Below are 72,089 nucleotides of genomic sequence, written 5' to 3'. Positions count from 1 at the left end.
CTGCACCTCTTCCTTTGGTTCAGAGAAGAGGAAAATGTGCAATTAGGAGATGGGTAAAAAGATGGGGAGTGAAAAGCCAGGAGTCACAGAAATCTGGGCTGCCCTGCTCAGGGCCCAGACTGGACTGAGAGGTTTTGTTTCATCCTGTGCACTACTGAATTAGTTTTGGACTGGATAAAGGTTGTGCAAGAACCTGGGATGGATAGTTTGGAGCTCAGAGCCTAACGGTGGTGCAGCAGTGGTCCATGGATGAGGGAAGCCCATGGCACAGCTCGACCATTCCCGAAAAGCTGTCTGGGTTACCATGGGGGAAACTGGGTTGGGAATAGGATTTGGGGGTTACAAAACATCTCATGGCTTTGGCATTTCCTCTGCATTATGTTATTAGATCTTGCAAGAGCTTTCATATAAAACAAGTTTTATTTTAGGGAAAAGCTCCTCAGGGAAACCTCCTGACTAGAGAAGTCATGGGGAAGCTTCAGTTGATGTGTTTAACTTGGAACTAGCACTTGTATGTGAAGTACATCAGTGCCTTACATTCATCTCTAGGATCAGGAGCTTTCTTCATGCTCCTTCTCCTTGCCACTGTGGTTGTGTGGAGAAGGCAGAAGAGCCCCAGTAGATGAGGCTGTGAAGTGAATGCATATTCCCATGCTTCAAACAGTGATTCAGTGCGGTTTGGAGTCTGGCTTTCACAGTATCCCTTCAGCATTCCTTGGTCTGACTCTCCCTCATCTTTGTCATCTGGCCTTTGGAAAACCTTCACATTGAAATCAAGAGTTTCTGTGTCAAATCTACATTCTCAGGCCAAAGGTAGGACACCTTCCTGGCCTGAGATGTCCACAAAACCTGAGTGGCCCAAATGCTTGCTGTTCTGGGAAGGGGTCTTCAGTGATGGTTTCCACAGCTTTCCTGTGCCACCAGCATGAAGCCTCCTCCTCCTGTATGCAGGGCTTTCAGGGTGAAGGGTTTCAGGTGGACCCTAGAGCTTTTATTCCCCAGTACAAGGGATTGAGATGGATTTTCCTTCAGTTTGGTGCTTAACCACATGGTTAATTTAAAGCATGTGCTGCACTTAGTGAAATTGGCTGGGGTTTAAGCATATGCTTTAAAGTTAACTACAACTTTATGAGGTTGCAGGCTCTGGAGGCTATCTCTGTTTGTGGATGTCCTGATGTTTGCCAAGAACATTTGCTTGTGTAGATGTTTACAGAAACACCCCAGTAGAGATAGGCCGAGGCAACTGCTTTCCTTCCAACAGATGTTCTCTTGTAATCCCCACATTGCTCCTGCAGCACTTACCCAGTCTCTTCCCCTGGGTACCAACAAGGGTTCTGGAGACCTTTGTTGGTCTTCCTCCATCAACAGCATTTTCTTTCCTTAAATACAGTTTCAGTAGGAAATGACATCTGCATCAGCTCATGGCAGAGCATCCAGGCTGCAGGGAGCTCATGGGGGAGGCAGTGCATTGCTTCATCCTTTCCATCCAAAGCCTCTTTAAAGCCTGTCACTAATAGTGTTTTTTTCTGTATTTCCTTTGCCTAGAAAGAGCAGTAAGTGAAAAGGAAGAATTAGAAGTTTTCTTGTGTGATTGGGCAGCATGTAATACACATTAAAGAAGGTCTGCAAGAGAAAACCAGCTGCTGTGGGTTGATATCCTCAGCATTTTTGCAGCCTGGTTTTGTCAGACAGCCATGGAGCTTAGTGAAAGGAATAAAAAAGATTTTACTTGTCTCCCTCCATCTTTTTCCCTCTTAAAACCAATCCCTTGCCCTTCCCACACATATTGGCTAAATGACCCTGCCTTTCACCTTTCCCACAAGCAACAATCATTCTCCTTTGATTTTACCTCCAGCCTCTGGGCTATTCCACACTGTTGCCTGACCTTCAGCAGGCTGAGCAAGAGGAAAGCATCAGTGCCTGCTTGTCTTCAGGGTCCAGGGTAAAAACCGCCACAGAGCAACATGGAGCTGAGGAAGACTAAAATGATGATAGCGGCCACTACTGGGCCAGATTGTTTCTAATTGTAATCCCAACAAAGCAAAAGGAGAAATAATGCCACAAACCATTGTGAAAGGGCCAGAAATAATCGCAGCGTACGGCAAGGTTGCTGCAGGAGCAGTTCATTGCTAGGTGGAGAGGATCCCATGGGAAAACAAGGCATGGGGTGGAGGAGAAGTCAAGCCTAGAGGCTGTGATTTGTAAGCTTTATAGATAACGGTTCCTTGCTTTTTGCAGCTTCCCTTTTTCAGAAACATGTTTCAGGTTCCCTCTCTTGCATTCGGCTTCTCAACTTGCCATCAGCAGGTTCTGAAAAAGAACCAAGTGAAAAGCAAGGCTAAATACTAACGTCAGGGTCGTTGCTGTAGTGGTACAGGGATATTTTTGTGCGATTATTTTTGGCTGGAGTTTAAAATATTGTTTTGCCGTGATAGTCATATGAGCCTAGGATGTTGCCATCCATGCTTCTGCTGGACTATATCCAGTGTCTTTGCTCAGGGTTTCGGGACTCAATAGGAGATATACACTGTAAGTGAAGGGCGAGAAGCGTTGGGACAGAAGACCCTGCCCTTGACACTGAGGTGCTCAGGCAGATGCCTGTCTAAGGTGGAAGTGGTGGTGTGTATGGGTCATACTGACCCTCAGCACTGGGCTTACGGACCTTGGTGTGACTTCTATGACAACAGTCATTTGGATGTGTTATATTAAGTGTTAGGAGAGGAAGCAAGGAAGGAAATGGTTGGAAAGGGGAAAGGGAAATGCAGATTCAGGTGTCTGTCTTTTACTTAAAACATCATATGGTTCTGTCTAGAAACAGGAGTTTCTTCCTTTGTCTACTATCTCTATAACAAGGTAGGGCTGAGACAGCCCTGAGCAAAAACTTCAACTGTTTTAAACTTTACAGTGTGTGATGACAGAATGAGTTGACTCCATTTCCATGGCCTCCCAGCCGCATGTGCCTTCTGCAGTGTGACCGGTACCTCCCAGCATTGAGCTTCAGAAGGTCCCAGGTGTGCAGCACTGGCCTCCTCCCCTCTTAACGCAAATCATAACTTTGGGAGGGGACAGGAATCTTCTGCTGATCCCCTCAGCTGCTTTTAAGCAGCCCCTTGGCTGCAGAGGCACCACTGTCCCTGCTCCTCCCCACCTTTTCTCCCCATGCATTTGGCTGGGGTTCTTGTCACTGTCCAGACTCCTAGTTATGAACAACTCAGGTAAGGTATGTTGTTCATAACAGAAAAAAGATAGGTAAACCATCTCAGATTTGTTGGAAGGTAAATACTGTTCCCCCCATTACCCCTGACAGCCCACAACACAGCTGAATTCCCCCCAGGAGCACACTGCCATTAATCACCTTCAAAATGGATCGTTCCACCTCACAGTTTTTGCTGTGGCGTAAGGTTAGGCTGGAAAACTGCTTCCAATCCCGTACGCTTCTCATTAGGGGAAAATCCGATGCTGGAGGGGAGCCAGCGCTCACTTATCTGCCTTGCTTCCAGCTGCTGGGAAGAATGAAATGTTTTTCATTCGGTTGTTGCACTGTGTTTTTCCTTTCCCCTTCACCTCCCTTTTTCTTTTTTTCTTCTTTAATTTTTTCCCCTTCTTTTAACACATCTGAGAAGAGATGAGAGGGAATCCACTTATCGCTGGCTGCACAGGGCCCCAGCACCGCGCCGCAGCAGGCGCTGCCTGTGCAGGGCCCTGCTAGCACCATTATAGCTTTGGGATTATAAAAAGGCATTCTGCACGCTGCTAATAAGAAAAGGAAGAGAGAGGATTATAATATTTTTTTTTTTCCTGAAAGAGGTATGGATTATCCGTGCCAATAAACATCACTGCGACGCGGCCCGTGTTCTCTTACAATGGATTTGTTGGTAATGTTTAAGTCCTCAGATGCAATTTGCGAGGACTGAAAGCTTGCTGAAGTCAGTGGGAGGTTTTACACTGCCTTCCCTGGGCTCCAGAACAGGCCTTTGCTGACTTGTTGTCCCCTCTCACTTTATTGTCGATCTTGAAAAGCTTCTTTGTTAACCTGCCTTTACTGAAAGCTGAATTTTGCCTCCTGACTTGTTCTCTCCCGTACCAGCCTCCTCTCTGGTAATGTTCCCAGTATTCTCACAGCCCCAGCTCCATGCTTGCTTTTCTAACCGGGGTCCTGCCTTGCACCAGCATTGCCTTCCTCCTTAGAGCTGCTGAGGGAAATGAGTCCTGAAGGTCCTACCATTTACCTTCCACATCTTCAGTTAAAAATGGGTCATTTGCACTGATTCTATTTTAAAAGCAGTTGTGGCTGGAGGCAGTGGTCAGTCCTGAAAATAGCCAATCATGAGGGTCAAGGAAAAGATTTCCATAGGTGCGTTGCAAATTTAGCCAGGGCTATAGCCTTCTGTTAGCTAAGGAGAGGGTACACCCCGTAGGAATGTTGTCTTCCCTGATGCAGAGTTAGGACCGGTCACATGGGAAAAGGATGCCTGGGGACTGGCCCAGGCAAAGACAGCTATCCACCTGGTGCAGTCAGGGACAATCTGTGTGTCCTCAACAAATGGTATGCCCTAAGCATTGTCGTGCATCATAAGCCACTGGCACCTGGAGCACTGTACAGCTAGAACATCTGTATAGCTCGAAGAAGAGGGAGAGATGAGATCTGGAGGATGCTTTTTGAGTCCCTGCCCTCTGGACCAAGCTCACAGAGTCCATTGCCAGCAATATATATAGCAGGAGGATGTGTTCTGCTGCCTCTTTCTCTTGGCTTTTGGAAACATACCTTTATTTTTGCAAAGGAATCTTTAGGATGCCTTCAGTCCTGCAAGGTGCCTTGAGGTTTGGAAAACTCTAGCATCACTTGGCTGGAGGTCAAGCCTTGCTCTGGTCTCCCACAAGAAATCTATACAGCAGAACTTAATATTGCTGCACTCTCTGACTTGGATTTCTAGTGGGCTTTAGATATCTAGCTCCTGTGATCTCCCCAAAGCTCCTCTGAAATGATGGCTTCCTTTAGAGGTGCCAGTTCTGGTAACCAAATGGGAACAAAGTGCCACAGAGGGGAAGGAATGGCCATGTTAACAACAGAGACTGCTGGTGGAAGCAGTTAATCAAAACAGTATTAGCACTTAAAAGCCTCTGGACACCGTATGCTGGGTTTTCCCTGTCCTACACCAGTCTCTTGCAGGCTCATTACCTGCAATACCTGATTTTCAGTGCTGCTGAAAGTGTCTGCCTCAGGAGGATCCCAATGCTCAAGAGAGGAGACTGCCTTCTCCAGTAAGGTCTATCCCTCCTTATCATTGCTTTGCTGACCTGTGTCTTTAGCTTTGTGGGTTGAAGTAGCCCCATTTTTTTTTACCATAGGCCACTTCACTCCACTCTCAGAAGCTCCACACAGCTGTTTAAAACACTGTTCATCTTCTCAAAGTGCTTTTAGTTGCTGCACCTCAGCCAGCGGGCTTAGAGAAGCAGCTGGAAGGCTCAAAGGTCTCCTTTGCTGGGACGTTAGGCTTTTTTAAATTTGGAAGACCTCAATTAATAAAATATTCCTCATTTTCCTAAGGTCAGGTTTAGCAGCCAGGCCTTGTGATTAAATGAGTGCCTTTTCCTCAGGATTGTCTGCTTGCTTGCTGGAATCTCATTAATGTACGCTCATGCAACATAAGTAAAAGCTAAATAGGACAGGAAGTGGCTGTTTTCACTTTGTCTCCCCCCTAGGGATCTGATGCGAGGCAAGTGGAACTTGTGCCACTGCATTTTACCCTTCCTGCCCCACTAATCACATTTATTCTTTCACTCCATGCATACCCACCCTTCATATTGCTGCAAATCTCTGCTGATTTGGGCAGAATTCAGGGCAAAATGGTGTCTAGCAACTAGATGAGGAGTCCTTTGTGCTTCTGGCAGTATGAATTTTTGCAGCTCTGGCTGTTTGAATCTCTGTCTTCTTGTGTGAATGAGGCCAGCAGAGTGACCCCAGATTTCCATCCTGTTTAGCTGGAAGCAGAGTGCAGCCCTTGGTTTCTAAATTCATAAGTCACCATCAGAACATCCATTTTAATAGAGTTCAGGCTATACACCCTTGAAGGAAATTGTTCTGCCATAACGAGCTCATGTATAATAGTTATGCCCGAAGTGAAAGCTTCTCGCTGCAGTGTGTGATTTGACTCCTCACTGAGGTGCACTTCCTCGATGACTTACTATTATTATTTATTATTTCTACAGCAACATAAATGCGCATGGCACTTAGAGCAAGCACAGGACAATACCCCTGCCTTGAAGAGGTTACCATGTCCCTGCCCTTACTCCAGCCAGACTTGTGACATGATACAGATAAATAACTGGCATATGAAGAAGAAACAATTGCCAGCAGAAATAATGTAGCCTTGGTACCCACTGCCCGTTCAGGGATGAAATACCAGGCACTAACTCAATTATAAACTGGGAAGTAACTGGGAGAAACAACTGAAAAAATAAAGCTGCATGGCCCTGGGGAATCCACAATCATGCAATATCTCCATGACCAGCAAAGACTTTTAGAGTGAAGCTTGGTGAGATGTTGAGTGAAGGAATGGTACATACTCCTTTCCCCTTCAAATGTGGTGCTCGACAGTGCATGTCAAGGGGCTGATCTTTGTATGTCCCGTATGGGAATCTGTACCTCAAATGGCATGTGGACTGCAGGCAATGCCATCACTTTCATGAGCAATTAAAAACTGGCAAACCCAAAACAGAAGCCCAGATGGAAGTGCAGACCAGCCGGTGGTGTCTGCAGTGACCTCTCTGGTGTGGTCTGGGAACTGGGGGCATTTCTTCCAAAGAGTTTTCTTCATGTAAACTTGTTTTCTTCACGTACTTCAACATTTGGGAACACCTACACCTCTACTCCCTAGGAAAGATACCTGATGGCTGTCTGTGCATCTCCCGTGCCATGTGTTCTTATCCTTTCAGTACTGTATTCCTGTAAAAAGAGCATATTCTTGAAATAAAAACTAGGGACCAAACTCTTGGCTCAATCACATGATAAAGGTGGTACATTTGCAGCACTACCATATTCAAATGCAGAATTTGGGAGCTTTTATTTATCATTACATTGGACTTGCCTGAACACCAGTACACATCTCTGTATTACGTATGAGCCCAGAGCTTGAATCCACATAGTTCTCCCAGCAATAGTCTTTCTTGAGTACCACAACCCAAACACCTTCCTGGAGTGAACAGGCTTTCCTAAGCCCAAATGTCTAGAGAGACTGTGGTTCCTCCCCATTTTACACAAACATGGGATAAGTGTCTTTTGCAGCGTGACTCTAGCAGCCATCGACAAAATCTGGGGATGGAATGGAAATGAAGCCATCGCAAGAGGTTTTGCCATGCCTTGGAGGCAGGTTCTCTAGCACTGTACAGCCCTTTCTGACTGTGCTGCTTTTCTGTAGGCACACTCCTCCTGTATTTTCTGCAGCAGCTGGGCTGAGCAGAGCAACATTACTTTGACACAAACATTTTTGCCAGGGATTTCACAATTGGCTGCCCTCCCTCACCTCCGAACCGGGACTTCTTGCCAAGTATGTGTCTCCCAGCAATGTACTTCCAACCCTGTCACCTGCAAACACAATTACTCCTTGCTTTCGATCAGCTTCATTAGTGATGGGGATGGAAAAGGACTGAAATGGAGCATGCTGCATTCACTGGGGGGAACACGTTGTTAGCAGGCAAAGGCAAAGGACATTTGCCAAACCAGCTCTGTCAAACCTAGTGCAGCTGTTCTTGGTGAAGCTCTCACTCTCTGATACAAATCAGCGAGCCATGAAGAAGGCTTCTGGCTTCTGGTTGCTGGAGAAGGGACCTTATTAATACTGGTATTTAAGCATACAGAGAATGGAGCTGTAACAGATCCACCCTTGCTGTTGGCTTTGGCTAGACCTCAACACCTTTCCTTTTCAGGGGTGGCAGAGGAGGTGCCAGTCAAGAGTGGCTGCTCAGGACTTGAATACGGAGGTTTTGATCTTTTTTGTGGTCTTTGACATTGGATTTTGTTTTCATGGGGAAAAGCAGGCTGGAAAAAGAAGAACAGTCATTTAGTTCATTGCATAGTGGTCTTTGGTAAATGCAGAAGAGAAGATTGAAGATTTCTTGCCAATCACCACTTTGAGAACTTTGCTTTCGTTTTTGATTTCCTAGATTGAAAGCACCTCAAGATGTCTGCAGTACCTCTGACCTTTCCTGCATGGTTAGGATGTCATTCTGGGGGTCAAGTTTGCTTGGGTCTCCACGAATGCTTCTTCATGGCAGATGGTGTAGAAGTGGTGTAGATGGTCTCGTGGAACTTGCAGTCTTACGCAGTTGTTTGTCATGAACCTTTCTTGAAAACCAGCCTGATCTTTAGTGAATGTTCTTGAGAAAGACAAATAGTTTGAGAGAGGTGAAGACAGGAGGAGAGTGTAAAAATGAGGCCTGAGGCCATGAGATATGTGGTGAAGGGATTAACGAGGTGTGTTAATTGCAACAGCTGGATAAGGGTGATGGGCTGCTGATGTGGGTGATTAAGCTATCAGGTAGAGAAGGCGGATGACCCTTAATGCTGCCTCAGCTGGGTGGAAGAAGGAATGATGCTATGGTTTCAGGGTTCTGTTCTGCCCCTGCAAAAGACTCACAGCCCTTGAGCAGCCTGACAGAAGGTAATTGAAACTCTTGTTAACCCTAATTTTTACATACAAAAAATGCACCAAAGTGAGGAAGTGGTGACCCTCACACACCATCTATGGCAGCAGCAACAGGTAATTTGACTGCAGTCTCACCTCCATGTCTTTCAAAAGTATAAATCTGGGATTTGAACTCCTCTATGGCAGAGGATGAGAACATGACCCCATTCTAGAGACAAGTTTGCTGACTCCTATCTCCTCCCCAAAGCGGGGACCCTCCTGGGTAAGTTTTGTGCCTCTGCTTAGGATGATATCAGGTGAAATTAAATTTAACAAATTACCAATTGGTTGTATCTCTATAGGAGCTCCATTAATGGTTGGCTAGCTTTGGATTTTAGTGCCAATGCAGTGAGTGAGTTTATCAACACCAATGCTTTATCTGTATTTCTGTTGCTTCAATAGACTGTGCTATTTGTCAATCTTGAAATCATGGAAGTTGTTATTGAATGTGACTGGATTATCATGTCGAATTGGTTATAATCAGAAATGTAGTTTGGCTGCCCTCAGTCCCTGTGATCTCTGAGGACTGGCTGGAACTTGAGGGGTTTTTCTTCCCCATTCCTATACTCCTAACACAACAGAGAGGAAGAAAAAATTTATGCTATTCTGTGAAGCCATTTTCAGTAACTTTGAACCCGTTGCTGAAAAACCAACAAGAGCAGAATTCTTCTGCCAAAACCCAGAGGCTAACTCCAGCATAGAAAGTCTGGTGTTCTCTACACCAGCAGCTTGAAGTGCTGAGGTACTGTGGTGGATATAGTTGAATAGCTCATTTCTAGTTCCCGGTACCTTGGGTTTGACAGACTGGTTTTAGGTAGTGATGTGGCCAAGAAACTGTTTTTGGTCTGTCACACGAGGCATTTGTAGCCATTCCTACCCATCCCTAGGAGTGAAACTTAGCCTTTCACTTACTTTTTATATACACTTAGGGGACCGTTACTTCCTAGCTTCCTGTAGCAACGATTTGAGCTTTTCTGGCAGAGGTGCACTGCGAGAGCTAAGCCCAGGATCTGCTGGCTGGCTCCCAGTACTTTTCTCTTTAGCAGGAATTAACTGGGTTTCATTCTTTATGACTGTGTCTTATGGGGTACCAAGGGCTTTGGGGCTGCAGAATTCTACAGCAGTTCATGCACACATTCATCGTTTATGGAAAGACTGAAAATGCAGGCACCTCTCACAAACGCTACTGTGTGGAAGCAGCAAAAAATCCCCAAGCCTGTTTTTTGATCTAATCTGGATTAAATTTTGAGAACAGCAAATTTCACCACAGAGAACTAGATTTCTGTTGATTTTCAAGTACAGAGCACAAAAGGTTCATGTTCTTCCAAAACAGGCAGAGTTTTCTTGGCATCTGTTGAAAATGCTGTGTCACTGATTTTGTTAATGTTATCAGCAACAAATTTGAGCCCAAAGCAGGCAGTAGGCATGGGCAATTTGTTTATGAGTCATCACAGTCTGGCAGGCTATGGACAAATGGAGGAGTGTTATGTGACCTTATTAGTAGAGAGTCTTCTGCAATAACCAGCAGCTTGCTTTCAGCAAAGAGCATTGTGCTGTGGGGTTGAATCATGCCTCTGGCAGCAGAGGTGGTAGAAAGGGGCTGAGGAAGAAGCAATAGGCACAGGGATCCATCTCATAATGCTCATCTCTTTGGGCAGCCTTAGAGCACATGTCCAATGAGCCTGAGCTTCAAGGCATTTATTTCTTTTGGGGTGCCTGGCAAAATGCACTTCCCACCTTCACGGATGAAAATGTGGAAGGATGGTGAGCTGCATGGAAAGAGAGGAAGCGATGGTATGTGTCACACTGCTCTTTTCTTTCCTTTGTTGTCCTCCTATTTTTCCCCCCTAAGTTTTTGCTCTTGCTCAAAACTTCCCGTGGGACTGAAGGAGGAAGAGACCATGCAGCTGCACGTCAACCTTCTTCTAGGTGGTTCTGGGCATGTGACAACCAACTGTGAGCTCATATTTCATGTCCCCGAGAGCTTTGGTAGGCTGCTTCCAGTGAGTGATTTACTCAGTGGATTTTGAATGCTGGCAGAATTCATTATTTTGCTAGTATGTTTCATTATCCAGTTTTCTCTGTGTGTTCCCAACACCTTGCTATCTGAACACCTCCTGGTAGTGCCAAGAGCAATTCAGCTAGTGTCTGCTTTGTGTGGTTTGTTTTCTCATCCAGTTCCCCAGGAGAAGTTAATGCAGGAGTGTTGAGGTGGAGGAAGGCTGTTGGTTTGGTTTCCATTTATTTATTCATAACTAGTCTCTATACAGGTTTGTGGTTATGTTAGAAAAAACACACAGAGGAAGCACTCATTGCATTTGAAGCTGGCTTTCCCGGAGAGGCTGTTCTTGTGGCACAGGCAGGCTTTCATCTGTCTGTGAACACCCATGGTGCCACAAGGCAAGGCTGTCCACACAATCTTCACAGTGGGCTGTGTGTGTCCTATATAGCCCAAGTCAGTGCCGAGGAGTACCTTCAAAACCAGGAGCGAGACCTTATCCTAATTTGCTCTTTGTTTGGGAGTCAGTGTAAAAACCAAGAGGCTGGCGAGGTCACCTCATGTTCCTGAAAGACTGTGATTGAAGAGCTCAAATGTGACTGTAGGCTCTTTCAAACATTTCTCTTTGCCAGCAAATTTGTGCTTGAATCAACCTCATTCCAGATGTTGCTCTTGGCCAAGCACTGGCGCATGTTGACGGCAGTTGTGTGGTGAAGCAGGAAGCCTCTTGCAGACAGCTGACGCTTGAATCCATCTTCTCTGGCCAGTTTGCAGTCAAGCTGCTTTTGGTGATGGAGCAGGTCTGGAGAGAGAAACAGGTCTTTGTGTGAATATTTTGGGGGAAGTGCAGGTTCCTGTCGTGGTTTGGGTGTATCCCACCAGGAAGGCCTCCGAGCATTTCTCACATCCGCTGGATCCATGCCACCTTGCAGGCAAGAGAGCGGTACTACACACTCTTTCATTATCAGCCAGTAGTATGGACGTGACATATTGCTTTCATTATCTTTATTTTTAGCTTCTGTCTCCTCCTAGCACATCTGTTCCTATACAGGCTGTGCACCATCAGCCAGGAGCAAGTGGCCAGAGATGGAGGAGAGAGATTTCTGCTGATCACACCAAGAGGCCTGTGGGAGACCAAAACACTGGAGTTTGGACTAGAGAGTTGTAGAGTTTGTGAAGTAATTGTTCCCTGGTTTATTGCTGAGTCTTCGGTATTATGGGAAGAAGAACATCTCTGAAACCTGGCCATCCTGCTCATGTTCCCATCTTTCTGCTGCATTCCAAGAGGTGTTTACTGAAAGCAGCCAGCTGGGATAGCTGTCTGCAAACAAGACCTTACTGCTCCTCAGCCATCCAGGCTTTTGTACAAACACCAGTGCAGCATGGCCCCTTTATATATTCATCCAAAACAGCAGAACTCTTCCTGGGGCTGGACCTCCCCGCTGGCTATCCTGTGGGGCTCCACGAAGTCAGCTGCTGTTGCATTGCAGAACACAGTTAGCAAGTAGATTCTCGTTACAACCAGAATTATTCTTTCAACCCTTTTTATAATTTTCTATTATATTCCTCAATCCACCACATCCCTCAAGTGCACAGCCACCCCCTTCCGTTGACATTCAGATTAGCTCCTTCCCTCACAACCTCCACTCTCCTTTCCACTGCTTGGAGCTCAGTCTGTAGAGAAAAGACATGTCAGAGGTTATACTGAAAGAACAGCAGCTCCTGGGATTTATATTCATTTCATTTCTAGAAGATCAGGCTGTAGAAGACTTCTTCACAGGTCCTGTGGGGAGCTGCTTGAGAAACAGAACCCTCAGCACCTCACCTCACTTAAATCCTCCTTTTTAGTTCCCAGTGGAACTAAACTGATTAGGCTGACAAAGAAATGAAAGCTGCCGAAGCACTTACTTTAAGCAGAGACTGTGCAAAATGAGACTGAAGAGGATGGAATGAACAGTGTTTCTCTGAAAAGGTTTCAAAAATGCCCTCATCTGATAAGCAGAAGTAGCTTGCAACAGAGAAATAGGCAGAAGCCCCAGCAGTAACCTGCTGACATTTCATTAATTTTAACTCCATAAAACTGTTAGAATCCAAATAGTCTCCTCAAGACTGAACTAAATGAGCTCTAGATGGTACCATGTGGCCAGAGACTCAGGGAAAAGGTATATGGTGTACTGGGAAGTGGACTTTGAAAACAGTTTTTGTGTCACAAAAAAATGTGCAGAAGCAATGTGACCAAACTGGTACAACCATTTAAGCTAATATCTTTTGGTCCAAGTCCTCCTGTGCTTGCAGTAATCCTTGTACAAGTTGTAGAGTCAGTGTGGTCCCCATATGGTATATGAGTTAGAGATTTTTAATGATACTACAGGTTGTGGTGGCCCACAGCAGAGGAATGTCATTTGTTGGGCAGGTAGTAGCTTTGTGGTGCATCAGGGAGTCCAGGACATGTTTCCAGGATTTCATTCAAAGCAGCAGTTTTCATTTTTGCTCTCAGTGCAGACATTTCTCTAAAGAAATGGAGTATAACCAGGGGCTGTAGACTGAGGTGTTAATTCAGACTCACAGGGCGTAGATGGAACACTGTGTAGCTGAAGAGTAGCACAACAGAATGGATGCAGCCTGTTTCATCCCATCTTTTCTCTCTGTGCTGGTATTTTGTTGAAAAGGGTTATCGTTACATCTTACTGTGTAAATTACCAGTCTAAATATCCCCTGACTCATAATGCAAACACTATGAAGGGAGTCTGTGTAGTGCCAGCATAAAGCACATCCCATGCCAGATCCCCAGAGAAATTACTGCAGGATCTGGTTCACCTTTACGTAGAAGATGGATCCATCTTGCCTACTTTTGGGCTCCTCAAAGTTAGAATTCCAGGCAAGCCTGGTTTTCTGGGTTCCCGTATTCAGAGATAGGCAGCTCCAAAAGATGGCCCTGCCCTAATACAATGGGGTTCTGAGGCCAGTCTCTCTCCGATAACTGCAGAACAGCTTTCTATTCAACTACCAGGCTAGGTGAAGTTGTTGCCAGAAGGACTGTACAGCATGGACAGCTTCACATTCCCTTTCCCTTGTCTTTCCTTGGTCAATAGGATGCATTATTTGTCTTGAGTACCTACTAATGCCTGAGCAGTGAATTAGGCCTATAGGAAGTGTTATTACTGAAATCCTCACAGTTCAATGAGGAACATGTGTCAGGATGGATTTTTGCTCTATTGCTACTGCCAAAATGAAATTAAATTAATCCAGCACATGAAAAGTCAGGAAGAAAGTCTCCATGCCACAGCAGGGATCTTGCATGATTCCTTTGGCTGAGCTAGCAGCAAGATGAAGCTGGGAAGGTCTCTGCTTTGTGGCTGAAAAGACCTTGAGACCATGCTCGCAGCCTGCCCTGATCACTTAAGGCTGATGAGTTCCTTGGGATTGTGCTGAGCCAGCCCATGTTGCTCTCATCATGTGATAGAAAATAACCTACAAACACATGACGTTTGTACAGAGCTCTTGAGAGCATGTTACAGACTCTATGGAGGTCATAGGATCATAGAATCAACTCGGTTGGAAAAGATCTTTAAGATCATCATGTCCAACCTTCAAGAAGAGGTCGTCCTCCTCCAAGCCACAGCTGAGATACCACTTCACCAAAGGACATGTCCTGCTGTCTCTGCTCTGATTTTTGCTGATAAAACTTTGGCATCTCCATGCTCTTGCTTGGCCTGTACTAGAGAGATTAGGAGAGCAATAAATTTGGCATGCAAGGGATGGACTGATCCTGGGGCTTAGATTTCCCATCAGAGAGCTCAGCTCTGAATCCCAGGAAATCAGAAGGATCCTCCCATTTACTACAGCTTGGAAATATGAAGGTGAGCATCTGTGCTGCACTCAGCCATTCCTGCTGGCTCTCTTGGCACTATGTGTGTCCTACAGCCCGGGGATGATATTGGCCAGCTCTAGCCAGCTCTATCATCCTTGTTTTTGAACACCAAGAGAGGCAGTGTGTCCTCCATCCACCTCCATCCAGCTGCATCTGACACAGAGGCCTCTCACCAAGCCATGTGAGCTCTGGGAGCTCCAGAGAAAGAGGCTGCAGATGTTTCAATGCTGTTTTTAGCTCTGAATGGCACACATCATTTTCCATCTCCAATGCAGCTTTTATTCATGTGTGCACTGTGTGTGACTCCTTGCTTGCTCTGAAAAGCCTTTTTTCTCCTTGCTTCCCTATTGCTCATGCCTCTGCCTGGTAAGTCACCAGTATTCCCTCTTCTCATCCTTAATCAGAGTTTTGCTCTTCAGTACTTGGGCGTGGCTCTGGCATGGATAACCTTTTGGAGGTGCTGTTGAGGGGCAATGAGGCTAAGTCCTGGGCTGGGAGTGATTCACAGGATGTGATGGAATGATGAGGCAGGCTGTTTGGCTCTTAGTGATGGCTGAACAACCCACAGATCCATCCAGGCGTGAGATAGCAGAGTGACTTTGATCCGGCTGATGCCCACTTGCAGATCAGCTGTGCTTCTGGAGCAGAGTCCCACATCTAAAACACCCACTTGCAAAATGCCAAGCTGTGCAGAGAGAGCCAAGCCTGCGGGTCATGATGATCATCAGTTTTCTGTCATCAGCAAGGCAAGCTGACTCATGAAGCAAGAGCAGGAACAAAGCGTTGAGATGAATAAATGAGCTGCTGAGCAGCTGTTGAAGCAATGCCTTGGGCTGCATCCTCACTAGGACAAGCCTCTGGAGCCCCACCTAGCTTTGGCCGTAGGTGAGAAGGTACTGAATTTCACCTCATGTGATGATCAAGATGACAGTTGCCTGTTCCAGGTTTCATTAGGGTCTGTAGTGTGGAGGTTCTTCATACATCACTTGCTCATCTGTTTGGTCAACACCAAATGATCATCCCCAATCTGAAGCCTGCTCTTTCTCCTGCTGTTCATGCTCTATGGCTGGTAATTTCCCTGGCATGCAAAAGCTTTGGAAAATTAATGTAGAGCACAGGTTCTCACCTTGTCACAAAGATGTAAAGTTTAATAAACTGTGGAGCCAAACTGTTGGCTCCTTTGCCTGAATGCAGGCAAGTAGCTGGAAATAACTGTACATAAGAAACTCACAGCAGGATGCAAGTCAGAGCACCCAGAAATTCCACTGCAGCTGCTTTGCTCAGCTGCTGAAGTGATTGCCTCTGGAAACAGTGACTGTCTTGATCCAACCAAAGAGGAACAGAGCCCTAGGCCAGAAAAACATTAAAGTGTATGTACAGTCTTGCAGAGATCTAGAAAAACATTTTTTCACCCCCTTTGAGTCACCCTCCTGCATCTGCAGGGATTTTAAAGATGAGCCCAGCCCATTTCAAGGTGTCACTGGAGTATCCAACCCCCCTAGAGCTTTCCATAACTCTGTCGGTCTTCTGTACACCAGGCTCCTTCAGAGAGGTCCCTTGGTTGGGATGTAATCTCATGTTTTGTGTCATCTTCTTCAAGCAGCAGCTGTTGGAGCAGGGATTGCGTAGCGCAGCACCTTTGCTTTCACCAGGGATAAACAGGAATGTACAAATCACCATTAAGTACATGTTCATAGAAATATATACTTACTGAAAGAGAAGGGACACACTTTTTACCACTGTGCTTCTTAGAGCAACCTGATGACTTCGAAAACCATGTTTTTCCTAAAAATCAGACTGCTTCACTTGGGCCTGCTGTGAAGTGTCTTACTTTTCAGCACTGATAGTTGGTAGAACCAAAGCGGAGCAGTCACAGGTTATCAGCTCAACTGGCTGCCTTTGCAGTATTGGGGGAGGGCCCTCACAAAGTGCAAAGAGTGTTTCAGAGCAGCATTTGCAGCAGGGGAGCATGACGTAGCCTTGCCTCAGGGCCACGGGGATGGCTCTCTGGGGAAGGAGGGCAGATGTATGACATTCAGCCCCCATGCCTGTGGGCTGCAGAGCCTCGGTTCTTATTCCCACTATAGGATCCACCCACTACCTTTAATGATTCATATCACTCACTTGTATCACTTAACCCATTCTTAAAGCATGCACTTAAATAATTTTCAATCTGTTATTTAATCATATTTGCTAGGCCTCCTTTCTATTAATGCTTCAGCTGAAATCGTGTTCAAATGCATGAGCTAAGGAGAGTCATGTACTCCGCTAAGTGTTTTGGCTGTGGGATGGGAAAAAACGTGTGGACACACTGGTTTCATATTCAAGAATTGCTCTGGCAAAATATGTTAACAGTGTTGTCTCTGCACTACCTCTTCCTCCACTGACTTTGTTCAGGGGGTCTCATTAGGCTGTGCGAAGGTAAGCATGCTTTATTGTGTGCCCAGCCATGAAGCTCGAGGTTTCATGTATTGAGCTAAGCACAGGAAGGCTTTGGCTGTCTTTGGTTCTGGAGAAGATCTTGTCCATGGGCAGTCTGGATGCTTCGGCACCAGAAAGGTAAAAAGATGAACCAAATCTAGTGTGTGTGTGCGTGTGTATATATATATATATATATATATATGGTTTTGCTCACGCTTTTTAAGCATATCTTGTACGTGCTCGGCATCTGAATTGTGGTATTTCACTGCCTGGCTTTGGCAAAAAAAGTCAGATGCCAGTGGGATGTAAATCTTGTGCAGGAAATCTCTCTGTATTAAGAGTTCCTTTGGGTTTCAGTGGTGTCTTCATGCTACCCGCAATCCAAGTACTGCAAAATGAGTCAATATGGGTGTTTCGCCAAGTGCAGAAAGTACACAGGGCATGCATAAGCTTCTTAAAAGAGGCCCAGTGATCTCTGAAGGGATCAATTCATCTATGTTCAGCTTCACTGTGACAGCTCAAATGGTGGAAAAAATTATTGTTGTCTGGAAGCAGCTTGAACATGCCTTATTTTGGGACTGAGCTGAAAAAGACCTGGTGAAGAATAGCTCCTGCAGTGGTAAGAGGAAGAGCCCAGATTAATTACAACTGTCTAACCGGGAAGGGTTATAGCTGGTTTTTATGACTGATTATCATGCACAGTGTGAGGGCTTATTGCGAGAGGTCGCACACCTCTTTCTTCCCAGCCATCCTTTGCACGTTCAGGTTGTGGTGAAACAGAGGCTGTGTTGTTGGCTGTGTGTGTTAGGTCACATTTACCAAGCACAGGCAGCTAATCCTGATTCCTCTGCAGGATTTGTTGCACCAGAAAAGATGTTTCAAGGAGAGAGTTTTCTAGGTTCTGGCATGCATTATTTGGCCTGGTGAATCATTTCTCTTGCTGCTGACTTCAGCGGTCGTTGTAGGCATGAGCTTTTCCCCCTAACAGTCATGAAAAAAGACACCTCCAACACTTGCTTGAAATTGGAGTGAGAAACATGGGACAGCCCAAAAGTACTGATGTTTTGCAATTACTAATAGACATCAAGAAGCCTGAAAAGGCAGAATAAATTAACAGTGATTTTAAATATGGAGCCTATAACAAGGACACAATTAAAACATTCCTTCTTAGTCATGCACAAAACATCTGGACAAAGTGCAGGTGGAAGAGATCTATCTTTGTAAAGGAGAAAAAAAAAAAAAAAGACAAGAAAAACCAGTGGCATATTTCTTTTAAAACCTTCTTTGATGTGTACGATGTGCTAGAAGAGGGAGGCAAGCACGCATTCCCACCAAGTTCTTGCAAAAACTGAGCTTCTGAAAAGCCAGCAAAGACTTTTGGCATGGGGATCGTGCAGCACTGAGCCCAAGAAAGGACCAGCATTGCTGTCCCCTGTGTGCCATCCCCCAAGCACCAGCACCTTTTGCATGAGCGCGGGAGCCATGTGCATCTGCCCTCGCTTCCTTTTGGGTGTCCTCAGAGAGGTGTGAAATCCAAAATGAGTGTTGCTCATTTTGAGCTGCTGAGGTAGAGCTTGACATTTTAATCTCAGTTTTGTGAAAGGGAGAAGCCAGAGGAGGAGCGCGGGCATAAAAATGCACAGCCATTTGTAGCATTTTAATAAAGGGAATGGATCCGGCTGCATTCCTCTTTAACAGGCGAACATTCCCACTTTGCTGACGTGACCTCGGGATTGTCGTGCCTTATGATGGGCTGTGTTGCCATGGAGACTACCAGGATGGCATCAATAAATGCACAGCAAGGTTATGTGCAAACAGAATATAGGGGCCTTGGGAGTGTAAAAATTAAAATGAAGCAAAATGGGATTTGTGCAGAAGTCCGAAAAGTGATTAGGGAATACCTGCACTCATCAAAGAACTGCGAGATTGCTTGGTAGATGGAAGGGTGATATTTCATGATGATACATTATGTTAACTGTGTTTCAAGAAGTGCTTTGTGCAGATGGTAGACCGTGGTTGGGCTGTAGAACACCAGCTCAGCTGGAGATTGGCTGGTGGTTTCTTTTACAAAAACTTACTAGAGCTGTTCACTGTTCTCTCCCATTATTCCTTCCATTTCCCTGTACCTTTCTCTTTGGGTAAGTCTTTTCCATCTCTCTACCAGTTGGCATTTTCTTCTGGCTTCAGCATCACTCATCTCTAAAGATGAGCCTTTCTGGCAGACAGTGCAAAACCATCCTCAAGCCCTTTCTGAGATGACAAGAACCATCCTGGTGTGCTTTTGAGGATGGTGAGCTACCAACCTGTCTGGTTCAGGAAGAAAGATGGTTATGGGCTGGTGGTGCCTGACTGAGGTTTAGCAGTTCTGACATGGTATTTCAGTGCAGCAGTAGGAGCCCAGGTAGGATGGGTATGAAATCCTGGACCAGCCTTCCTCAGTGCCTATGTTATTTATAAATGTGTCCTGAGAGGTGGACTTGCCATGTTCACAGCCACTCCTTACCACATAATATTCATGAAGTCTTGAATCTTCTGTATGTTTCAATCTCTTTGTAGAAGGAAAGAAACTGCCTGAGTGGTTTTCTTGCCTCAAATTCGAGTTGTTCAAAATGGGTATGGTCCAGTTTCTGTGCAGCCCCTTTGCCCAAAGGTGCTGTGATCCTGCTTGGGGCTGCTACTTATGATTGCATTAGAAACAATAAATAGGAATCAGATTTGTCAGGACCGATCCCGGCAGCATCCCTGCATAGTGTAACCTCTCCTTTTCATTGTCTACACCAAGCTGTGACAACAGCACAACCCTGCTGCTTTAATGTGAAGGCCAGCTCCTCTTGTCCAATGTGCTGCACATCATCAGAAAGGCTGTGAGTGACTTCTTCCCAAGAGCTGGCAGGACAAAAACACTGACAATTTGCAACCTTTCATATTCCATTTTCATTGTGTGTAGTCACTGGCTGCCACAGCTAAGCACAAGTGTTTGCACTGCAGCGGTGTTTGAGGGTTGCAAGGAGCATCAGTGGGTCTGTGCATTGAGAAGGGGCTTGGCTGGAAGAGACTGTGAAATAGAGATGAATTTTATACCTTTCTTTTTCTTCTCTCATGGAAAGTAAATGCACCATTTCTTCCTCCCCTTTCCATCTCCCAGAACCAATATACAATTCTGACAAATCAGCCCTGAATGCAAATCCAATAAAGTTAGCATAATTGTCTTTGTTATGAGGAGCTGGAACAGGCTGCTCTGCATGAAAATCAAAATAATAAACCACTAAAACACAATGCAAACAGAGCGATGGTAAACCTGGCTCCGTGTGCTCAAGAAGGTGTGGGGTGGGGTGAAGCTGTGCAAGGGGAGGTCCCTGGGGCTGAGCTGGGCAGCTCCAAGTGGCTTTTTTTAAGCTTGCTGACGTTTTTTAAAAGGAAGCATGCGATGGAGGGAGAGGCAGATTGTTTTTGTGGATTAATGTTTAGCAGATGAAGAAGTAAAACTGAAGCATTTCGTGATTGCAGGAACTAACTGCGAGCTCTTGCTCCTTTCTGTGTTAATTGCGTCTGATTTGAAAAGATCACGCAAATGAATATTGCAAATAAATCAAAATATTTTGTTTACAAAACATTGACACAAAAACAGCTTTTCCCTTTTTCTTTTTTTTTTCCTTTTTTTTTTCTTCCTTTTTTTTTTGTCTTTTTTTTTTTTCATTTTTCCAGGGAACTGTTCCAAAATAAACCGTTCCCTTAACATGAATCTGAAAGATGTGATGTGAGCGAGCCCTAACAAACGTTTAGGTAGTAAAAGCGTTCACTGTTTGTTCCTAAGCCTCAGGTCCAGGAGCCTTGAGAATGCAGAATTATAGCTTTTGTTAAAAAAAACCCACACAAACACAAAAGCTGTGGCTTTTCTGATTGTGAAATTATCTGGCCACGATGCTTTGGTGAGCTGAAATCTGACCTGGTCAGTGGAAGTGGAGGCTGTTTGCCCTGAGGGAGGTGATGGGGGTCTCCTGCCTTCTCTCTCCTGGCCTTCGATCTCCTTTCCCTCTCCAAAGAATCCTGCTTACACCCACATTAGAGGCATACACCAACTGCTCTGTAAATAATTGCTTTTAGCAGGTTTCCCTAAGTACCTTGTGGCTGTGAGGGTGATGTGACCCGAGAAAAATTCTTGCACTTTCTCTCGCCTTTGCCAAGCAGGCATCAGACCAACTCTCATGCAAGAGCAGCCCAAACCTGTCACCCTGCTCCCAGCCCTGCTGTTGGAGCTGAGGAGTGGGAGCTGCATCCAGCTTAAGGAGAAACAGCTTCCCAAAGATTGCATTTAGAAGAGGTCCAGCTCCAGAAACTTTGGAAGTAGGGGATCAAGACTTGAGGTGCTGGAGGAGCCCAGGAATAGCAGTTTCTGACTTGGGATGAATTGATTTTCAAAGCTATTGATGTTGCTTTTGAAATGCATCCTGCTGCTCGCCAGCATTTAGATCACCTTTCTCTCTGCTGCACCCGCCTTTGTTGTTTTAACATCAAAGGAATGCTGCCCTGCTCCACTAAGAAATGGCCTCCCCCCTGCTATTCTGGGTATTTCCAGTCTTACGATGGAGTAGGGTTCAGCTCTGCATGGGGAGGCAGGAACCTCCACAGCCCTGAGATGAAGATGGGCCTTGACTTGCTGCTGACTGAGAATTACGTCTGAAAGACAGGGTGTCGAGATGTCAATGGGGTGATGGGACACCACAGCGGATGCTGTGCAGCCCCATCTGATGGAAGGCTGGGGCTTGGGGTTTTCCCCTTCTTATCTCTAAGTGGGGCTGATTTGTCTCTTGTTGTTTGTTCTCCTATCCCTGGTGTTGCTTGGTCCCTAGCTCTCGTATGGCATGGTTTCAGATGGGCCCATTGGGCTTCTGTGGCCACAGAAATGCTGACAGAGCCAATTGCAGCTGCCCCTTGCTTCTTGCAGAAAAGCCAGCTCTGTTCTGCCTGAGCAGAAGGTATGGGGGGGGGGGGGGGGGGTTGGCAAGCAAATCACGTCTGGAAGTGACAGTATCAGCTCCTTTGGCTTTGCATGTTTTTTTCTCTCCTCCTCCCCCAGTCTCCTGCTTCAACCTGTGTTCTTAAAGAGGCTTTAGAGCTCATCTGTGCTATTGTGCAAAGGAAACCTAGAAAAGGTTAAACCAATCCAAATTGCTGAGTCTTTGAAATAAAATAAGAGTCCCTCCTAGCAGGAGATTTGCTGAACAAAAGGGCTTCAGCAGCCAGCTTGATTTCAGCAGCTGTTCCTAGAAGATTCAAAGGGATGACCCCACGTCCAGATTCCTGCAGAAAGCAAGCTAACCCCTTTTTAGAGGAAGTGGGTCTTCCCAGAGACTGTCTTTCTCTCCCTGAAGTCAGGCTTCCATCTTATATCTGGATGAGGTGACTGATGCCCTGGGTGAGCAGCTGGGGCTGGAGTGGTACTGGGACCCATCCCCTGCTCAAGTTGGCCCCGCTCAAGGGGAATCAACAGGACCTGTCAGAGGCCCTGCCTCCTCCTGGGGCATTTCACCTGCAGGGATGCCATCTCATCCACACAAGTGGCAAAACTCTGCCCTTTGTAGCATGCCTCCTAGGTAGGGATTGGTGCTGTTTGCCTCCGTGCTGCAAACGAGCTTGTGTTCACAGATGCTTTTGCACAATGTGCTCCCTGACAGTTTCTTCTCTTTCCTATTTGCATAATTGAGAGAAATTACAGAGCATTTAGCCTGCTTGTAGCATTTACATCATAGGCCTCGTGATATTTGTTTTTCTTCAGTGTTCCCAGTATGGTCCAGAGATCTTCCCTCTCACGCTAGCCAAGCAAATGTCAAGGTCTAGAGCCTGAGCATGCAGTGGTGACAGACATCGTCAGAAACACTCTTCCACTTTGTGTAAATAATTGCGTGTCCTTTGGGACACAGGAGGTAGAACAGGAGATAGAACATAGCATCCTATGAGCTCCTGCTGGAGACTTTGGCCTCTTTCACTGTTCCACATTCGTCCTTAAGAGCTGTAGGAGTGGTGCGGAACAATAATCCCTTTTATGAATCAATCCTTAAGTCCTCTAGGACAAGAACAGAATGGGGACCTTGATCACAGCAACAGGAACTGCCAGTGTTGCTGTCATAAAAAATAAGAAGAAAATATAGCTTTTAATCCTTTTAATTGGTTGCATTACTGATACTCTGGCGCTGGCTGGGGAATGAGAAAATCCATAAACTGGTCTGGTTTGTCCATCCCAGCTCGTGCCTGAGACAGTGCTGTCATTCAGAGGGGAGAGAAAAAAGCATCTGAGCTCTCACCAAAAAAGTCTCCTGCCCTCTCCATCAGCCCTGAACTGGGAAACTGGTCCCATTGGACCAGATTAAATTTGTAGCACCCAGAAACCATTTACAATAAAAGACATCAAGGATCTAATAAGAGAAGAAGGACTTTTTTTTTTTTTTTTTTGCTTTTGGAGGAGCCTAATTTTCTTCCCTAAACCTTTGCCAATGACAGACACTCTCATAAAGCATTTTTATTGGATTTTCAAGCAATTTAATTAGCGTCTCCATCCGTGATGGCTGCAGAATTGGTGCAGAGCAGTCTCTGGGGATAGTAAAACAGAAGTGGCAGCAGCGCTGTACGTGCACGGGATGAAGGGGAAGGGCAGGTAAAATGGAGAGAGAGAGCAGAAGGACTTGAGGGGAAACAGCTTGGCCATATCTCCTCCATGGGCTGAGAAGAACCCAGGTGCATTAACATGTCCACCACTCTCCTTCACACTGTCTTGAGAGGCTTTTCAGGGTGGGAGCAGCCCTGAAAGGTGCCGTTCTGATTGAGCTTGCTCCTGGTTTGAAGCTGGGAGCTTGTCTTAGCTCTGGAGCAAGCTGAGACATTCGTCTGATAGAGATGCTTGGCCTTGGGGACAGCATGAGTGTATCCAAATGACCAGGGTGCCTACCACAAGCCCAGCCTTGTTCCCCGTTCACCCCTTGCCGTGGCAAGGCTGCTTTGAACTTTAAAAATGGGCCAGACATTAACATGAAGCTCTCATTCATGGCCATGTCATGCAGGATCTACTATGCTACCTCTTATACCATGTTTGAGGAGAATAGCTCAAGGTTCCCAAGCACCATTTGGATGCTTTGAGATCAAGTTTTAGCAGCTGCAGTCACTGCCCTAGATAGGAAGGCTGCACAGGACAGACTTCAGCCCCACTCAGCCCACACATGAGCCCTCGTTTTCCTTTGCCACCCACCACAGCACAGACACATTGGGGCTGGATGAGCCAAAGGGAGGAACACGCTGACAGCAGCCCATGTGCTGCTGGTCATGAGCCTGCCATCTCTTTAAAAGTGGATTTTAGTTATTTGCAGAAGTAGAGATACAAAGGGAATCAGAGTAGCTGCGCCATGCAGAAGCAATATGTTTATGAGCTTGAATTCCAATTAATACCCAGGGGCTGTCTGGTTTATATCAGTGCACGGCACTGGCGTCCAGCTATTCTTTTATATGGAGAAAGTACGTGCTGCATGATTCATTTAGGGCCCGCCGAGTCACGCGGATTCCTGTATCCCAGCAGCAACATCTGGCTGGTGTCCTGCCACCCGGACTGTGCTGAATCCAGGGGCTCTGCTGCCCCACTCCGTGCCGTGCCGGAGCTGTGCGGTGGAGCTGGCCCCAAAGCTGACTGATCACCAAATCCAAAAAGCAGGAGATGAGAAGCAGGACAGGAAAGAAGAGGAGAAAACAAGAGGGTGAAGTCATGTATCAGGGAAGGGCTAATGGAGAGCAGCCAAGCTGAGTGCTTCCAGCCAGCTTCCTGACACAGGATTTGGAGGAATTCTGCAGTTTTGTGGCAGAAATAGGTGCCCTGCATCCCTAATCTTCCACTTGTCCCAGGGACAGGCCCAGGAATTAACTGTTCCTGGGGCCAAAGCCTGTTTTTCAACAAGACAGGTTTTCAGCAAAGAAAGGTAAAAAAGATTCTGGCTGGTCTGGAGCAAGGGAAGGAAGGCTTTGCTTATGGAGGAGTTATATTTAATTTTATCCAGCTTATTAATACAGCTTCTATTCCAAGCATAGGGACAGGCCCTGGATCATTCTCACAGAGACTGGCTGCAAATCTACATGTGCAGATTTTCCTTGCCTAGCTTTCAGGGAGTTCAGAAGAATCCCTAAAAGGTTTCTTCCAAGGTTGACAAGGCACTTAGCCCAGTCTGCTGGTGAATCTTGTGATGCTTTTCATGCTCCATCACACCTAAATCCCCCACTGCAGCACTTGGGGCAGATTTTCCTTGGTTTCAGCACTATATTTCTTTGGGAATGAGCTTTCTAGAAGAAAGCTCACCTCCCTGTGCCTGGTTATATGACACCTAATGCAGATTGCAATCCCAGCAGCAAGGAACTGGGGGCTTAGACCTGGCTGGAAAACTCTGGGTCAGCTTTGGGCTAATCTGAGCTGCTGTACTCAGCACATTTAAGATGTGTCAGCTGTTTCGGGAAGCAGTCGCCTTTCTCTCTTTCCATCCATTGTCTCTCAGCTCTTTGACTCAGCTAATGGACTGCAGATCTACTCCCCCCATGTCCAGGCAAAGACCCCGTGTTTTAACTGCATCGCCGTTTGCATTAGATGGAGATTTTTCTAGGGAGCACAGAAAAGTAATTTCTTCCTGTACAGTAGATTATTGTTAAAGGAATGGGGGAGAAGAACCAAATGCTTTCATTTTTAGAGTAAAAAGTGGTGCAAATTACTCCAGCAAATCTGTCCCTGTGGGTATCCTCTTTGATGTGCAAAAGAAAGAAATGTTTTAGCTGATCTCAATATTTTTAATTCTCTTGCTGATTTCAGAGCCCTCTTTAGTGTGAGCTACCAAACGCTTGCAAATTACCCTGTAAAAGCAGTTATGTTATTGTCTCTTTTAACCCCACCTAGCCTTCAATTTCCTGCCATCAGTTTTATTTGGTCTTCTTTCAGCTGGGAATGAACAATGAGTTTTACTAGATGAAGAGGTAAGAAATGTAATACGAAGAGCCCCTCTTTTCTTACTGTATCATGCCAGAGGCAGACACCCCAGTTGGGTAAGCGATGCCATGTGAACACAGCACTAGGCTTCTCCAAAACCCACCCATGCTCTCCCATCTGGAAGGAGCTGCAGGGGCTTTCTGCTAGCACTACTTTTCTAATTCAAAAGGTCTGATCAAAAGTTTCAATGTTCTTTTTAGTATTTCTGTAACAGATTCATGCTTACAACAGCTTTGGCAATTTGGTCAACTCGTGGTCCTTTTCTGAGCCAGGTTCTGAAGCAGATCTGCTCCTCCTTTTTCAGGAGGAAAATGTTTTTCTTGTCATTGGAATGGAAGACATAGGAAAAATGAGAAAAACATTGGAGAAGGGAAGCTCTTTCTGCCTTTCGCCCCTCACCCTCCCAAAAGCCATTTCTTTTTACCTCTCCCATCAGTATGGAATATATTTGTTCAGTGAGAAACAAAAGAGAAACTGCCAGAGAAAATTTCCTTTTAAATAAGCCCCCATCTCATTTATTTTGAAGATTTCCAAAAATACAATTCATGTCTCTTTCATTAAGCTGTAAGAATAAATTCAGGCCCTTAAAAGCCTTTCCTTGCTTCCTCCCCCATGTTGTAACAGTCTGTCGTGCTACTTCTGCATTTCTTACACAAAGCACTAACATTATAAGCGTATTTTTGCTATCAGGACCAAGCAAATGTCTCTTTGCAGTCTCAGAAATACTAAAGATTTATTTTTTTTGCAGTGGGAATAGTCAGTAAGGTCTACAATTAAGCAAATTTCAGAGGCTATTTGCTTCTGTCTTTCAATATATTGTTAATGCGCTGATTTTATGGTGCCACTAGTAAAATAAAGAATGTTTATCCCTTACATTGAAGATTTCACTCCCTTTCCTTTGTAAGGGTAAATCTTTATTTGCACCAAGATTGACTGTTGATGATACGGCTTGCTTACACAGTGGATGCCTGTTTCAGATAATTGTTCTATTGCTATTAACACAAGTTCAAATGCTGTTCAATTGTGGGAAGGTACAGAACGTTGTTGCCGATCAGGGTCATTTGGAAGCTGAGCTGAATGCTGATAGGGCTGTAAAGGTAACGTTTGTGCAGAGAGCCTCGCTTGTTCTCTTAACGTTTTATTTTTCATATCATTTTAAGATCTTAAAATAGTAGCTGTCTAGGTATGCTGGAGGGCTTAGCAAAGGAAGATCGACTGACAGATATCATACAGTGCAAAAGCTTCAGCTGTAATGGAGCAGTGTTTCTGAAGTAATAATGTAAGGTAAAACTAATGTGCATTTCAAGATAAAGGATGTTCTTTGGGTTGTGGGTGTTCAAACAGAACACAACAACATTTCTTTCAGCACACTCTTTAATTCTCAGTTAAAATAGATCCCCTATAATTGTAGCTTAATCCTGGTTGAAAACTCCCTGACAATTTTCACTTGAAACCTGAGTTTTATTGAAGAAATGTTTTCACTTTCAGATCTGCTCTTCTTCAACATTTGGTTTGCTAAAATCATCCAGCAACAACAAAAAAACCCTCAACCACTGTAAAATTCATTTGGAACCTGACAAACAGATTGGTTTGAGTCAAGAAAAAAATCAGCAGCTTCTGTCAGATTTTTGTTTGCTTGAGGGCTTTAGGGGGAGGTGGCAGGTTTAATACAACAATTCAGAGTTGCTGTTTGCAGGGTTTGGTTTTCCAACACGTAAGTCAACACCATCTCCTGAGAACTGGAACAAAGACAAAATAGATCTACTTTCATTTAAACTTTCAGCAGAATGACACTGGTTTTTCCTGCCCATTTCCCCTCTGAATACATGGTTTAGTTCCACCTGAAGGAAAACAGCCCTTCAGTACACCACAGTCACCAGTGGACTTTCTTCCAACACCAAGAAGCAATCCATGGCATTTTCCTGGCCCAGCTCAAAATCAGACGGCTCAACTGAGATGATTTTGTTTCCCTTTTCATTTGATCTTCCCCTGCTTTAGAGTTTCTTGCCAAACCTCCTAGAGACCCTTTTGCTGTTAAGGAGTAGCCCAAGTAAGTCCAAGAAGTTCCTGCCATCTTCTGGGCTAGTCTCAAGGTGTGTAGAGTTACCGTGAAGTGGAATGGTTTTGGGGCACTGCCTAGAAAGCAGGAAGGAAGGAAGTGCATGTACCTGAGCAGGCTGCATTTACATGACCTGTTGAACAGGGCAGCTTTGCCAGTGCTCAGAATATGGCATCATTCTGCCACGACAGGGACAGGACTTGTCCCATTGCATGGGGCTAAGGACAACGTGTTCCCACATTCTTCCGTACCCCCAGGTTCTCAGAGTCTTTCCTATAGACAAAATAACTGCCTCATCCCTCCTGAAAATGGAGATTAACATCTTTAGAGTATAAAAAGCCTAGTTTGCACGCTGACACTTCCCTGTAATTGCCTCTTCTCTTTCTGTGCTGCACAAGAACTTCAACATCTCTCTTTAATTGTTTAACTCCCTCACTCATCACATCTCTGAGGAGATAACTGGCTTCATAAGAAGCCATCCAGCCAAAATGAATTCTTCCTGCAATGGCAGGTAGAAAACTCCTATGTAGTACAACCCAAAATGCCTGATTCTTACAAGACCTAACTCCCTTCTGTGTCTCCCATGGTCTTTGCAAACTTTCAGACCTCCTATGAGGATTGCAGTGCTGGAGCAGGGGTTGAGGTGCAGGCAGGCAGGAGGACCAGGACTGCTCCCTGCTACAGAGCAGGCAGTGACAGGAGGCAGCAGGGCTGTTGCAGGGCCCCTGGCACTAATCAGTGCTCGTTCCCTGTGATCACTGGCACATGGCTGAAGACAGAGTGTTACTGTGCAGTGGTTTGCAGGCTGTAATTAGTTTAGTGTTTGGCTTACCCATTAGTATTGCTAAATGGCGTAACATCAGCCTCCTTCCACTCACACCAGAAATAAACCTCCACGGACCTGGAAAACTTTGCTGGAGTTCACTCTGCTGTTTGCTTGCTAGCCTTGCACAGCAGATCCCCATCTACTTGGAGGCTTTGAGCTTCAGGTAGATGGACAGCACTTTTGGGCATCCCTTAGTTATGACATTGTCTAACCAGGGGAAAGGAGTGATTTGTCTGCTGCTCAGTCTGCCTCTTGCTCACCCCATAAAGGAGCCCACTGAGACGGTAGCCCAAGAGGGCCCTTCCATTGTCATTGCTTCAGATGGGCATGGTGAAAGAGGAGAGGAAGATGGTGGGAAGAGAAAGTCCACCCCATCTTCAAGAGCCCTGCAATCTTCATTCCACAGGCTGGTGCCTCCAGCAGCAGATATGTTGGGCTCACGGGATGCAGAATGGCACTTAATTCAGCGCTCTCTTTCCTTCTCCCCAACCTCAGCTCAAATAATGATGGGCGAGGCAGCAGCACAGTGGGAATGTGCATATGCCTGGGTCAAGACCTGGTCAGCCTGACCTTGCCTGCAGCTAATGCCAGCACAACTCCTCACTGGCTCTCGGAGGACACACCAAACTTTCTTTCTGACATCCCAGCTGTGTGTAATGGTATGCCTTCCAGCTCAGCTGGAGGAGGTTTTCATCTGGAGGAGTGGGGGATTCTGGTACACCCAAGTCACAAAGCCTACAGAGGTGTTCCGGTCAGAGGTCCTAGGCTTCTGGAGCTGATGTCCTTTTGTGGGCTGCATCAAGAGGTCTCCTTGCCTGTCTTGGCCACCTTGAAAAGTACGAAGTGGCTGGTGGACTGTAACAGGCAGGCAGGGGACCAGCAGAGCAGCCATAGTGCCAGGGACCTTGGTGCACCTTCATAAGGTGATGATCCATAGCGGGGTCTCTACCCATACACCCTTTGCCTATGGCCCAGCAGCTACATTTAAGCTCCATTTGCCTCCATTTGGTCTGGAGCTACCTTTGGTGTGCCCACTAGTAAAGCTGGGACATGCCAAACTTGCAGGACTGCCACTCTGCCCGGAGACATGGTCAGTGTTGCCACGAAGTGGCCACAGAGGCCACTGGAGCTGATGCCTGCAGCAAGAGTTTGTGCTGGTCTTGGATTTCCAAACATTGGTGAAACATTGCAGGTCTTGGCCTGGGAGGGAGGGAAGGTGTCAGTTCTTGTTTTAGAAGCATGTAAACAACATTAAACCCCTGTGAACTGAGGAATGCTGATTGGGTTTATCTGCATGATGAAGGTAGGAACTTATTTCATAGTGCTAAGTGATACAGGTAATATTTCCAAAACAAAATCTCCAGTTTGAAATCCAATTAGGGTTGCTAAGTAACAACATAGTTAACCAGCCAATATTTGCTAAACCCAGGCTTTTGCAAGCAAGGAAACGGCTTCAACAAACTGCACTAACAATGTATAAATATATTAACATTAAACCAAAACAAAAATATATGGTTTACTGCAACACAAAACCTTTTAACACTGACTGCTAGGATTTTCCTTGTGATTCGTATGATTTCAGAAGCTGGTTTAGTGCTATTCACTTCCATGGCTGAGTGGTCTGAACTTACACTGCAGTATTGGTAGGACAGGAGTAGGAATCTGTATATTTAGTTTACAAGGTACTATGTAACCTTATTGACAAGCGTATCTCTTAATGTGCCTGAATTAAGGGTCTGAAAAGTAATTTTGATGAAAACTAGTTGCTTGAGAATGCTTTTCAGTTGTCAACTGAAAGCGTTGTCAACTTCAGTGTAACTGATCTACCCTCATAAGATTATTTAAGTATTACTAAAACAGGTTGTTTTTAAGCCTATTCTCAGCAGATACATACATTGATCTAAAAGTTCCTTCTGGCTCTGTCCAAAACACAGCTCTCTGAGCCTCCTCTCTGAGGAGCTTCAATGACTCTTGCACCTGTGAGCCTCCTACAGCAGCAGGCACTTGGTGCAGGTCCAGACTTGCTTTGGGACAACTGCACACCCCATCAGGAGGTCCCAAAGTGGGACCCGTGCATTGGAATGGGTCTCCAAATCGCCATGCATCAGCCTGCAGCATGAACCCAGTCTGCCAAGCAGTTCTCACCACCTCAAAATCTGCCTGACTCTGCAACCGTATTGGCACAATGCAGAAGCCTGGGCCTGGGTATCTTGGGTCTTATTTGGAATCTAGTTTTACATTTTAATGGTCTTTCCTGTTTGATAGAACCCTAGATTGGCTGAAGCATGTGACTTGTCAAAAGCTATTGTCCATTTTTTAGTTCCAATAGAAAAGCAGGGTTTCTCCAGTAGAGTTAATCTGGGGCAGAGACCCCCTGTTCAATGAGAATTCTTTCTTCTCTGGTTCAGTGGCTTTAGGACTTCAGCTTTGTTCTCTTCTGAGTATGTTGGGGGGAATGCTTCATGACAGCCTGCACCACTGCTCCACAGCTCTGCAGGTCCCCTGCCCAGCTGCAAGTAGCTCTATCATCCCTTGATGACAGGGAAGTGTTATGTGTGACGGGTATCTGTATTCTCCCAGCATTAATGGTTTACTGCAGAAAGCAGTGGGATTAGGATTTTCCTGGCTGACAAGGCTCGTAGATGTGGATATAAGCTCTCCACGTTTGGCTTGTGTGGATACTTCAGTGGCTGAGCCCTGCTTGCAGAAAGTGAAGATCCTTGTCATGCTGAAGAGGCCTTCTCTTGCATCCTGCTTTATTCTTCCCTAGCTGCTGCTTTGTCCTGACTGTGTAAGCTAGCAATACTTTTGCATTTGTTAGGCTCCTTTGGGTGCCCACATGAACTGAAGTCGAAGGTAATGGCCTTTGATGTGGGGAGCATGTTAATGTGTTTTCTGTGAGGAATCCTGCTTTAGTTTTCTGAGTGTTCATCCCAGCAAATTACCCTGTCTCTGATCAAGGATCTTTGTAAATATATGGACTAGAAATGTCAGGAGCTGCAGACTAGCATTTTTTACCAAGGAAAGATTATACTTCCTCCTCTATATCAAAGGATAGCAGAAAATCTTTCTTAGATCAACCTGTCTTAAAGCAGATGTCCAACTTTCTTACAGCTCCCTCCTTATTTGTGCAGTGTGGCGTATTTGTTCTCTCTAGCAGCTTCTTAGCTTGAGGTATGGCTTCCAAATTCCCTTTTTGAAAGGGCTTTGCTTTCCAGCACTGAACCACATGGCAAATGACCCTTCAGATTAAGCAAAGCATAAGACTGTGTGCTGTGGTTAGCGAGAGGCTCACGGTTTGTCTTGTGCCAGCTGCAGTGATTTCTTGTAATCCTGAGCAGCCCAGGGACTGTCTGCCAGGGCTGGCTTCCTGGGAGAAGGGCTGGAAAGAGTAGGGAGCAGGTGCTTCAATGCATGGAAAGAAGCAGCTGGAAAATATCTACATTTCCAGCTCTCTCCCAACCTCCCTTTGATGGGGGTAGTACTGGGAAGAGAACCACAATATTATGATAGAGGTTGAGGATCTTTATGCTCCTGATTCAAGTAGCTCCTCTGAAACTTTCCAGAAACTTTGGGAAGTCGGGCAGGTACACCACTGGAAGAGCACTCAGCTCAGGGACTCCAGACTGATCAGTGATAACCCAGCTTCTCTGGTTCGTTGCTGCAGCCAGCAGCTGCTTTCCAGCATCTGAAGCTTGTGGTCTTGGGCTACCTGTGGGCTAGCATCATAGTCATATAAACTTCCAGAAGCTGAGCAGATGCTTGGAAACTTGTCTGCCAGCAAATTAACTGGACTTCTGATGGTACACATCATATTGACTCCATCCTTCAGTAAATTAAAGCATTTCTGTGCAAGAGAATGGAAACAGTGTGGACTATCCCTGACAGCTGCCTCCTGATACAGAGATGAATATGGTTTGGTGTGGTGGAGCATAGCAGTGTCCTAGCAGACCCATGGCATTTGCACATGCTAAAGCCAATGCCCAAGATTTTGTTGCCATAACACGCACACAGTTGGGACCCCAGAGACCAGAGCATCAGGCTCTTGCCCAAAGTCAGCAGCAATATAAAGCATCGTGCCAGCCAGCTGAGACTGGATATAATGGAAGTAATGAACAGTGCAGCTTCAAATTAAAATAAAGCTAATGGAGAGGGCAAAGACCTTAACTGTCACTCTGATGCATCTCAACAGAGTTGCTTATACTATGCTAAGCTCACCAACTCTGGGTAGCGTGACCCTTTGGGTCTGAGGCTGGTGTGCCATTCTAATGATGTATACCCACCCCTCCCAAGGGGAGCAGGGTGAAGGGCTTGAGGAATGAGGGCTTGAGGGCAGACACCTTTATTTAATATGCCATGACAATGCATAACTAAAGCTCCTTATTTCACCGGATTTTGCTGATAGGTGGCAGTTCTAGCATGGGTCTGATGAATTCTGTCCCAGTCTTTCCAATGGCACTGCTTTAACTTTTGTCCCCTTACTGCCTCTTTGCTGTTACTATTCCCATTTGAGTGCTTTGTCCCTCAAACAAGGACACTAAACTGGGAAATTACCTTACTAATACTGGTTCTTTTGCATCCTCCTTGACAAGAACAATGAAATCTCTCTCACCCGTGTTGTGTCCTGCTCCTCTTGCATAGCCACCCCACAACAGTTAAGAGCTTTTCATCATGGCAGGGAGGAAAATAAATAGAAATTTCTGTTTGGTTTCTTTGAAGGTCTTCTCCGGGCAAGGCACCAAAGAGGGGTAAGAGTCCAGTCTTCTCTCCAGGTCACCTCTCACAGCTACAGCTTTGGTTTGAAAGTGCACTTGGATAACTAGGTAATGGGTATTTGTCAGAAGAGTGCTTCTGAGCAGGAGGGCTTTGCGTCTTGGATGCCATAAAACCACTTCTGGAGGCTTTGTCTCACTCCTTGAGAGGTTTTGTATCTAATTGAGAATTCAGCAAACATTCCTGTGGGTTTAGAAAATAGAGCTTGGACCAACTGCATGTACAGGAGGATGACTGGGATGGGAAGAAATCTATTGAGAACCCTGAGTGTGAAAACTGTTGGGTTGTGATCCCCAGGTATTTTCCTCCTGAGAAATGCCTACCACATTATTGTATCCTTCTCACAGGGGAAGAAGGTGAAGTGCTAAATGTCCTTGTTATTTGTCCAGATGGTTAAATCCCAGTACCACTCTGTCAGGTTTTCCACATAGTAACAGACGGGGAACTCACTGGTTCCCCTGGGTCTCACTAAGAACCTTTCATCTTTGAGAACGAAAGAAGGATGCAGCAAAAAATCAGCCTAAATCTCATTGAAATGTTTCACCATGTTTCTCTTGAGTGTGAGAAGTAAGAAGACCCTAACCTCCATTTCCAACTGAATGTGGCATGGGGCCACAAGAGCCGAGGCCGGAATCACTGCAAGGACTGAACTGAGACTTATTCAGGAGGCCACGGGGTGGAGGAGCTCCCACCCCACACCTCAAAATGGGAAGCATTGTTGTTAGAGCAGGGATCCAGCTCAATCCCAAGCCGATGCAGATGGACAGAGCTGAGGCCAGATGTGGTACCAAACCTGAGCAGCATCATGAAAGGGCCAAAGCATACAGGTGGTTGGAAAAGGGTAGATGCTGTACGTCACTGCGCAGGGCGCATTGTCTGCTGTACGTGCATGATTGCCATTTGGTTTTCAAGCAGAGGTGGAGTGAGCAACTGCAGGCTGCTCCTGGGGAACCTGTAGAGCTCACGCATGCTGTTCTTGCACTCCTTACAGCCCTTCAGCCAGACCAGCAACCCCTTGCGGGGTGCTTGGCTGTCTCTGTCACTTGCTATTCCTGTGGGCTTTGCCCTCCTCTTTCCCACATCTCACTGACAGAGGAAGGGAATTGAAACCCTGAGACCTGGCAAGTAGCTTCTCAGAGGCCTCGACATCAATCGATCCGTCAGTAACTTGAGCAGAGGGGCATCTGCTGACTTGGGTGAAACAACCCAATGATAAATTGGTTTAGAAAAACTGCTGGATATTGGTGCTTGTGGATGCAGGACAGCAGAGACTGTGTTAAGGGAGAAGTGGTATAATGAATGGCTCCTCTCTCAGAGGCTTTGAAATGCTACCTGTGCAGCATGAGCCTTTGCGGTTTCATGGGGAGATGCAAGGTGTCTCTGGACCCTGGCCTTGCCCCACGGAGGTTCCCAGCCTGTACTGTGCACGGACCCTACACCTCTTACCACTTTCAGGAGTGCTGCTGGTAAATTAGGCTGATTATTGCAAAGGGTAAGGTAGAGGAGTGACATAAGGTGGAGGAGTAGCAATAGCGAGTCTCCATGGTTGATAAGGGATCGTGAAACCAGGAAATTGAGCTGCATTAAATGATTGTTCTGTCTTGCCTGGACGAAGAAGGAAGAGAAAAGGCTTCCAAACCCCTCTTTTCTATGAGTCCATCTTTCTCCAAAAAGCTGTATCTCTCCACCTAGTCAGAACCAAGCAACCCACAGGGAAAGTGGGGCAGTGCCTGACCTGTCAAAATTAGTCATGTGAGGGAGGAAAAACCCAAAAGCAAACCATGACAGCTTTGAAAATGTGATGCAAGCCTCTTTGCAAGGTCTTCACCTCTTCTCTGAGACATCTTCATGGTGGCTGTGCCCAAAACCTCATATGAGAGGGTCAAAGTAAAAAGAGTTAGTATGGGTGAGACAGCTCTGCTAGGAGCCGTGTGAGGTGAGGTACACAGCCAGGCTGTGGGACACCCTGCTAGGGCTGCATCTCTTGTGCACATCTTGAACTCAACTCAGGAAACACTTTCTTGCAGCTCAGGTGTTTCCTGGAGGAGCAGCAGGATGACAATCCTGATTTTGGGCTGCAGCAACAGCCCCAGTTCTGGCAAACCATAGGTGCCAGGACAGTAATATTGCACGGAGAGCAGAAATTCTATGGTGCTCTTTGCTGCAGTGGACCTGCCATGTCTCAGGACGATTTGAGAGGCCTTGCTGGAGGTCACGGGCAGGCTCATGCTTCTCCTCCATGAAGGGAGATCTAAGGGGGAGGACCGAGTCATGCAACATTGCTTAAGCTGCTTCCCAAGTTCCTCAGGGTACAGTTTAAGGCAATGGAGCAATCTTCACAGCAGGCTCAAGGAGGCGTTACTGAGCAGCAGGGCGTCTGGCTGGGTTCCTAGCACATGGCAAAGGGATGACCATGGGCCTTTAACAAGGTGAATTCTCATCCGCTGCTGTCCAGAAAGAAGGACAAGGATGTGGGTAAGTGGAGAAGTCAGGAAGGATTAATACATGTCCTGCTGTGGGAACAAGCCTCACACGTGTGTTTCTAGTACAGCATTTACTGCTGATGTTTGCACCAGCACTGCTAAGTTCTGGGGTGCTTCTGCCTCTGTATGGTTATCCAAAGGAGATGAGGATGCAGTGCTCATCAGGAGACTCAATGGAGCATAAATACCTCCTGCATATGTAGCACAGTGATGAAAACCAATAGCTGCATGTATATTTAGCATCTGCTACTCTTTGCTCTGAAAGGATTTTAGATCTGCTACTACAGATCATGTAGTACAACATATATACAACATCATACATACATACAACATCATACTTAGATCTGCTATACAGATCAGCTCTCCTGCTCCTCTGGAGATGATGTTCCTTGGTTATAGTGAGGATAAGGCTGCATGTGAGTGAGGGCAGGGAAACAGCCACTGTTGGCAATCACGTGCCATTGGGATGCGCCCTTCAGAGGAGGATGGAGACAAACGGCATCACTAACAGCTTGTGTGACAGAGCAGCCAGAAAATCAAGGAACAGCTGGCATTAGACACACAGCACTGCTGAACGCATTTGAAAGGTGTAGATCTATAGAGCTGTGTGGTTAATAAACCACGAAGCTGTAGGAGCTGTTGACAGTTCCCAAAGCAAGGGAGAAAAGGAAATAGGTTCAACACTTGCTCCTCCCGGAGGTGGGAAGTGGATTCTGCCATGGAGCTAAGGACCTGCAGCACCGATCAGCATGGAACAGCTCATTTGTAACAGCTAGTTTGAAATGAGATCTGGAACTGGAGGGATACAGAAAATATTGAAACCATGTTGAAGCCATGAAATGCCTGTGGAGATCTGATGAAGGAAACAGCATAACATTTAAGTGTGTAACTCTTATCTGAAAGCGTTGATTAAAATGTCACAAAATCCTGGGAAAAAACAGGTCTTTGTGCTGGCCTCTGATAACACAAGCTGATCTGGAAAGGTGCAGCTTGCAGAGAGGCACCTCCTGGAGAGATGCGGTGAGTAACATGATTGTGAACTGCCCTGAACCAGGCTCCAAGGAAAAATAACTGTGGTCCTTTCCTCATCCCTGAGAACAAGAGGGCTGGTGTATGCAGTCAGGCTGTCTCCTGTCCCCTGCCTGTCCCAGTATGCTTTAGGCATGTAGCTTTGCTCAGACCTCCCCATCTCCTGGGACCATCTGAACTCTGTTGCTGTGTTCCAGCAAGCTTTTCCTATAGCACTTCTTTAACTGTGCAGAGGCTTTGTAAGCTTTCTATGACTTGCTCGTACTCAAATGAGTTCTTATAACTTCCCACCAGCTTGGACTATGCTTGGGACTACATCCACTTAGCAAATTCCTCACCCATACCAACCTCCCCCGCCCTGGATGCTCAGCTTGTGAGTTAAGGGTCATTAGAAAACTCGGTTGAAGATACGTTTACAATATAAAGAGCAATCTGGCAAAGGTTCAGAGCAAAGGTCATTAAGATGCAAGACATATTCCCCTGGAGATTGAGTTTGCTAATTAAAAATGCATTAATAAATCCAATGTTTTCGTCATAGACAGTGAAGGAGCAGTCAGGAGCTATTAAGGATAGTGAGGAGGCAGTATCAGACAAGCCAAAGTCATGGCACACTTCAGGACCAGATTGTCTGGGCCCTGCCTGAAAAAGTCACTGAGGTGCTTGTGGATGGGATCTCAGGCACTCGGTGGGAAGAGCACTGTGAGGGGGTCATGTCTGTGGATGAGAGCTGGGAAACAGCCTGATGTGCCTGGCAGCTGGACTCTCTGATCCTTGCTGAACCAAACCTGGCCTAATCAGCCCAGACTTTATGTAGGTTCCTGATAAAAGCAGTGCTGCAAGTGTAGGTGGATTATGGAGCTGCTTACAGGTTCTCCTAAGTACTGCATTGTCTCCTGCATGATACCAGGTGTCTGTGCTGTGTTCCTTCTTCCGTGTGTGAATTTTGGCATCACATCCTCACCTCATCCCTGAAAGGACTTGTTGAGTAACCGTACATCATGGACAGCTTAGGGGAGCTGAGTGAGCCCATGAAAGGTTAAGTGGTGTCATTGTCTCCTGGGTTAATGATGTCCCCAGATGATGCAGGCAGAACATTATTTACTGAGGACACCAAGCAGGCAATTGTTCTTCAGGAGAAAGTGATAAATCTTGTTATGTTTCAGTGATCCTGTCACTGTTACTTACAGCGGCAGCAGCACAGGGCTGTGCTTGTTCCAGGGGCAGGCAGGATGGATTCTGCTTTTGTTAAAGCAAAAGGACATGTTAACAAACCACATACTGCTTTTGGGTGGACCTTCTAGGAAGCAAGCCTTGGGAAGGCTGTTCATGGGGTGTGTGTATTATCACTGTAGTCGAGCTGCACTAGTAGCTCTTATCGTGAAAAGTTTGCAGGCTGGTTGGTGAGGAGACTGCCCAGCTTTTCTGTTTGTTCCCATATGCTCTCTACACCCATAGATTGTGAGCTGATCCCACACCTTCTCAGTATAAGCTTTGTTCTAATTAAAGCCCTTACAGAGCTGGAAGTGGAAAGGGATGAGGACAAGCCATTGGTCTGCAGAAGTGAGGGGGCTATTCACATGCTGGAAGGCAGCAACGTCATGGAGGAGCATCCTTGGTTTTAACAATTCCTGCTTGAGGCTCCTTGAACCTACCAACAAGAACATTCATAGAGGACAAGCCAGGGATAAGGGGAAAATAAAGGATCCACGATCTGCATTTGTAAAGAGCTCCACCAGCATACCGGAGCAGCTTGTAATCTCCATTTTCTTACAGAATGGTGAAAGTCCTTCCTCAGTTTGGCCTCAACCTTCAGCTTCTACCCTTCATCCTTTGCTGGAAGATGTGACCTTATCCTCATTGGGAAGAGTCTTTCTGGCTGGTCGGGAAAGGCATGTTTCTGTCTTGTAAACTTACTTGAGCTCTTCAGAGGGGGAATGGCCATCAATAAATGGATTTTTCTTGGCTCAAGCCCTGCCCAGTTTAGTTCTTTGATAATTTAGTGTGCCATTTCCTGATGCACTGCTAAAATATATAGCATGCAGCTGGCAAGAGAGGAGACAGATCTTGTCTGTGGAGATGGGGGTCATGTCCTGATGGAGGAGGGGATGTAGCGGCATGTCACTGAGTGCAGCCTATGTGGTGTCCAGAGAGGATTGTTGTTAATTGAATTGAAGAAGACAAATAGCCATTAACTTAGTCTCCAAAGGACAATAACTGTACTAATAATGAAGCTGAACTCCCTAATACTGATCTCTAGTATCTGTGAATTTATATAATTGATGGAATATCATTAAGTAAGAGGAAAACGTCCAAATGCAGGTGGTGGGGAGGGCGTTTACAGAATTTGCTGAGATCTAATGCAAAACTTCAGAGCCAGCTTTTCTGAAGCACAAAGACTTTTGAGGTTTATTTTTTATCCTGCTTCTCCCTCCTCCCCCTTTTTTTTAAAGACAAAATTACATTCCAGACAATGATCCAGATATTATGCTCAAATGATCAAAAATTGTTTTGCTGCACCAATGTCAGGTGTTGAAGGGAGAAGTGCCTGTGATGAATGTCTAATATCTGCCCATCTTCCTTGATGTGTACCCCAGGAGGAAGACAGGAAACAATCTGATCAGCTTAGCAACCCCCTTGGCATTTCCATTGTCTCTGGAGCCATATTTCTCAAAGAGTTTCAGGACATCTTTGCAGGGGGGAATCACACTTGATGCTGCTTTGACAAACAGCCTTTGGCCAGGGCTGTGGGGCAGAGGAGGTTTTCTGTCAGAAAACACCAATTTGTCATAATTGAACTTTATTGTAGGTTTTGAAGAAAACTTAGTTAGGAAACAAGCTTTCTATTAATAACATTGGGCTGGAGCTAGAGCAGCAAGGAAACCATGGCACCATCCTCCATGCTACTGGTCCCAAGTCCCTCCAGACCAAGGAGGGTGAACTCGTCACATCTTGGACCTGCAGATTTGACACATGATGATGATAAATTGTTGGGGGATGAAGAGCTGCGGAAGGGACTGTAGGTTGGTTAAAGGCATGTGGGCTTAAGGAAAAAGCCCTGCTCAGTAGGGGATGGGGACGACAGTGGGGCTGGAGGCAGCAGGTGGGGTGTACAAGTAAATTTGCTTCCCTGGAAACAGAAATGTTGCTGCTATTCCAGAAACTTTGTGCATACTCTTCCGTAGCAGTCATGGCCTTGTAACTGCATGCTCTCCAATAACATCACCTAAGTGATTTCCCCCTAGGCAATAAGGTTAAGTCATGGGAAACAATTTCTATTTTTAATAACATTTTTACTAAATATCCCATCTCTGACTTTCCCGAGAGGCTCAGAATTCGTCTGCAATAAGGGGGTTTTAAAGGGGCTTTAATAATATATATAATACCACCATTCCTTTATGCTTATAACTATGCATGCTTGAGTGAACTCCCTGATCTTTTTATGGGCCTGCTGAAATATATTGCGCAAGTCAAGGGCAGGCCTGTTTTGAAGCTTCTTGTGTTCCCCTGCTTTAATTATTTTCATCTCTAGGTGACAGTCTGGATAATGCTGTCCTAATGCTGTCTGTGTACAATAGCAACCAAACCCAGAGAGCTGCACACAACCTTGCTGTACACAGGGAGGGGAGAGCCCTGTTTTCCAGCTCTGACTACCCAGTGCTGACTCCTGAAGACCAGAAGAGCTCCCATAGAAGTACTGCAATGAGCTACAGCACCTCTGAAAGACCTCACCAGCGTGAATAACAGGAGGGAGGGCAAACTTCAGTCTGCCTGATAGGCAGACCCCCTTGGTTTAAAGTCATCAGAAACAAATTTTTACCCCATTTGGAAAAAAATACAAAATTCTCCTAAACATCTTTTCAGCCCAGCCCCCTGTATGTCCTGCAAAAGAAAATGTTCCCTCCCTGTTCCTTTTATTCACTCTTAGATTTCAAACTGCCTGAAGGTCCTGTAACTGTCTCCTTTGACATTCCTTTAGAGACTCCTCAAGAAGCGAACATGCTCTCTCTGAAGCTGTGAGAGCGCTATAGACATTCATTGCCCTGAGCAGCCTCATCTGGGAATTCTACTCACCCATCCGCTGCTCCACCAGCTCCATTTGAGCTCAGGTCTGAGCTTTAACCTGTAGGTGTGTGTATCAGCCCCCCTCATCTGCTGCTGCAGAAACTGTAGCTTCTTTCTTTGGGCATTTTTTTATCTTTGAGCTATTACTGCCTTTTCTCTCTGATCCCTGTCAGCTCAGAGCTTTCTTCTACTGAGCGCCAGGTTTGTGTTTCTGCCCTAGACATGTCTTTGCTCAGCTTTTCCTCGTGAATGAGCTTGCATCAGCTGCAGCCAGTGAAGTCCTTGGCTGACTGTGGCAGAGCTGAGGGAGTTCGCCCTCTGAGCATGACAGGCAGAAAGATGGGAATTCCTGAACTAATTTGCTGTAAACAATAATGCATAATAGGTCACTTCTCTCTTCAGCAACTTGGCAATTAAATCCATCAGAGACATGAATGTAATTGGACTACTGGCAATTAGCACTTGCAAGTGCTGGAGGAGTCCGGAGGGCCTTTCCATCAAATTGTTCTGGATTTTTTTGTCTTTTGGCTGAGCTGCTGGAGCTCAGAAATCCCACTGCCTTGCCCATGGGTACCAGAGTGCCTCAGGATTTGAGGTCTGTGAAACTGAAAGCCTCTAAGAAAAGGCATGGGGTACCCTCATTATGGTGAACATTCATGCAGAGAGGGTGGTCCAGAACTGGGTCCAACTTAGCCCTGGAGTCTGCCTGCTATGCTAAAGCTGCTGCAGGAAAGCTTTTTCATTTAGAGAGATCAACTGATGACGGGTCAAAGCAGGGTCTGTTACTGGGGGTCTTAGTGGCTCTGCTGGGCTTTAGCTTCCCTCTGAAGGAGAAGGGGTCAATTGGGAGGAAGCCTTGGCTGCTGCCTCACTCATGTGAGGTTTCAGAGTAGGGCTAGCGACTTGCCTTATAGCAAGTACCTGGGCTATCCCTGCCTGCCATCATCACAGCAATTGCAACGGATAAGCTGCTAGAGGTTGGACATGCAAAAATGACAGAAGTTACTATGACTTTATTGCATCCAAGACAAAAATCACCAATGTGGACACCACCCAAGCAATCACAGCATAGGACTTAACAACAGCAAAAAAAAAAAAAACCAAACAACCCAAAACCCTAGCTCTTGAATGAAAATACTTCTATTGCTGAGCCAGAAAACGTGAAAGAACTCTTTGAATCCAATCTAGAGAGCAGAAACTTTGTCGAGATCAGCCTTTGCCTAAGGAGTTTGGATTGGGGCCATACTTTCAGACCTGCTGCCTCTTGCTCAGCAGGTCTCTGGGGACAACTTCAGAGTGCCTCACTGAGATTTTCAGGAGTGGCCAGTGATGATAGAGGGTCTGTTTGAGACAGGTCAAACCAGTCACCTTGAATATTGCAAACTTTCACGTCATTTCCATTTGGACCATTAAGTATGAAAGCCCATAAAATAATTCATCCTCTTCTGCTGTGGCCTCTTCATTCAGCCTCCCCCTCTTCTCCTTCATGATAAACTGTTTCATCCAATAGAGTTTGTCTGAGGTACTTTGGGTTTCAGCCATATGTATATTATTTTTATCTGTCTTGCTATTTTGCTTGCCTTTTGAACATCCAAGATCACTCTTTTATCTGTAATTTTAACAGCATGGATATGAATTAGAGGATTTTTATTTCACTTGTGGGTTTCCTTTCACTACTGTGTATTAAACCAAGCCTCTCTTCTACACAATAATAATAATAATAATCCTTTGTCTTCCCCTTTGTAATACAGTGATCTGTTTGCCTGTACGAGAGAACAATTCTGCAATATCATCACCCAAAGTCCCCAATATCTCTACCATATCCCAGTTAATTATATAGTGCTGCTTTTCATATGGATCCCAATAGGATCGTTTTGCTGCAGACATTATTTTAGGAGGAAAGTAGATGCTATTAAGTTTAACAAACAATTTTTTTATAAGGGATCAAACCCACCCAAATCTGGCTTTCTACAGTAGTCCCAGGATAAATCTGTGCTGCACATGTACATGCTGGTGTCAGCACAAGAAGAGCTGGCAGGATTTAACCAGAAAAGCCAAAACTTTGTGATTTTTAACTGAAAAAATCTTACTTTCAGGATAGCAAAAGTGATTGTCATCAGTGGTTGACTGTATTAGGGTCATGTCTTTTTCCCACTGTCCTGCCAAAATCTTGCTAATACGGTTTTACTGAAAAGTAGATTAAAATGTAGTAACTCAACAAATAAGAAGTGCTGTAGGTTTCAGTGGAAAAAACTCCGGAGGTGCTTTTAATTTTGATTTCTCAGGAAATAAAGTATCTCTTTCTGGAGGGTGAAGTTGGAAAATCAAATAGTCATGTATTAGTGCAGCTCTGATAGTATCACAAAGCTGAGCATGTTTCGGGACCTTCTCCAGTGATACCATCTCTAGGGAGGCCTGCTGGCACTTCACTGTCAGTTAAGGCCCAGATATCTAGTTCACATAATTTTTTAGCCTCCTGCTTGTTCTTCTAGTTGTCTATTCAGGACAGCACCTGGAGTGTTTGCTCGTTGAAGATGGTGCAAGTTAGCAGCAGCCCTTACTCAGCACAAGGCAGCTTGAAGGCTTGTAGCAGGGGGAAGTCAAGGATGTTGGAGTGGCTTAATCTCAGAGTTTCACACGTCAAGTATGTTTATGAAAGTGTGGAGAAATCCTTTGCACCTCTATGGGAGTGGTGGTGAGAAGGGAACACTGCAGACTTGAGGTTATTGAGTGGCATGGAATGAACTTAAGGCATGTTCTGGGAAACCCTGTGCAAAGCAGATGAAGTTTGGTGTAACCTGAAATAAATAACAAGATCTTCCTGATCATCCCGGTTTTAAAATTTGGTCCAGCTGAGAAGTAGAGGTAATTAATGATCTTTTCTGTAGCTTTTGCAAAGAGCATTTCCATTTAAATGCATGCTCTGACCTTCCTCTCAGGCAGAATAAATAACCAATACATTATTCAAAGAAGCGTTTAACATAGGTAAAAATTAACGCTTGCATCAGTGCAGGTAATCAGCCTCTGGGCTGGTTCGGCATTGGTCCAGCTGCAGGGTGGGATGGGATCGGGAGCTGCCAGAAGGTCCACAAGTCCTCAGCCTAACTACAGTGGGAAAAAACACTTTCTCTCCAGGAACATTTCTTCATCATGGCTTTCCAGACCCACTCCCTGGAGGAGAGGTAGGAGACACGGGATATTTCTTCCAAGGTTGGCAGGAAATCTCAATGCTTGGATGAAGCTGTGCAAGGGAAATGGAAAGAGTGGGACAAATTGAAGAGACACTTCACGTTAGCTCGTGATGAGAGAGACTAAGGCATAAGCTGGAAGAAAATAGATATCTGCCAGTTCCAATGCTCCCTCTTATAAGGGAAATGGGTCTCTGATTGCAGAAGAATTGGTGAGAAGCTAGATTCCATTGGATGGAAATTGGTATGAGGCAGAGGAAAGGATATTGCAGTTGCCCCTCATGAGGCTGTCTTGCATCTGGTCATTAAAGGTGACTTTTATCCACTCGCGTGGAGACCTCCAGGGTTTTCTGGCAGCCCTTCAAAGCAACAACCGTAACGCTGTGCAAGCGGGTGGCGCGTGTGCCCTGAGGCTGGTTTGTCAGAGGACATGTGCCAGGAGATAAAAGAGCATATGGGCCACACTAGAGTCTACTGTAGTGTTGATCCTGCACATAGTCATCAGAATTAGGGTAATGCTTAGAGCTAAGAGTGCAGCCAGGCAACCCCTTCTGCTGCTGGCTGATCTGGTTTGATAAGTTACTGCCCTGACATTGGCATTTTGGTGTCCTTAACCTCCCCTTTCACCTTTAGAAGTTGCTGTTTGCTTTAGTCCTGCTGGCACCACTATGCTCCTTAACTCCTGCTAGGTGAGTTAAAGTGCATGCAAGCATTGTTTGGCATGATGTCCTTCCATAGTTAATCACTGCTGCTGGTTTTTTAATATAACAAAAAATAGTCTGTATTTGCTGACTCACTCCGGAGGCAAAATGTAAAGCAAGGAGCGGTGGGGATGGCTGGGGCAGTTTGTCCCCATAGTGCCCAGGCTGCTGCTGGCACTGGGTGTCCAGGAGACTGTGCTCGAAGGTCTTGCTCCAGGTTGGCATCTGCTGCCTGGCAAGGCTGGATATGGTGGTTGATTCACCCTACTGGGTGCTAGAAACGTACTCCTTCCCTCTCATCCATATCATATTTCTACAAGCAAGGTAGGGAACACTTACCAAGAAAAAGAGCAGAATTAGTGTAGTGATGAGACTGCATTTGGCGGGGACGTGTGAAAAATACACAATTCCAAATGCAGCCTTTGTCACAGACTGATTGGGAGGTTGGCAGTAAACCAGGGTCTGAGATCACCCAGTTAGCCTTAAATACTACCTTCAGGCAGCCCGTGCTTGGCACTGATTGGCATTAGAGTGAGCTGCAGAACTGAAGCCCATCATAAGTGGAAAGAAAAAATCCTTTCTTTAAAAAAATAGGGGGTGTGTGGAGATGTTCTTTTTTTCAGTATGTCTCTAACCCAAGGTCTTGCCAACGGAGTGGAAAAACTTTTCAAAAGCTGGAAGAAAAAGTGTTTCTTTCATCAAGGGTGGCAACAGAGCAGTCTGAAAACCCTAAGCATGTGTTTTGTTTGATATTAAAACACTTTCTGGATAAAAATTACTGAGGGAGATCACTTCTAACAAAGGAATGTTTGCCCAGTAGGCAGGAGGTTCTCTGAGGGCTGCAGGACATGAGCACTGAGGACTTGGCCCTCCTGCAGTCCCCAGATGATCAGCTCAGGGCCCAAAGCTGAGTGCCATGGATGAAGAGCAGAAGCAATGAGAGCTGGTCCTGCCTTTCCAAGCCCTGCTGGCCACACCAGGATGACCAAGGGATGATGCGACCTGAGCTGACAAAGACCTGACAAATGTGCACATCATGATCCTGCCTGCAGGGCCACCCTGCTGCCGGTGCTATGTCATGCATGAGGAAGAACTTGATGCTTGTCTGTGGGTTCATTTCCCACTTGTTCTTTGGCATCTTCTTCTTTGGACAGAAAGCAGTGATATTTTTGGGTCCTTGCTAGCAGCCGTACCTGTGGTGGCCACGCACCCCACTGATCCAAACCCTGACACATGGACCGAACCACCCAGCTAGACCTTGGACTTGCCTTGTCACTATGGACTTGCTCAGTGACCTCAGACCATCTTGATTGCAGTGCTTCTTGTAGAAATCCCAGTTTCTGAGCTCACATGCAGAGAAGAGAGCATTTGTCTCCATCTGCAGCACTTCTAGTGCATGTAGGCTGTAAGAGGGCATCACCAGAATGCACTCTAATGGCACAAAAGACTTTCATGGCAATTCAGATGCAGCATTCAGTGGTTATTTTAATATCTTCTTACTTTTTAAGCCACTCTTCCTGTTTGTCTGATTTGACTGAAGACTTTTGAACTCTTGGGAGCAGCGCTGCTATTTCTTCCCTTGGCTTATCATGCCAAGGTGCCTCCAGTGTGGTGGTTAGGTTATCGGATTGTTCTCCACCATTTGGCTGCAGCATGGAGGACTTACCAGCTTTCTGCAGGTATAACTTATTTCAAGGATAGCCCTGAGCCCTGCAGCAAGAAAATCTGATCTCCTTGCATGTGTACAGGTTGATTTCTGAGAAGCAATGGCCTGAGTAGGATTGCAGCTGTAATGCTGAGCTTGCATTTATGCCTGTTTCTGTCAGCCCTGATAGGTGTGCTGGGTGAAGGGGGTATTTATTCTTTAAAAGATTTAAGCATTTAATACGGCACCACTTTGACTTCTTTTGGAGAAAGCATCTGGACACTCATTCTATTGGGCCAAGAAAAACATCCTGCTTGAAATTGCTAAGTGGTTCCTGTGGTACTTTAGCAAATATAAGCATGGGCTCTTGGAGGAGGCAGTCCAAGGAAACAGGAATACTGAAATATTCCAGGAGTCCATTGTAAAACAAGGGATGAAGACTTTGCCATGGAGAATATATTTTCTAAACTAAGCCAGATAATTCCAGAATCAGAAAAAGCTGCTATTAATATTAAAATCAAGTGTTACTTGTTACTGTAGTCCTTACTGGATTCAAATGCTCCCAGAAAGTACAAAATTAAGAGGGATACTTATGGCAGCTTGAGCAGGAAATATCCCCAGCTGGACTGAGCCTGAAACCTGAATTTAAAATGTCCTGTTGGTGCTGTACCAAAGACCATTAATTACAAGCCATGGCTTTTTGAAGAAACAGGCGTTTTTGTAACACTGCAATGATTCTCTATATGAAAGAGAAGCCTCTCTTCAGAGAGACAGTTTTCACTTTTTTGGGTAAAGAAAGGGGAGAAAATCGCAAAGAAATGCTAATGATTAAATGAATTGCATTTTTCAGGACTCCTGGATTGTGTTTCCAAGGAAGATAGCATCCCCTAACCAGCACAGCATCCTTAGCTTTGCTCCCATACCCTATCCTGCTGACAATGCCAAGTAAGTGGTTTTCTTGCTGTCTGCCTCAGTTTCCCCATGAGCAAACTTGTAGTAATGGAGAACAACTTAAACTGATTAAAGCGACAGAGGTAAAAGCAGCAGTACTTACTGTCAGCTCTAAACTGAACAAGTTGCTGTTTCGTGCTAATCCACACATAATATAAAAGGTCGTTCCAATTGTAAAAGTGAGATGCTATTTTTAGGCATAAAGATTATTATTAAAGTGGAAATGGAAAATAACCTGAAAAGAGGAATTGAAAACACAACACAAATGTTACCCATATTTCACTGAAAACAAGGAATTGCTTGAGTCTTGACAGCATCCTTCCTCCTACAAGGATGGATTTTTATAACAGTGCATTATTAATAGCCACATCAATACATGAGTCAGAGGAGAGACTATCTGCTAAACAGAAGCTGGTTGGGATATTGCCGTATTACGTTAACTTTATTTCTGTTGGGCCAAGTATTTCTCCCAGTTCGGGATTTTTCTCTTTTCCTTCCCAACAAGGATATTTGAAGTCATTTCCACAGAAAGGCCTGTTCGTTCTCAGCACAAACGCTTGTAATAAGTATATGTTCTCCACAGAAACAAGATCCTTTCTACTCTACAAGTGACCACGTAAAGTCGAAAATATCTCACTGGAGATGGAAGGGCTTGAATGTGATTCGGAAGGGTTTTGCCCTAGTTCTGTACATTGCAGGTCTCCCTTGTGGACTCAGACCTGAGGGAACAGGTGTCGGAGCAGAAATGTCTATCCATAGATGTTTCTGCCTTCTGGGAAGATGTCCTGTTAAAATTAAAATGTTTCCAGGAAGCTTAAGTTAAACTGACATGTTCTATCCAGATTTTCTGGGGTAAACAAGACTTCCTTTTAGAAGGAGCCACTTCATCCATTCATGTCTGGGAAGCAAGGTGTTAGGATAGACAGAAATGACCCTGATGCAGAAAATGCCAGATCCAGGCACTGGATCCTGGCTCCCTGCATTTGCTAAGCCATGAGTGTGTCAAAAGGAAGGATACCACACTTTATTTTCAGCTTGTCTATACTGAAGTGCTGGCTCACCTCTGGATGTTGCCCAGTGCTTCTTCCAGCACTTGGTACGTATTGCTTTCAACACAGCTGGAGGCTTAAGGTACTGGAGACACAGAGAAATAGGCTGCTGGAAATGTAATTTGTAGGTGTTTTGGAAAGGTAGGGTTTTTCAGGACAAAGATGCCCGAGTAAGTTTTGATGCCAGCATTACCATGGAGCTCTTCTGCTACTGAATAGCTCCTCTTGTGCCTCTGTGCCCAGGAAGCCTTGCACTTACATGGGTAGGTGTAAACCTTTCCTTGGTGAACATGTTTGGGGGCTGTATCTGCAGACACCTGCCACCAGCTGTAGTATTTCCTGCTGTCGGTAACACCTCTGCCTTCTGATGTGATTAATGGTGCTAAACCCTGAGCTTGACTAACAGCTGTTGCCAAGATCAGGCCTCCAAATTCGGTTCCAAATAGCAATGAAGCAGTGAAACCTCCAAATCCAGGGAAGCCTGGAAACAGGGAACTGGCCCCAGAATACTAAATCCAGAAAAGATCTGTGCAGGAGCACAGCCAGTCCAGGAGCAGGGATTTTTACAGTGGATGCTCAGGGCCCGTCATTGCTGCAGCTGTTGTGGTACCCAGCAGCGTGGCTGTGAGCAAGAGGCCAATTCCAACCTGGCACAGGCTGTCCCTGCTGCAGCATTTCCCCGGGAGGTGCAGAGGCTGGCTGGCTGCATCCGAGGTATTTGCTCAAAAAACCCAGGTGTCGTTTCTGTGAACCCTGTGAGCTGTCATCTTGGCTTTCTCTTTTTTATTATTTAAAAGACAGAGAACAAATAAGAGAAAATGAACTGCAAATAATGACTAACAGCACTTCCAGGCCAAATATTTGCTCACATAATCATGTGGAAACTTTGAAGACTTGTGAGTGGTTCCAGTGCTGTTTATAATAGAGCTTGGCCAAAGACGGTCAAGATGTTCCTCTCCCAATGTCAGAAGAACCCTCAGCACTGAGAGCTATATTCAGGGCTTCTCGCCATATCCTGGTCCTCAGAGAAGTGAGGTAACAGATGGTGAAAAGATGTTGCAGTAGATCTACTGTCTGGAAGCATTGTTTCAGATAGGATGCTGCAGCCCTAGGAAGCTCTGCCTCACTTGCGCATGTTGGTCTCCGCTTTCAAACAGGGCTCCTTATAGAGGATGTATTTGTGTTTCCTAAGTTTAAGGCCTGGGCTCAAGATAACGTTACCCAACTAATTATATATATTTCTTTTCTTTCCTCCCCTAGTTTGAACCCTTGGAAGCTGAACCTAATTTTCTTCCAGCCATGCAGCACTGAGAAGAAAGGTTGTGGTCACTTGGCTTCTCAAGAAAAATAGTGCAAACTACACTTTCAGTGCAGGTTCAGTTTTATAACCCAGTGAAAGTATAGGAACTGTAGCCTATGGCAAGGGGAATTCACCAGTGGAGAGAGGCTTCCCAACTCACTCAGAGGTGTTGCAGGTGGCTATATAACCTGCTACGAGACTTAGGGGAGTACCCAACCATTTGGCCTCTGATTTCTTGAGAGCAAAGCAGTCAGCCAGTGTGTGGATCTTAACCTGGTGTTTTAAGCTCCTTAATACACAAGTTAAGTGAGTCCCTCAACTTAACCTGGCCATGGTGGCTGATATAATAATTATAAAAGAAGCTTCTGGAAATACAGATATCTTTGTTTCCCCCACTGTCACATTGAGTGATACTAGTATCCTTCTTGGCGCTAGGTTGGGTGGGTTTTTTTCCTGTGTCTGTGAACACTGGTCTGCAGCAATGCCTGAAGGAAGAGGATGCGAAGGAGCCTTGTAAGACAATGCTTTAGAAATCTTTAGGAGTGCTTCCCTATCCTTCATGCCATGTCAGGAGGTACCTGGCTGTCCATAGGCCAAGAGGAGGAAGGCTCCCCAGTTCCAGATTGCAGAGGTTGATGCAAGGTCCCTTAGACTCTTTTCTCCTAATTAAGACTTTTCTGGGGATTCAGCTGAGAAATGTATTTATCCCAGTATCCCACTAGTGACAGCAGGACTCCTGGAGCCAGTGTTAGGAGGCCCTGCAGCCCTCCAGTTCCTGGTCAGCAGTACTTGTGTTCTCCCAGTTTGGCTTTTGGCATCTGGGTTCAGCAGAAGGCTTGAGCTGCTTATGCTCAGTTGGTTCATCAACAATACATGGTGCCAGTAGGTGGGGACTGAGCAAGTCTCCTACCATTGGCATGGATGAAGAGGATCTTGGGCACAGAGCTGCTAAATGCCCTTCCCAATGATAATTCTGCACTTGCAACAGAGCCAAGCCTGAAGTGCAAGGTTTTAGAGGTCTTTTCACTAAATATAATGAATTATTTTGCTTCTTGTAATTAAAGAGGTGCAATTAAGAATGATACAAATAGCAAGGTAGCGTTTGGCATTTACAGAAAACCGTAGGCTGTGCAATTCAGGATGTATTGCTATTAGTGGCCAGACATTTTTTGCCTTTAAAATATCAAGAGATCCTGTACGGTACTGGGTGCTGTTGATTTGTGATCAAAGCTAGCATGCAGGTAGCAGGTGGCATTTCTACAGTTCCTGCAGGGAATATATGCCAAAACGTCAAATTCCTCCCCTTCTATTAGAGAAAAATGTGTGAGAGGAAGACTGGGGGAAGAGAAGGAAGGAGGAAAACTGTTTCTCTATTTAAAAATTAATATTTTAGCTTACAAGTGTGAAGGTGGCTTGCAAAATAAGGAGGCACTAAAAACCAGAGTAAGGGGAAATGTAATTTTTCTTCTTGTTGCCACCATTTTCTCTTTGACTCCCAAACTTTTGTCTACCAGACAACACACATCTTTTCCAGACAAAAATACTCAGAACCTGTGAAACTTGGAGAAAAATGTGTTTTACCAAAATATGCTTTTGGAATGAAAAAACCCTCATCCCTAGTGCATCACTACTTGTCCTGACTCTGCAGAGGCAAAGCGTGCCTTTGAAAGCCTCCTCTATGGCATGATTGTCAAATTCACTTTTGAAGTAGAAGGGACAAAGAGTAAACCCAGCTCTTCCCACCCCCAGAAGGGACTAACTGGGATCCTCTCAAGTAATCGTTATTGTATTAATGCTGGGGAAAGCCTCATGTTGGGGAAAGCTTTTATTGCTTTTATTCCCCCCACCAGTCCGAAGAGATTATTGTCATTGCTGTTGATAGCTGGTACGTGGTCTCATCCCAGCTGACAACTGCAAGCAAGATACTGATGTGCCTTTGGCCTGGACTTTCTCCAGCTTCCCTGAGAGGCATGCTGGTGCTTATAGTGTGCCTTGAAACAGAGAATGGTTTCTCTCTTATTTTAAAGGGGCTCACCATATTATGGCCCTTGTGCAGCGTTCTCTAAATCTATGACGACCATAAATGAGATTTGATCAGTATCAGAAGCAGAGCTGACAGATGGGCAAGGACAGCATCCTGGGTTTTGGCATGGCTGGCACTGGGGGAATAATTCTTGTGGGACTGTTTCTGCTTGTGTGAGCGTTTTCAGAGCATCTTCAGAAGTGCCAGCCTCTCCCCTGCTGTATGCTTTTTCTTTATAAATCCTGATGGAAGAAGGATTTGGGCTCAAACATAAAGATTCCTTCTACCTGAGCAGCTCAGGGCAAATCTGGGATCAAACCCATGAACCAAAATGCATTTATTACCATTATAAATTTAATCCAGAGCTTTTAGTGAAAATAACCAACTATCCTCCAAAGTGATTCTGCTTGAAAGCAGAGTTTCCCAAACTGAAGGTCTGAAAGACATGATAAACCTGAAAGATAATGGGGTGGGAGGTGGTTTGGACAGCCAGGTCCCTCTCAGCTTGCTCTGGTGGTGGAAATGGTCCACCCAGACTGGAAAAGTTCTGTCAGCAAAGCAGTGGTTTCTCAGAGGCTTGCATCTCTCTCTCCTTGAGGATGGAGGGAGGTTTCCAAAGGCTTCCCAAACATCTCCAGGTAAAGCTTCCTATCTTCAAACACCCTGCTGCAACCTGTAGGGCAATGAAACATAAAAGAAATACAGAGATGCTATCAAGACACCTTCTCCTTTGGTCATCCTGCCACTAGAGGAGTTTTCTTTAACTGCCCAGCATCTCCCTGTTTAGTTTTGCTCTTGACAGCTGCCATTCAAATAATTTAATCCAGTGCCCTGCTCTGCTGTACCTTGTAGATCACGGTGGGTGATGAGCTGTGTGTCAGCTAGGGAGAGCTCAGGAGCATTCTCATCCTGGCACTAATTGCTTGCCAAGAGCAAGCAAATAAGCCATCAACAGCCTAACAAAGCATAGGGGGAAACATGACTGCTCCCAGCAGTGAGGGGTATGGACACAGGCATGGTAGTCCCTGCCTGCACCTCCTTCCGTTTTTTCACCTTCCGTTTTTCCCATGCCCTATGCCTTTTCATTCATCTCCTCTTTTCTGTGGGCTAATTCACAGTTTTCCAGGTGCCTTTTATCACTGCCACTTTTTTTCCCCGCTCGCCCTTGATCCACAGCAAAGGAACGAGAGTGTCAATTGGCGGGGCGCAGGCAGGGAGCTGGAGTGGCAGATGGCTGTGTGGCAGGGCCAAGCCAGGGCTTATCCATCACTGCTGTGGGCACAGCATTTACAGCAGGGCCGGCGTTCGGAGGGGTGAGCCGGAACAGGTAATTGTTGGCAGAGAGGATGCATTTTTCACTGCTGATGAGGAGAAGAGGGGCAGGGTTGGGGTTGTGCTAATGCCACAGTGAAGGATGAATTCATCACAGATTCTCCTTTTTTTTTCTGCATTAATTCGTCCAGCTTTGATCGACGCTGGAATACTCCCAAATGCCAAGGAGCTGGTAAGCCTAAAGCAGAAACCTTTCCACAAGCTAAGCTGCTGGGAAACAGCCAGGGTGTGCTGAGATCCCTGATGTTCTTCTCATTGTCACCCTTATCACTAAAGTCAAAGGGTCAAAAAACGCCTCCCCTCCTTTCACCCAGGGACTCTGTTTTGGTTGTGGTGCTGCAGCAGGGTTCATCTGCATTACAGCTGTAAGGCGCCACCAATAAACAGATGGCACAATGGTGCAAAAAGGCAGATGTGGTTAGCGATGAGCCAGTTTACACACCTCAAAATATGCTTTCAGCAGAGACAGACACCTGCACTAGGGCTTTGCTCCTGCCGGATCCCAGCCAAGAAACCCCCAAAAGCTCTGTGGCTCAGGGACCTTATACAGGTGACAGTCCCACAAGCAGGAATGAATTTGGCCATGACAGTGCTCCGAGCCAGCTCTGAGGCATTTTGGTATTGATGCTCGCTTTTGGCTTACTAGAGTTTGTTGTGGTTGTGCTTGGATGCCTCCCAGGGCTGTCAGTTAGTCAAGAATAACAGCAAAAATTACCATGCACAGGCTCGTAGGCTGGATGTACACTTAGAAAAGACCCCAATGTGAGGAGCAAAACACAAGAGAGAATATAATTAAGAGGGGTGAAAAAAATTCATCTGTTTCCCCTCTATTTTTAGTTGCAGACATTTTCAGAATCCAGCCACTTCTGAAGCTGACTTCTAAATTTATTCTGTCCCTTTTTAGAGAACTTTCCGCATTTTTCCCCCTAATTTAAGTATCTTCTAAAGTATTTTTAAAAGTGGCAGTCTTGGCCAACTGAACAGAACTGCTTCTTTGCCTATTGAAGTTATCTCACATTTGTGTTTAAGAGACAATAAATAAAGGCATTACAATGGGAACTGGCAGGACTATACAAGTCTATATGCGGCAAAATTTAGTTCTATCCTCCCCAGAATGCATCTCTGTTGGAAAGCAGCTCTTGGATGGTTTCAAGCGGGAATTTTCAAAGGCTTTAATTCATCATATCCCTCTGTTCTGCTTCAAATCATTCACACAGCATGTGGGAAGGGGCTCATTCATCTAATTTCAACCATTCAAAATTGAGGTTTTAAGCCTTAAATTCCATGTTGTGATTCCCCTGTGTTTCAGAGGGAGATTGGCACCAGCAACACCAGTCTCTCCTACCACACTGACTGCTTCAGTCAAGATGCTTTGTTTCCAGGTGACCATATTCAGGGAATGACACATCTGCCCGGTTCTCACTATCCTTCCTTATATTTCTTGAGTATTGTGTTATGTTTTTCTTTGCTACGTGACCTATCAGTGCTCAGTTTACACACCCCGCTTGAAGATGATTTGACCAAGGCACAAAGTGCTATTCCCTTCTGTAAACATGGATTTAGCAGTGCTTTGCTTTGACTGGCTGTATTACAACTTCTGGTTTGCCCAGGCTGTGGGTTATTCATTATATACAGGCTGCAGAGACAATTGTATTCCTTCCTCTTCCTGCTTGTGGAATATTTTGACATTCCCCTGTGTCTGTAGTGGTTCAGTCCAGTTTTTAAATAAATATCTGGCTTTCCCATGGGAAAAGGTCCAGGAGCTCCTACCTGGGATGCGTCTTTCCAGCTGTCTGAGTTTTCTTCAGCATATTGAGCTATGGAATCATAGAGGGTTTGGAGGTTGTGGGAGGGGTGGGGGGGGGGTAGGATTTGGCTTTAGACAAAGAAGAGGCATACCAAATTGGAGTTCCAACAGTCTGCACCCACCATCCTCTGTGTTTTGTTATCTTTTGGCCAAAGACTTTCAGTTTTCAGGTCAAATAGAAAAGTCACCATTTTCTAAAGGAGGGACAGAAGCAGTCCCTGTGTTTATTGAAATATTCTGCTAGGTAACAACTAGAGGAGGATTTTTCCACCCATGAACAAAAGCAGTTCTCAGATTTGGGAAGAGGAAGCTTTTCTTGCTGCCCTTCTCAACATTGTGGTGTTGGTGTTTATGTGAATTTCTGATTATTGCTTATGAGATGTCTGGCTTCTAACTGAATATGTGTTGTAGTAGGAGGCTGCACTTTGCTTTCAGCCCAGGCTTTAGCATTTGCCAGGTACCTGAAGGGACGTTTCAAGGCCCATTTGAAGTACAGAGGGGAGGTAAGTACTGTTCTTTAAAAAGCATTATCTCCTCCATGAGTTCTTGTGAAGGCTGACACAGGTGCCAGGTGGGAAATCACAGATACTGTCTTTCTTTCCCACATTTCCAGGTTAGGTGTCCTGTGGAGAATCAGAGCCTCAGCAGCAAAAGTTAATTCATGTCAGACTTGGATTTCATTGTAAAAAAGGCCAAATCATCCTTAAATGCCTCGAAAGCTGGAATACACCAGATATCCTGTGGAATGAGGTACTTGTAGTAGGTGGGGCTGTCGGGTGATGGTTACTGGTATGGGGGAAGGCCACATCTGAAATGCTGATGTTTCCCTGGGCCATGGCAATTCCAACCTCCCCAGTAGCTTCTTGTCACCTAAGCAGTCAGGTGATGGGTGTTCTCCCCAGAACTGGTGGGATGCTTTACAGTTTGCCGCCCAAAGGACAGATCATAGAATCATCATAGAATCACAGAATGGTTTGGGTTGGAAGGAACCTTAAAGACCATCTAGTTCCAACTCCCTGCCATGGGGGCAGATAGGCTTTCAGTACGCTTTAAACATTAGACCTGACTCAGCAGAACCACATGTATGCGCTCCAACTGCAGAGCTGCCCATTGTATCAAATCCATAGGAGAGATGAAAATATAAGTGGCTTTTCATCAGGTAAGATGACTGATTATGCTTAGGAGCCCTGATGGTGCTATGTATTTTGGATGGTCTATTAAATGTCTGATTTTTAGCTGAAATTTCAGCTCAATGTGGACAGGTTATCATACAGCTGCCTGATATGAAGGTCTTGAGCTTTCCCTGAATCATCTGGCGGCAGGCAGAGATGGGGCCATGGGTTGGTGGATCCTCTGCCAGGCCGTTTCCAGCACCCACGGGGAACAGAGACCAGGGCAGACGCCAGAAAACAAACTTTCTGATCTAAATTGTGCCTATTGACAAACAACTGTGCTAGAAATCAATCTTGTTACTCCCTGGATGTCAGCGCTTCTTATATTTAAAAGAAAGAAAACCCAACCTTGCTCTTATTTTAGTGCTGGGGTTTTTTTTAGCCTTACTTGCTTGCGAACTTTTTATTAAAAGAAGGATTTGATGGTTTTGAGTGAGCACATATGGTTCATGGAAGCCAGACGTGCTGAGTGATGCTCTCAGAGCAGAGTTGGCATTTACAAGTGCACACACCCAAAAGCAAACCGTAGGGTGGATTAGCCCGTGCTATTCGCATGCCCTTACCAGCCTATATGCAGCTCTCAGCGATGCTTAGTCACACTTGGAGATTGTGGTTGCTTGCCCAAGCTGTGCAGCAAGGACATGGGCCAGCTCATGCTTTTTCTACTGTTGCTTTGCTGGGAAGGACCAGATCTCTTGCAGTGATGTGCTGTAGACATAAGGTCTCTGTGGCACCTTGGCACTGCCCCACCAGCTGCACAGAGGTGATGGACACCTCCTTCGTGCCAAGCTCTGCTGGTGCAGGTATGAGTGGGAGGGCTGGTATTTCATGCTACTACCCAAATAACAGAAGGCAGTAGGAAAAGGCATTTAAATGGAAAACACTTACCCCAAGCCCCAGCTCTGCAGGCCAGGACTCACCCTGTGTGCTAAGCAGTGCCAGGGCACTCACAAGTAAGGTCACTAATTCAGAGTAAACTTTATTTTTAACTGGAAACTTACAAGCAACAGGTTCATGTTTCTTCTCACATATGCCTCACATATTTGCCTTTTGTTGTTTTGGCTAAAGCTATTCTCCCAGGACCTTGCAAGCACACTGAGCAGCATATGGCCTTCTACTTGCTCCATTTCCAGCCCTCATTTTTTCCCACAGTAAACCAGACTTTTTCAGGCAATACTAATCCCTTGTGCCTGTCACTGGTAGAGAAAAGCATTAATAACTGCAGTTATCCTGGAAATATCTGTCACTCGCATTTGTTTTTTGTTTCCCTTTGGGTAATCATGCTCCAGATCTAATTACTGCAGAAATTTCTTTTGCTCCAATGAGCAGCATTTTGGGTTACTTCCCCGGCTGGTAGTAAGCTTAATTCCGCCGGTGATGGGAGATCCATATTGATTTACGTTGGCCAAGGATCCACTGTTTCTCGTCTTTATTCTGTGTGTGGCAATGACGCGTGCCTGAGAAGGCATCTCCTCCTCCCTGTGCCACCAAAAGAGGGACCAAATGCACCATCTTATGGGAGTGTGCTGGGAACTCGCAGGTCAGGTACAGCCAGCCACTGGGTGAACTGGTCAGACTGGGGAGAGAAGCAGAGCCACAAGGAGAGTCAGACTGTAAAATTAACCTCTGTATAACACTACACGTGTATTTGCCACTGAATAAAAGGTGTAAAAGGGTGAAAAGGAGTCACCTAAGAAGGGTGTTACTGGAGTTGGATTAACGGGAGCTCAGGAAGCATGGGGGTGGAGTGAGGACCAAGGGAGCAGGGTTGGGAAGGTGATAGGGCAAGGAGTAGGACTGGTATAATTCACTTACACAGCTGGGAGCAGAGTGGACTCAGAAGCAGACTAAACAGCCTGAGCTACAGCAAGCACAGCACTGCATTTGCGTTCTTAGGCACACAAGACTGTGGAAAAGACCGTTGCACCAGATAACCATAGGTTATGGCTCCTAATAGAAGCAAATGGTACAAGGAGCTCGTATATGAACTGATGCCTGAACAAAAGCATCCGATTACCCTGTGGTGAGCAAGATGGATAGCATCGTGCGACCCTCGAGGCGATTCAGGAACAGGACACTGACCCCTGGGACTGGTGCAGTAAGTCTGAAATGAGCGCTTGAAGCTATCATAAGTCAATGGATTTGGGATCTTTCCTGGCTTAGCTTTAGCAGCTGAGGCCATGTGAGAGAATTGATGTTCAGGACAAAGCTCACCCAACCACTTCCACTTACAGAGAGGCAAAAAAATTGATATATTATCCACAAGAGGGAAGAGGAAAGTTTTGAGTTTTGCTCCCCAGCAATATTCAGGACATGAATGGAGAGAAAGGGGCTGTGAAAAAAAAAAAAAAAAAGGCAAGGCAGGGGGAAACAAAAGAGAGACAAGATGTCTTTTCTTTTTTCCTTAATTAATCTTGGAAGGTGGTGACAGTGTAGGATGAGAAATGGGAAGTAAATGCTCTGCTAACAGCCTTTCATAAAGATCTCTGGGCTTGACAAATGAGCTCAAAGCCACAGGACCAGGAAACGGAGCTCTGCCAGTACATTATAGATAATCCAGCGGTCAGAGAGAAGGAGAGTAGATGTTGGGATGGGAAAAAAAGCCCTCAGCCCCCTCCAGAAATGCCCCCAGCGTCTTGGCTTGCAATTACTCAGGTTCCTGGGGCTGCAGATTGAAACCTACCTCGTGCCTTCTTGGACTTGTCTAAACATTTGCCTTTGTTCAGTGGCCTTGCTGCTTTCACATCTGTGCTGGGCTTCCCTGCCCAGCTGAGCAGCACTGTACCTGCTGAAGGATCCTCAGCTCCGTCCTGCTCATCCTATGCTTCAGGGCAATGTATCTTTTAATTGGTGTTTTAGCAGCAGGGCCAGCTGCTCTGACCAAACTTTCACTGGTCTATCACTAGCATTGGCAGTTGGGGGTCCTGAATCTATGTTGCTCCTGCCATGGATTTTTTTATTGCATTGGACAAATCACTTGATCTTCTTGTGCTTTTAAAAGTACGAATCCCAGCCTACACCAGAGAGCAATTGTGAGAATAGATGTACAAAAGTCTATAAATATACTAAGAGTGAACATCATAAATCCCAACATTTTGTGGGACAAAATTATGAAGAAGAAATGGAAGAATTAAAATAAGACTAGGATGGAAGCACAATGCAATAATTAGAAAGGTTTTTTTAAGCAATAAAATCCTACACTTGTAAGGGATTACTTTTTAATTTGGTCATAATTGTTTTTCCTGGAATTTTTATTCCAAGATAAGAACTGTATTTCGGTTTTTTGCTTGGATTCTGATTATTCATGAGCAAACTGAGGCTGGGGCAGGCAACGGCTTCTGCAATCGCCTGAGAGCAGTTAGAGACACGTAGAAGTTACTCCCACAGGACAACCCAAACTATAAACTTTATTGCCCTATAAAGAGTAACCTGCAACATCAAAGGCTTTTCAGGCATCAATAAAATCAGCATTAACTAAATTGTCAGCAGCCACTATTCCCTTCCCCCAGTCTGCTCGGCTATTCGGTTCCAATTATGCTAAATTGGGACTTCAAATTTTGGGTGAAAGCCAAACTGTCAATCTCATAATCAGTTATGAACAATGTAAGCAATGTCTATCTAATCTGTAAATGACCAGCTAGTCTGAGAGGCTCCTATAATGATGCTAAAATAACCATTGGGTTGGTAATTATTCATGTCTGGAAAGAGGGGGAAAAAAAGAACCAGTTGGGAAGTGTTGGTCGCAACAGTTCAGAGGGCTCCAAACCCCAGTGCAGCACATTCCCTAAAGGGTCAGTAGAAAATGTAAGAAAATGGTAAAAATATCAAGGTGTGGGGGGATTTCAGGTATTTTTAGGGACACAAATAGGTGCTCTATAACTTTGCAAATGGCCCTGTAGTGTGGGAGCAAAGCTGGGGCACCCTGGGCCTTCTTGGCATCACGTGTGAGATGATGTGAGCAGTCTGAGCTCAGTGGAGAAGTAGTGCCCTAGGTAAATAATTTTCACGAGGGCATCTTCCTGTCAACCAGTCCAAACACCTGAATATTCCAGTGTAGGCAGCGAACAACCCCCTGCAGTGAAGCAACTGCCAGCACACTCACAGATTTACATTTAACCAGAGCATCGCTTAATAGGTGTGAAAAGAGGCTGCATGCAAAATGCAAACATCTATCGAGGAATGCTGAGTTTCATTTAGTGGAGGGGCAATGGCAAATCGTGCAGAAAAAAAACAAGTAAATAACATTTACTTGGAGGTGGTCTCGGTGGCAAGGCAGTATTGTTTGTAAACCGAGCAGCGAGATGGAAACACTGCAGAGGATGCTCCTGCTCACCATCATGGGAGCTGCTTGGCGCCAGATTGGGGCCAGGAGCACAATGTTTTGGGGTGATTTGGAGGAAACCCCATGGGTGAGCACTAGGGCTTTCCCCAGGGAGGGCTCAGGGTCTAAGCATCCTCCGCAGACCGTATACACTTCCTCCGTTGGAAGCAGAGGGCGAGCTTTTGTGAGGAAACACTCCCTTTTTTCCCTTCTACCAGAACATGCTCTGCTTACGCACACACCCTGTGAAAGCATTCAGGAAGAATTTCCTACATTCATCATTTACCCTTGAATACTTAACAAAGCCTCTGTCTGCTCTAATGCCTTTTCTCATCTCCAGCCAGCCATCATCAGCACAGGTAAGAATACCAATGATAAAAAATTAAAAGCTACAATAAACATTATTGATGCCATTCCTAATGAGACAGAGAAAGAGAAAGAGGGGATGCTGGGGTGATAAATATCGTCCGTCAGCAATAAATTACAGCCATCATTAGGTTTCTACAGTGGGGCCTGACAAATTATTTTGTGGAAGTACATGCTTAGCTGCACCTTACACAGTCTCAGCTATTCCAAGACTGCATCTTAAAAAAAAAAGTAAATCTATGAAATTGATTCTGTATCAATCTAAGATGCACCATATAGCAGTGGAATAGTGCTCAGTGCTAGGTACCGCTCCAACCATGGCTGAACTTCTTGGATAGGATAAGGATTTTGTTTGCAGTGGGCAACAGATTTGATAAAATAGGGTAAGGAAAGCACAGGCTGGGCTCTGCATAGGTTTGTATGGCTCACCTGTAAGTCCACCGCCATGTTTGCAGGCTGCCTTAACCCTGCCAGCTTCCCTATTTGGGAATTTGTGCTCTTTTTTTTTAATGAAGGATGGGCTCTTCCTTGGTCATATGGGGATGATCCCCAGCAAGCACTGCTCTGCCCTTTCAGGAGACTTGCAGCACTGCTGCAGAGCCACTCAGGCCCAAATCTGTGGGTGCAGGAGCTGTCTCAGGCTGCACCACGGCACTGAAATGGGCAGCAGCCTGGCGATATCATGGTTAGAAAAAGTGGGTTTAATGTGATCAGAAGGAGCACACTGCAGGATGAGTCCACCTTGTCCCTATGCACACATGTACCATTGCACCTTTGGCTTAGCTTCCAGCTCTCTCGTTGCAGCAACCCTGGGATTGCCTCTGCTGCACACCTTACAGACCTTAATTTGCAGAACAGCAGAGAAAAGGGGAAAAAAACATGTTGCAGTGCAGTCTTTACAAAAGCCATTCATCCTGGTGCTCTTACTAACAGGCATCAAATGAGATTCCTGCAGTAGATGATTTGTTTTGTCCTTCTCCTGCCGGCTCAGATTAATCTCTGCTCCTGAAGTACTGGTGTCATTTCTCGGAGACATACGGCAGCAGGAATCAGAGAGCCCCATAAATTAGAAACAATTCAGGATCCATCCGTCTTCCTTCCCACTCTCCATCCCTGTGCTTTCCTGCAGGGCAAGGGCAGGCCCCGCAGGTACTGGCACAGCCGCCTTTTTGCAGACTCATAAATAAAAAATCCTCAACAAACTCAAGATGGGAGAGGTTCGAACAGAAGAAGGATTCTTGTGGTCGAAAGCAATTTGCCTTCTGCTGTTTTCCTTGCTTTAGGTTTGCACGAGTGGGATCATGGCCGGTAGTGAAATGCCCTGTCCCCAGGAGCGTGCCTTCTCTCCTGTCTTTGACAGCACTCAGCAGTGACACCAGTCACAAGACACAGCACCAACTGTGTAAACCTTTAAAGGTTTGCAGAGCCCCATATAAAATAATTCCTCCCAGGTATGTTAATCATTAGGTTTTTTTTCTAGGTTTTGTTCAAATGAGAGCTGGGTTTGATTTCTTTTTTCACCCACTGGCAGTCTTTTTTTTGTAACAATGCCCACGTTTTAGCAAGAAGAGTCTTTTTACGTCTTTCAAAACTCATTGTAACAGCTTGACTAAAAGGGCTTCAAAAAAGGGAGCAAAGACGGAGATCGGATGCATACATGGGTGTGGGAATGGCATAGGAGCAGAGGAGCTCAGTGTGCACCTGGTATATTCCCGTCCTGCTTGCAGTGGTCTCAGATCTGTCCCCTCGTAGTCCATATAATGGTAATATACACACTAAATACATTCATATGTCTGTGTTTATATACAGATACACAATGTGTATATATATGTAAATGCACATACAGAGAGATAGATCTATTATACTCTACTATATAGAGATATATCTACTATAGAGAGATAGATTTATTATATTAATATATATTATTATCTCTATTAATATATCTATTATATATATAAAGAGAGATAGATCTATTATATTTCATTCTGGATAACAGAATGAAAGCTTGGAGGAGACAGGAACACCACTGTTTATTATTTATGGAGTCCACACACTGACAAGCAGTGTACAGGCATAAAAGCAAGTGTGGTCTCTCCCCTAAGGAGTTTACAAGCTTGCTTAGACATAGACAAACTGGTGCAAGAGCCCAGAGGGCTGGAGAGAGCCGGAAAAGGCTGGAAGAAAGTGATGAGGCTTCAGCACACTTCAAAATCCGGCTGTTTCCTATGTTGGCAGTCATCAGCGTAACACAGCATCGACCGCTGTTTTGTTCCATCGTTCTCAGAGCCATGAGATGCTGCTGAGGGCGGAGGGTGACAGGGACTAGTCCCTACCCTTGTGTCACACTCCTATCGAAAGCCATTGCCTGCTTGTCCCCTTGGCCAAGCCAGGTAGCCACCCCTTAGAAATAGAGCAAAAGGCCAGCTATTTATTTTGTATTAATTTTTAAAGATGACTCGTTTCGGATGAGTGCCTGTCTGTCTCTGTCTATTTGCCACTGCTGAGAAGATTCATTACTTTGATGGATTTGTGTAATTTTTTCAGGTGCTTCGGGTGACAAACAATAAAGCACACTTCACGCTCAGCTCTGGAGCCACAGTGAAGTGAGGGGCTGCAGGGGGAGAGCAGGGAATGCTACAGGGGGATTTCTCTGGGAGAAAAATGGTTCATCCCGCTCAGTTTGGGCTGAGCACCTCTCTGGCTGTCATCACCAGGCAAAGCCCTGCAGGGTAGGGGAATTTGGGGTATTTTTAGTGATGTAGCTGCTGGAAACGGCAAGGCCATGGGTGTGAGCAAACTGCTAAGGCTCCAAACATCACAGAGAAGTGGGCAGGCAGGGACACAGGATATATACCAATGGTGGTGGCTTGTGAACACTGCTGAGTTTTTCCATAGGAGCCCTCCAGAGGGAAATATTTTATCCCAAGCATTGTTTCTTTAGCAGGTGATCATCTTTGCTGTAACTGCATGGGCTCCAAAGAAATGAATTATGCCAGAGAGGCTCAATCACTGTTCGTGATAGAGGCACAGGATTTACAGCTGGGAAGATCATGGACATGGGAGTGCAGCATGGCTTCAGAAACCCATTATCTGCAATGATACTGGACCCAGACAAAAGAAATGGCCCAGTACCATAGCCCTCATGCCAGGTGAGTGGAGCAGGGACAGGGTTGGTAGCAATGACAGTGAAACCAAGAAAGGGTTGAGACACAGAGTTCAGTCTTACTAAAATAAGTTTTACTGAATCTATATTTTATATATTTATATTTTTATATATATATTATATATTAATATATAACTATATAAATATAATATATTATATATTATATATTTATATATATTTTTATATAAATTTATATTTTACATAATCTATATTTTGTGTTTGTTTGTGAAACGGTTGTAGGAACATCTTGATTTAGAAAGTTGGCCTTTATGTTAGCATGGGCTGCTGTGCTGCTTGAAATCCAACACTGTGTTTCTTGAAGTCCCTGTTCTCTGTAACATGTTAGCCCTAGTCCTTATTCTCTAGACCATAACCAGAGCACGTAGGGTCTATTGTATATAGGATGAGTTATTTGACAACCTGACAAGGTAGATATCTAGCTGGCCGACGTGGAAACAAAATAAGATGAGGATGTTCTTTAGATGAACTATCCTCATTATACTCTTATTATAATAGTAAAAACACACCCACAGATCAAGAAGTCCTTTGCCCAGATGAAGACCCTTCCTCCACACAAGCATAGTAACAGAAGAAAATGACACAGTAGATACTATAATTATATGCAAATCACCAATTAATCATTGTAACCAGGAGTGCACTAACTTGCAATTTTTGTGTATAAAAGTAATGACGAAAGCAGCATGGGGTGTGCTTGACTTGTGGAAATTCCACCTAGCACGCAGCGCTAGGTGCTTCTTATTGCTACATTGGTATTAAGGAGTTCTTTTCTCCTGACTTTCAGTGACATGGGGATCTGGCTGAGGTCACTCAAACGGCATTTTTCTGTCTTAAATGTTTTGTGGTGCTCTGGAGGAGGGGAGGAGAAGCGGATGGGAAGTGACTTTCCCTGTAGCAGAGCCAAGAGCAAGCACATTCCTTGTGCTAAGGCCATGCCTGCAATTTTAGTTGAGATCTCTGGCTGGGCTTTTGAGTTGATGGGGTTCATATTATGAAACAGGCTGTTCCAACGGCCAAAATACTTGTCTAGCTTTGGCTTACACCTTCCCAATTCCCCATCCCTGTAACAAGACTTCCTGTGTTATACTGGAAAGTCCCGAAGTGCTATAAATCACAGGACAGGAGGACTTGCACTGGAATAGCTGATGGCAAAGCATTCTCTTCACAGAGCTAAGCCTGAACCACAGAGATTTCCGCAAATCTCTCTGGTACCAAAAACACAACCCAAGAGCTCGGCCTGGCTTCCCACAAGCACTTGGCTATTAGCATGACCACTGGGGAGCTGTATTCTCAGCTTTCCATGCAGCCAAGACAAGACAAAGATGGAGAGGTCACTGTCTTCAGAGAACCAGCCCAGAGGGAGCAGAAAAAGAATGGTGTGTGGCAGGAGGATGCACTGGATGGAGGATAAGACACCCTTACAGAAGCAAAACCTATCCCATCTGATGGGTGAGGTACTGGGCTGCCACATTCATGATCTGAATCTCCAGCCAGTCTGTGTGTTGTCCTCTGAAAATAACCTTCCCTATGCCATCTGCCAGGGTTAAGCAGACCTGGGCATCCGCATCCACATCATGGCATGCAAAGAGGAATATCACAAGCGCCAAAGCTACTGAAGTCCAGAGCATGAGATGTTTGGACAATGCGTACAAACAGACAAGAGCAAAGTTGGGAAGCGAAGGTATTTGCTTGTTCTTCACCCTTTGTGTAATAAAAAGCAATAACTAAGGAGAGTGGGAAGGAGAGGCACTAACAGCCTGGATTTATCCAGCTTTTGGAGAAAAATCTCTACTGCTGACCTCTAGATGAAAGTGCAGATAACTGTTCTAGTTTTCACAGAGGATAGCCTCAATTCTTGCATGAAAAACCGATTTCTAGTCTTTGGGGGAATGAGAAGGACCTTGATCTATAGCTCTGGCTTCCAAAGAGCAAATGAAATGATTTTTCTTTTAATCCACATCCCAAAAGGACTGGCCATCATGAAAAATGGGAGCTCCTCCCTCGAAGGGAGATTACCAATGCCATTTCCCATCTGAAACCCTGGCTTCTGGTTGATGCTGTTGGCAAAGACACATGGTGCCCCAAACCTGCTCTTGCCTTTGAGAGCCTTCTCCATCAAGTGTGTGACGGATGATGGGGAGGAGAAGGGGAGGAAAGACCAGGGGGAGACATATTGGGGTAGGGGGAGAAGGAGAAAAGATGAAGAGGAAGGAGAAAGAGAAGGAGAAAGAGAAGAAGGAGGAGGAGAAGAAGGAGAAGGAGGAGGAGAAGGAGAAAAGGGGAAGGAAAAGAAGATTTCTGAGAGAAAGAAGCAGAGCAAGAGGTTTCTCTGCCACTGAGAGTTCTCCTGTGTTTTGTCACTTACAAAAATATCCTCACTGCTCCCCAAAGGACTCCTGACTCTTCTAGCAGAAACTGAGAAAACATCTCTGGAAACTTTTCACCAAGTGGCTTTGGAGTTTTGTTTTTTGAGGGGCTGTGGATGAAGAGCTCTGCTTTCCTCTAGGGCAAAAGGAGTCACGGCCAAAACAAATAATTTTTTTGAGATTTCTTCTTTGGACAAAAGAAATGGAAGTGAAGTGAGCAGTTTGAAAGAAATATCAGAATCACTGAGCAAGAAATATCATCAAACACCGAGCAGTTCGATCTCTTTTCTTTAATCCCACTCTCTTTTGACCCCAGAATCCTCCAGCAGTATTGGTACAAAGTCCCAGGTTTTTCCTTTGCCCTGCACACACACTTGCTGGGCTGAAACACATCAGTGGATGTTTGAATTCACATCACTTTATTCCTAGGAGTCACAAAAAGCAATGACTGCATCGTGCCCAGTCCCCTTCATTTGTAGTGTGCTGCTCAAAAGACTTAACTCCTAAAATTCCCAGTTTATTAGTGCAGTTACAGGGCACTGAATTTGCAGGACTTAAGCACATGCAGGTGAGGGTTGCTCTGGAAAGGAATGTTTTCTTGAGTTGGAGCTGACACAGTTTGCACTTGAAGAATTCTGGGAAAGGAATAATGCATTTGCTAAGCATTGTTATTACTTAAGTGACAAGAGTGAAAATTGAAAAGAAAATCTGTTTACCAAAAATACCAACAGCAGATATTTGTCATCTCTGTCAGATACTCAGACCCACACAATTTCATAGGTTTCATAAGCTCTTGTTAATTTCCTTGTTTGGGAGGATTTGCTATTTTAATGAAACCTATATACATTAGCAGCTGCTGGAAAATCATTCATTAGTGGACAAGAACTACAAGAACTATTGATTATTTTCATCCAACTACTCAGCCACATTCTAGCCAATTACTGTAAGCAATAAATAAAGAAATATCAACCTTGCATTCTTGCCACTATCTCCAGTAGAACTTCATTCCCCTGGATAACACATATGCCAGCCTCAGGGAAATGCTGAGCCAGAGAAATCTCCTTTAACATCTATGTCACATTGCCATTGTCTGCAAGCTTCTGGAGAGCAGAATAGACCCAAGAAAGTGCACACTGCTAGTTAGTGCTTTAATGTATTTAGTAAAGAAAGTATTTACTGGACACTTGGCAAGAATTACTGAAAAAATAGTGCGAAGTTTAAAGAAATGCCTGGCTAATGCCCGGATCTGAAACTCCTGGTTTACTATGCAAATATTCGGCCTGATTTGCAGAAGTCCTGAACTCTAAATGGAGGATTCATCTTACCTAAGTGAGAAATCTGATTGTTCACAGAGGTGCTGGTCTGTTTTAGTGGTCCCCAAAAACAGATCAGCACTGCAGATGCCCGGGGACAAGGAAGGCTCAAATTTAAGCTTGACACATCACTTAAAAAAAGCGAACCTTAAGAAACTTGAATTTGTCCATGCATTTCAACCTGTGGCTTTGCTGGTACTCAGCCTGCTTAATAGTGCAATGTTTTATTTAAATATTATATTATGATAGGAGCCATGGCTTTAAAACCTTGGCCTTTCACATACATTTTAATGGGCTTGGGGGAAAAAAGGGAGAAATCTGTCTCCAGCTTTTTGACAGAGTTGTAATTAAAGAAGATTTTTCATAGAGAACATCTGTTTCTCTTGACAGCTATATTCTTGTTGGGAGAAAAAGAAGTGCCTAAAAAAATAGTTTGTCAGTCTGATCTTTTTATAGGTTTTCATCCAAGAATATTTATCTTGAGGCCTTTTTTTAACAAAAAAAAAAGTTGATATTTCCTGAAAGGAGAGCTATTCTGATCAAGGCTTGGGTTTCAGCAAATGTTGACAGAGCGGTGGCAGCCCCGAGTTTTTGCCGAGCTGCCTCCTCCACAGCCCCTACAGTGGGAGAAAGGCAGCTCTCACCCTTCCCAGCCACTGTGCCAACAAGTCAAAGAATTAATATGTCATTAAAAGAAAATCAGAGACAAGATGATGAATGGCTGGCTGAAAGGGTCATGCTCTCACATATACGTGCATGCAAATGTCTGTCTGTGTGCGTGTGTGTGTGTGTATATATATAAAAGAGTTTTCTTTATATTTCTTTCCAAGCTGAAAGCACTGAAAGTTCCTCCTGAGTAATTTCCCAGTAGTCCTCGTTAATTCCTTAAGATTTTCCCCACCTTTTTTCAAAGCCTGAAGTTCAAAGACTCAGAAAGGAGATGCCTCAGCACTTTCTTTTCCCCTTGCTTTTTAAGTTTTTTTCAGGCAAAGTACAATCAAGCCTATTAACTCCTTTCTTTCATTTTTTTTCCCCCTCCTTAAAGGGGAAATGGATGCGGGGCTCAGCCAAGGCTGCCAAATGCAACTGTCTGCAGAATTTGCTTATCCCCACTGCTGTGGGTGATGCCTGGTTTCTTGGCAGCCATGTCCACATGGATCTGCTAAACACCCGTAAATCCTACGTCTGCTCCTGGAGGGCTCTGAGAAGAGGCTGGCCAACCTGCCCTGCCCAGGGAGAGCAGGACAAGCCAGATCACAGGTCTCTCTGCAGTGGGGTAAGCTCCCCATGGTCCCAGCATCTCCCAGTGCAAGTCAAGGAGGCTTCCAGAGAAGTCCTACAAGTAAACAGTTGTTACCTTTTAAGATGCCTTAACCATGCATTCTCCTTAAACCTTTTTTTCCTCTAATTTTCAATTTCTGTATTACAGGGAAAAAATGTCATACCCTTGCTTGATTATAAAGCAGCACCCTGCCTGCTGGCTATGCACAGCAGCGTCATTCCCATGTAGGCATTTCAATCAACTGTGGGTGCAAAGAGCTTTGGAAAGTCTCAGCCTCTCCATGCAAAGCACAATAATTAATCGCAAGCTCATAAGCGGTGATTTTCCATTGTCCCTTAGGATGCAGATCCCTTGGTGTCTGAGCAGCTTGCTTCACTATATCACCCTGAGCATTAATACGAACTGCAGACAGTAATTATACCAGGCATTAAAGTTCTTTAATTGTATGTACTGTATTCATATTTATAATGCAACAGCAATCTTGGAGCCCTTGCAGTACTTCTTGCTCCGCAGCACCGTCTGTCTGTTAAAAGGCAGAGGCAAGCCACATAAAACATAAAATAAAATCCAAATATATAAAGGTCAGGGTAGTAAATATAAAGATAAGCATCACATCCCGTTAAATATTTATCATTAGTGACATTTTCATTATAGGAGGGCTGGGACTTACTAACTGTGTAGCAAACGTGAGAATGCCCAGTCCCAAATCTCTTCTCCAGGTCATGAGGGCAATAAAAAAGGCTTTGAAATGGGATGAAAAATATGTTGAAAATGGATATGAATTATAGTCATTGTTATGTTCCCTGTGAAACAGCCTTAGCTTAGTAAATATAGTGCATTGAAGGTGAACACCACACCCCAGGGTAACTCCTGGGATGGCCCTGGGCATACTGCTATCCCGAAGGAAATAAGGATTTGGTATGGGGGGATTGAGAACAACCCTTCCCCTGCCCCCATGCCTGCTCACTACTTCCTTCTCACAGTGGGGACCTGACCTAAAAATGAAATAAAAACCTGAAGGACTTTTGTAATTGACTGAACAAAGGCACAATTCTAATGAAGACATGCCGTAAGGAGGGAAACGGGATTGAAAAGCAAGAATAAAAGCAGGTGATGTCCAATTCCATTTAAAATACTCCATGCACACAAAAAAATCCCACCCCATCTTAGGTGTGAAGGGAGAAGATTCTCCTCACCCTGGGAGTGTATGACCTTGCTGTGGAGCACCAGCAGATGTGCCTGAGTAAACAGCATTCCTCTGGCAAACACCACTGTACAATATATCCTTAGCACCAGTGATGGATCTGAGCTGAGAAAGCACCTCTCAAATAAGAAAGGCTCCCTTTTGGGATGGCTCTTGAGAAAGGTTTAATATTTTTAAACCCCTTGACTAAGTGCCGATTCATCAATGCACTTCATATGTTCCTCCTGTCCGTGCCCTAATTGTAACATTTTCCTTTTAATGAGGTGAAGCAGGAAAATGGGAAGGTAATTGTGACAGTGCTGATGGAGGGTTTCCTTTATGATTTTAAAACTAATGATGACATGAAGCATGTGTTATTTCTGTTCAAAGGACTTTCTACCTCAGAGGAGGTAGATTAACAGGAGAAGGGCTAATCCCATAGATGAGATGAGTCTCATTTAGATAACCCCTAGTAGGGTGGGGAGAAGCATCATTGAAGGCTGGCGAGAGTGAGGTATAGGGCAGAGAGCTCCCACTGCTGTAATGCAAAAGTAGGTGAGTGTATATGACTGTATACATGATACATATTCACCAGGGTTTCCTCTGACACCATTTGTGGCTTCCTTAGAGTAAAACCAGGCTCTACTGGCAAGGGACATGTATTTTGTGCCTATTTTTCTGGACAAATCCCAAGTATTGATCACCATAAATGCACACTCCTGGGTCTCCCTCTGGTAAGCAGAAGGAGTGACATAAACAGTAAAACTCTCACATAAGGCTCATTCCCAAACCAGATTTGAAGGTGTCAGAGCATTCTCTGCAGTGATTCTCCTCCACTTTCTTCACCCATTGGTTCATGCTGTCTTGCAGCATTGCCTCGCCCTTTCCTATCCATGTCCCACACATGAAGTGGCTTCACTCCTTGCTTTGGGGTCCAGGAAGGCAGGGGACCAGCAAACCCTTCAACAGTCTTCAGAGGAAAATTGAGGGGACAGGTTCAGGCAGTGTTACTCTATACAGTAGTGTTGGAAGCCATCAGCATAATTTTGATCTCCCACTGCATGGTCTGAGCACCAGAACAGCAGCTTAATGTTGATTTCTCCTCAAATTTCATCCTCTTAATTTCTGTACTGTTTGTGATCCAAAGACCTGAGAAACAACAGATGCCTCCCAGTATTTTGCTGAGATGTTCTCACTTTCCTGAGATTCTGCATTGGCAGTGATAAGGGAAGAGTTAACTACACATGGAGTCAGGTGGCACAAACAACTTCTAGGTCCCTTTCAGCCCTATCTTCTCTCTAATTCATATAATCACTTCTACACCATCACTACAGGATGGCCTTGCCTTCACTTACTGCAAGGCTGTCTACTTTTCCACCTGTTACCAGGTGAGCCAAAGTAGTCTTGCCTAGAAATTCGCCTCACACTTTATTCCTCAAAAATAAAAGTAAAATATTTTGGCCTAGAAACTTCAAACGTGATTTAGTACCTTGCCCATAGCAAAGACTGTTGCCTCTGGAGAGACTGGGGCATCTTTCATTATTAACAACAGGATCTGTGCATGTAATGAAGTGAGCGTGGCAGATACGTGCATCAGAAAGCACAGCTCAGGGCCTGACTCTGTAATTGTTATAATTATGCTGGGGCCCTGAGAACTGTTTCAAGCACTATTGGTCTCCCTGGGTTGACTGCACT

Source organism: Psittacula echo, assembly GCF_963264785.1.
Source record: "Psittacula echo genome assembly, chromosome: 7".
Lineage (NCBI taxonomy): Eukaryota > Metazoa > Chordata > Aves > Psittaciformes > Psittacidae > Psittacula > Psittacula echo.
Note: the sequence above shows the minus strand (reverse complement) of the source record.